Below are 72,089 nucleotides of genomic sequence, written 5' to 3'. Positions count from 1 at the left end.
TGAGAATAAAATATGGGCTTCTAATTATCTCCACAAAAGAAAAATTACAAAAAATTGAAATATAATATGCAAACCCACATGAGTGCCTTACAATAATTTGCAACACAGAGCTGCAAAATATCACCCAGAGCTATCCTAGATAATGTATGAGCATTCATTCAATAGACATTTTTATACCACCTGCGAAGTTTCTAGACATCAAACCCTAACCCTTGAGACCAACTAACTCAAAATTTCCATATAGAGTCGACCTAATACACCTTTGACACTTATTTTGATAAGTTTGGTTGGCCCAACTTTGGAAGGGCACAACTTTCAAACTATTTCTTTGGTTGGCTATTATAACCACTTTTTAGAACCCTCTGCTTTAATCTACAAGTCTTGATTAGCGAAGGTGACCCCATTTCAAAGCATATTCGGGGCCTCTAAGGTCTTTAACGGTGAGCCTGAAGTTTTTATACTAAATTGTACACCAAAGCTTATGTTATAAATCCATGAATACTCATAATATGGCACTCAGCCTCAACTGGTAGGCTAATATATCCAAGATAAACATCCACCTCTAAAATTAGGACATTTTGAGCTCGTATGACTTACTTACTATTTAGCAAGCCTCAAGAAACAATAAATCTATGCTAAGACAACCATTATTCAAGAAACAAAAAGGACAATTTTTGGGTGATGCAAGATTACTCTTACACCTAGGATGCTCATGCATTAGACACCTGCGGTAATTTGAGAAGTGACCCCTTCACGTCTCAGGTGTTCAGAGAAAAGCCAAGACGACTAACCTCCTCCCTTGCTAGTCATGATGAATCTTCTACTAGCATACCTTTCCACTTGACCATGTACTCTTCATAAGTTTTGTTCCTTGTACTCTTGCCAATACAGTTGTCTAATATCTCTTCAATCTCTTTTCTAGTTGAACTAGTTGCTGGAATACTCCACTGCGCTTCTGCAACTTCATCTCCATCACCTCCTTCATAATACTCTATCAAATCTAAAATGTTAAATACTGGTGGAATATTCAATTCAACAGGAAACTCTGCTTCATAGGCATTTCTAGAATCATGTCACTTTACTATCTTGCATAGTCCAAACTTCTTCATTTTCAGTTTATTATATGTACCTACTAAAAAATGCTTCTTTCTCAAATGAACAATGACTTCATCTCCAATATGAAATTCCTTATACCTCCTTTTCATATCTACCTTAGCTTTACAATGTGTACTCATCTTGATAATGTGCTTCCTCACCTGCTCATGGATATTCTTCAAATGTTCAACAAATTTTTTTTGCTTTAGCACTGCTTATTTAACCTTTATTCAATTGTTGCAATTCATAAGCATTTCTAGGACTATTCCCATATACAATTTGGAATGGTGATTTACAAGTACTCATGTTGATAAAATTAATGCATGCAAATTCTACCTTTGATAAAATTAGATCCCAACCCTTTGGTTTATCTCCAACGAAGCATCTCAACAAACTACCCAAACTCCAATTCACAACTTTTGTTTGTGCATCATCTTGTGGATGATGTGATGAACTGAACTTCAAATCTATCTTCAATTTCTTTCACAATTTTTGCTAGAAATACCTAACAAACTTGGTATCTCAATCTAAAACTTTACTCTTTGGAAAACCATGTAGTATTACCACTTCTTTGAAAAATAACTCTGCTACACGAACAACATCACTAGTCTTCTTGTAGGGAATGAAATGTGTCATCTTTGAAAATCTTTCAACCACCACAAATATTGAATCATGCCCTCGTTGGGTCCTTGGTAAACTAAGAACAAAATCCATGCTCACATCCTCTCGGGACTTCTTTGGTACAGGTAACGGCTGATACAACTCAGTATTTTCTTCATGCCTTTTGCCATCTAACATAATCTGCAATTCTTTACAAACTTCATCACATCTTGCTGCAAGTATGGCTAGTAATAATTCTTAGCAACCAAAGCAATGGTCTTATCTCTCCCAAAATGTCCATTTAATCCTCCACTATGCTTCTCCTTGGTGAGATTCTCTCTTGTAGAACTTCTAGAAATGCACGATTGACATCCTTTGAACAACATACCATCTTGGATAATGAAATCCAACCACTTTGTCCTTTCAAGTGTAACAAGTTTTGTACAAGCCTCCCAAGCTTCGCAAAAATCAAGATATGTTGGATATAAAGTCTTGAGTTCCTTGAACCCAACCACCTCAATTTGCTTCTCTATCAGCAAACATTGTCTTCTACTTTGAGCATCTTTAAATTTGTTAGACGTCCCACTATAGTAATTCAAAACAAATGTATAACTCTACAAACACTCAACCCACTTCAAATGCCTTTGGTTCAATTTCCCTCGACTATTCAAATATTGCAAAGATTGATAATTAAGATACAAAACAAACTCCTTAGGAAGAAGACGGTGTCTCTAGTTCTTCAATGCCTGAACTATAACATTAAATTTCTGATCATAAACATAATATTTTCTTTTGACGCCATTCAACTTCTCATTGAAATAAGAAACATGTCTACCTTATTGGCTCAAAACAACTCATATTGCAGTACCATTAGCATCACAATCTACTTCAAACACCTTGTTAAAATCTGGAAGCGCTAAAATAGGATGCTTTGTAACTTTCTATTTCAACATATTACAAATTTTATATGCTCCTACAATCCACTTAAAGTCTTTCCTATTTTGTCTCATTATTTCAGAAAAAGGCTCACAAATGCTATTAAAACCTCTAATAAGTTTTTTTGTAAAAACTAGCCAGTCCATGAAAAGATCTTACCTCACTTGCACTCCTCGAAGTAGGTCATTCAAGGATTGCCTTCACTTTCTCATGGTCCATTTTCAAACCTTTTGTTGATATGACAAATCCCAAGTACACCAACTCCTCCTTCACAAAACTACACTTCTGTATAGTTATTAGCATATTTTCTTCCCTCAACTTATCAAACACCTCATGAATATGTGTCAAATGCTCTTCTAATGTCTTGCTAAAGATCAAAATATCATCTAGACAAATAATGACAAACTCCTTCAATACCTCTTTCATGAGCCTCATGAAAGTACTCAATACATTGGTTAGCCCAAAAGGCATGACTAACCACTCATACAATCCTTCCCTTGTCTTGAAGGAAATCTTCCACTCATCTCCTTCTCTGATGCTACCCACTCTTCAGATCCATGTTTGTGAAATACATAGCTCCACTCAAACAGTCCATAATATCATCCATTCTTGGAAATGAAAATCTATACTTTATTGTGATCTTGTTAATAGCATGTGAATCTGTGCACATCCTCCATTATCCATTCTTCTTTGGTGCTAATATTACTAGTACAACACATGGACTTAGACTCTCTTAGACTCAATCCCTTCTTCTACAACTCATGAACTTGTCTATTTAATTTTTCACTTTTTGTTGTTGTCATTTTGTGTGTTGCCTTGTTTGACAACCTAGCTCCTAGAATCAAATCCATTCGGTGACTGATTTTCCTCACTAGGGTTAATCCACTAGGTACATTATCTGACTCAATATTAGGAAACTCTCCCAATAAATTTTCAACTTCTGCAGGTATCTCCTCTACTTCTTCTTTACCATCTTTCAGGATTACAACAAAATACATCTGCTTATGCTTTATGACTTTGAGAAAATCCATTCTATCAACAAAACATGTTCTAGTAGCACTACCTACCTTTTCTTCTTTCTCCTTCAACAACTTTGACCTATGGTTCACTCCATCCTTTGTTAGAGTGTAGGTATTTGCTTGCCCATCATGTACAACATGTCTGTCAAACTGCCATGACATGTCCAACAACATATGATATATGTCCATATGTATGATATCACACAACAACTTATCCTGGTAGCTTCCAATCTTGAACTTCACTAAGCACTGCTCATTGACCATGACCTTGTGGTCATCCTGCACCTAGGCAATATGATACAGACACAAATTTTTATGCCTCTTGAGATTTAACTTCATGATCATCATCTTGTCTAATACTAGATTGTCAGTACTTCCACCATCAATGGTCACATCACAACACTTATCTTCACATTTGCACCTTGTGCGAAACAAATTTCTCCTTTGATTTAGGTTAATTCTCACCACTCAATAAGACTCTTTGATTAACTAGGACTTCTCCTCTTTCAACATCTTCATAATGCAATGATTTGGCATCTTCATCAACATGCGCAACTCTGGCCTAGCCTTTAGTTGTTCTATCTATTCTTCCTTGGCACTGGGAACATTCAAATGTTCTATGCCCTTCTTCTCCATGTGAAAACATTTGCCGCGAAAACCTCCTCTTCCAGCTCCTTGCCCTCTTCCTCTTCCTCTCTTATCTTTGTTGTTCTAGTCATGGAAGTGATTGTAATTATTTCCCCTCTAGTTCTGACTACTACTACTCGCCTCGTCCTTGTTCTTTTGATCATCATTTCGGCCTCCATAAGACCATCTACCAAATCTTCCATTGCAACCTCTTCTACTATTCTTGTTATCAAAATTTTTGTTTATCTTTTCCTAAACTCTTAGGGAAAAGTAGTATGCCTCTTGAATATTATTTATTCAAACTAGACTCAACTCCTCCTGAATGCTTGGCCTTAACCCATTAAGATAACAAAAAAATTCTCCTTGTCAACTTTTGGATGGCTCAATAGAACTCTTTAGTATAGTCTTGAACAAATCTTTCTGCTTGCTTCAACCCTTGCATTTTCTTTAGCAGATCAAGCTCATAAGCCATGGGAATGAATTGTCACTTCAATTTAACTACCATTTGGTGATTTTTTCCTCTCCTTTTCTATTTCTCTCCAACTGAATATCCTGCCACCAGATCTTTGCATGTCCCTTCAATTTCACCTTCAAAAACTTGACCCTATTAGGATCCTCAATATCTTCATACTCAAATTATTCCTCCAATTCATTGATCTAATTGATCAACTCATCTGGGTTAAGGTTTCTCAAAAATGAGAGAATCTCAAACTTAGGTCTTTTACTAATATTGGAGATGGCTTTAGAAAATCTTTCTTCCTGAGGGTTCATAACTGGCTCTTCTTCTTTGCCTTCATCATTGATTTTATCTCTTACAATAAGATTTATGCCTCTATGCATATGTTTTGTCAATGCTTGCATTTGTCTCTAAAGGATTCTAAAACCCTTAGGTGTAACACATGTGACTCTTCCACCACACTCTCTTCATGGAGGCATTTTTGCACTTTCACAGAAATCCTAGTGCAAATTGCCTCACAATTGGCGATCTATCTACATGCTCAGCCCAAACCATGGTCTTGGTGCAATCGCCTCACAGTCAGTGATCTATTTACACACTTAGGAACTCCTGCTCTGATACCACTTGATGAAGGGTGCTCCTCTTAATACCATAAACATATAATAGAAACAAAAAAAACAACAATTCGTGAGAAAAAAACATGGGCTTTGTTGTCACTGAGGTTTGAACCCTTGTCCAAAGCCTATGCATGAGGACAACCTAGTGAAACATGAAAACAACCTCCAAGCTGTGGGACTTGAACTATGAGGTTGAGTCTCTAGAGAAGGTCGGCTTCCTCTTACTATCAGGGTGCACCTAACTACTCTTGGAGAGGAAAAGGGAGAAGGAGAACATGAAAGTGAATCTACCTAATCTAATCTAAAGAGGTGATGCACCAAAATAGAGTGTTCAGACCAATCTCTGTCGATATATGCACTATTGAACCATAATGAAACTAAGGACATACACATTCAGACTTGCTTTAATATAATAATCACATACAGATCAAAAGACCAAGATGAATGTCACAAGGAAAGAGAGATTCACTTATATTATCATTCATGGGCCAAGGAGATATAGTTATGCAGATCATAGATCTCTACAAAACATCAGTAAGAGGCAAAGAGTTCTTGCACTTTCATAACAATGGCTGAAAGATATAAGGCAGAAAATCATGCAGTTTTGAGGCACAGGGGAATTTACACTAAGAATCTGCAGAGCAATAACAGAGAAAACAGAGAAAGGTTGACCCCTTCAAATTTTTTAGAAGTTGCCTTTATAGCTCGGGCATAACTGAGATGTCCTCCAACTGAAGTTACTCCCCAACCACTACATTAAAGTCCTACATAGAACAATCATGGGGATCCAGAAGAAAATCCGATCTGAATATAGCTTTTTGGTACCATGAAATCTGATTTTTAACTAAAATAGGGCCTCAAAAAGATAGAAATGACACCATAATTGTGCTTTGACCAGGTAGATAAGTTGGATTGGGGGGTAGAGTGTTCCTCTTTGTTTCATATTTACTCCAGGGTGGTTGGAATCGATCATAAGATCAGATTATGCAAAAAACTTCGGTATCCCCTGTTCCTAGTTCACGAACCAGCGTGGTCAGCAGGTCAACATAACCTTGGCACTGAAATGAGCCACATGGACCAACAATCTCTTTTCACTTTGCCACCCCACAAGGTCTTCCCGAGGTTCACTAATCTTTCTTTACTAATTGCGCCAATTCCTCAAACTCCAACTACGATGGTCACATTAACTGCCAACGCATCTAACCGTTATTGCCTCCACCAAACCCACTAGGACACATGTCACTGAGGTGCTATGTCGCTATGCATATCCTCCAAGCAATTTTCCATAGTGAGATAGCGCCCACTGTGGATTTAGACTGATCTGACGATCATGAAGACTCGCCATATTATTGCGCTATCTCCTTAAAAGAAACTTGAAAACTTAGGCCCACGAACCACTTGGCAACCACCTGTTATCTTCATCTTGGTGTAACCTGGCCCTACCGATCCATGTGGCACAATGGTGCTATGGGTAATATCCTCATAGTTTTCCATAGCGAGATAGCGTCCACCGTTGATTTTCCCTAGATCTATGGTGATCAACAAAAATGCACGACTGCACACCGAGTTGGCTGAGTGGACCAATGAAATATCACCACTGTACTATGACCCACCTGACAATTGCCATCAAGGACGAGCCATAATATTACTTTGGAGAAGGGCATGCCCATGATGTTGTCTGTGCCACGCGTTGTCGAGGCGCTATATCGCTATGGATAATTTCCTCGCAGTTTTCCATAGCGAGATAACACCCACCATTGATCCAAACTGATTTGAGGGTGAGGAAATCTTCATGCATTCAAAAGGGGCGTGGGTCCAGGTAACTGTTGACATCAACGAACTGCCCAGCTGGCGATGAATCAAAGCCTTGTTCCAAGCACAGTCATCCTTCCACGTTGCCAGAGGTCCCACCGTGTGCGCTAAATTTCATCACTGATATCCAACGGGGCATGCTTGGGACTCACCTTGCTTCTGATGTCGCTGTAGTATCATTTTTCGTCCGGGCGCTATGTCACTAACGGCGAGGAACACAAATTTTTTGATAGTGCTATAGCGCCCACCGTGGATCTATCAAAACTCAGCGCTGGAGAAACAACAAGGAAAGGGAGGACCCACCCGACACATGGCCAAAAGGCGCTATGTTCCTATGGAAAAACAACATGCAACTTCCCATAGCGAGATAGCGCCAATCGTTGATCTTCCTTAGATTTGACGATGGGGACTTGCGGGCCCGTAGAAATATTAAAATGTGCAAGGAAGAAATATCATAAGGTTAGCCTAAAGTATTTTGCGCCCTTTTGAATATTTGAATATTTAAAACTTGTGAACGTTACTACGTTGAATTCAAATGTGGTGATTCTGGCGGGAAGGCAAAAATGACCAACATGCTTCTTATTGTCACCGCAAATGCATAATTACAAAATTTTGAAATACAATATGCAAACCCACATGGGCACTTTCCTTTCAGTAATTTGCAACATAGAGCTATGAACTATCACCCAGAGTTGTCCTAGACAATGTACAAAAATTCTTTAAATAGACATATTTACACCAACCGAGAAGTTTCTAGACCAATCTTATTAGATTTCCACAATCCATTAAACATATAATTTTTGCTTCTAGATTTGGTTGTGTTGGCTTTTTTCAGCATCAACATTTCATATCACACTCTGTGATCCATCATTAGGATGAGAGAATGCAAGAATGGAATAGTTCTAGATTTGATTGTGTTTGTTTTGTTTAGCATCAACGTTTCGGATCACACTCCGTGACCCATCATCAGGATGAGAGAATGCAAGAATGGAATCGTATATTCTTGCATTCTCTCATCCTGATGATGGGTCACGGAGTGTGATCCGAAACGTTGATGCTAAACAAAACAAACACAATCAAATCCATAAGCAAAAATTATAAGTTTCTAGACATCAAACCCCTACCCTTGAGACTAATTAACTTTAAAATTCCATATAGAATAGGCCCGATACACTTTTGACACTTATTTTGGAAATTTTGGTCAACCCTACTTCAGAAGGCCATAATTTTTGAACCGTTGCTCTAATTGGCTATTATAACCACTTTTCATAATCCTTGGCTTAAGATTTGCAAGGCTTTACACACAGAAGGTCAAATTGACCCCATTTCAAAGCTCATCTAGTGTCTCCAAGGGCTTCAACGGTGAGCTTGAAGTTTTTATACCAAAATTACACACCAAAAATACCTAATAAATCCACAAATACTTATCATATGGCACTAAGCCTTAATTGATAGGCTGATATATCCAAGATGAACATCCACCTCTGAAATTAGGACATTTCGAGCTTGTATGACTAATTTACTAAGTAGAAAATCTCTAGAAACAACAACTCTGCAGTAAGACAACCCTTATTCAATAAATAGAAAGGAAATATTTTTGGGTGATGCAAGATTGGTCTTACACCCACGATGGTCCTCTGTCACAACCTTGTGTAATGGACCCAAGAAGTTTAAAATAATAGGATCTAGTGCCATTCACTTCTAACCTTTTGAATTTATCTTTATCAACATAGAATCTATCAAATTTGCAAAAGATTGTTTTATCCCCTAGTTAAAGATTGGACTCAGTATACAATATAGCTTTGTTGTTAGTCTTATTGCTATCCAAACTGCCAAAGAGCTTGTGTTTATTGATCTTTTTATAGCAAAAGTATCTGTCTGCACCATTCTAGTCAAAATGACACCCTTTAACCTCATTTTAAGGGGGTTCAATCATATTAATGTCATTTCCAAAAATCCATGAATTGTTTCTTAGTTGGAACATCCATTTCCACAACTCAGTTCTTTCTATGTGGTCATTTTCTGCATATACATTATAGGTGCCAATCTTTTCATGACTATATCTAAAAATGATCCAAATTATTTAGATTAATCCGTGACAAGGAGGACATTCCCAATTGGTAATATGTTTGCTCCACTTAGGGCCAACTAAAATGACAACCCCACTTTTCCTTTATGGCGAGATGTGGTGAAGTATTTGAGATCTTTTGAGATGCATTTTAGGGATACATCTTGATAAAAATCAACAACTTTAATTTCTTGGAGAAGGATAACATCTTTTCCTCTATTCATCATAAGAAATCTTTTAATAATATATTTCCTATTAGGGGAATCAAGGGCCATGACATTCCATGACATACATTTCAAGTCCATAGGCAACCTTAAAAATCAATATCCATGAGTGTTATAAAAGCTCTTATAGAAGCTTGGGAGTTGTTTCCTTGGTATTTATTCCCTTTATTGTTATTAAAGGAGTCCTTCAATCCCCCTCTCTTCTTCTTAATCACAACCTCTTAGGGGTCCAAGTATTGAATAGGGGTTTCCAAAGTGTTTCTTAACCTTTTGATCCTTTCCCTCCCCTTCTTTTTTAGAGCATTAAAAATAAAAATGCTAGGTTCATCTTGAGTGGCATTGACGAGAACAATAATGATCTCATTAATATCTTCTTTACCTAATTTTAGTGCATGAAACATCTCTTAAGGAGCATCACTTGGCTCTACCTCTTGAATCTTAATGGTACCAGGGTTAGAAGAGACATAAAGGGGAAATGCAAAAATGAAATGCTTGCAAAGGGGAGGTGGGGGAGGAAGATTCAAGATGATCACAAGGGAGAAATTAGAGAGCTTTTTCTCTTTAGCATGCATATTTTGAAGGGCTTCCAAGCCATCACAAGAAACTACAATATTAGTATCGTTGTTTAAATTCTTAACCCTACCCAAAATCCTAGATTCGTTCTTAGTCACCTTGTGGACACTTCCAACCTTGCTACCATTCTTATCTAGGACTAAGGGTGAAATGACATGTTTTTCCAAAGATGCCTAGTCCATGGAGGTAGGATTGTGGGGTGAGGAACCTTCACCTTTGGAGGATCTGTTACTAATAAACATAGGATCAAGGACCCTTGTGATTTTTTCAATAGAAAGTTTTTGAGCATTCTTAGTCCCGTGTTTAGGATGAGGATCATAGGGCTTCAAACCAAATTTTCAAGAGTTGGCCTTAAGTAGGTTTTGACCCCTAGGGAGAGTCTAGCTGGTGTACAAAGTGACAGGTTCACCTTTTCCGAGAAAGCAACTTTGAGGTGGTCAAGTTTTTTAGAAATGACCATAAAGTTTGATGGAAGATGTCTTAGAGGGGGTATGAGAAGCAAATTTAAAGGGCTATGTATTTGGAGTATTCTTGGCAAGATTATTAAGGTAAGAATTACCATTGCAAGTCTCTAATGATTTAGGGTTAGCAATAAGTTTCTTTTGATTAGTGGACAAGAGCTTCACATACGTCTTGTCCTACACAAGAAGCACACATTGATTCCTCCAAGGAATGTAACAAAACAAGAAACCAATTGATCATCCAAATCATTTCCCCCCCCCTTGGCGATGTCTAGACTAGGGTTGAGAGATATAAGGACCCTTGCATTAGTATGGAGGAGAAGATAATTAGTTTTTATCAACCCTTATAACATTTATAATGAGTTAAAGAGCACGAGGTATAATATTGAACAAAAATGGAGGAATGTTTTCATTAGAGAGCCACCAAGGGCAGGATAGGGCAAAAATCTCCTCTTGTATAGGTTATGGAGACCATGAGATGACCCAAAAGTTATAGGCACCTATCCTCCAAAACTGTCTTAATACTTTTCTTTTCGCTATTATTGTTTATTGAAAACCCCAAAACAATCCTTGCTGTAACATACGAAAGCATGAAAAGTGAAAAACTAATATTTTTCCCCACACTTTATGAAGCCACTCATTTTAAAAAGTTTGAGAAGGCAGATTAGTTAGTTCCTGGGTTGCTAGAAATACAATAGAGCTCTTTAATTTAGATTTTTCTACATCAATAGCCATGACCATTTGTTGGTTAGGTTTAAGCGTTGGTAGGTAGTTCCTTACACCCATTGAAGTCCTTGGTAGAGGTGGATGTGGTTGATCACTACTTGTAGAAGCGTGCTCCATCTAGGATTGAGAGGGTTTCTTGTAATGCTTCCTTGAAAGACGCATGTTCGACCACCAACGATTTTTGGAGACATTGAACACTTTGATTATGGTTGGCCATTGGGAAATAAAGACCCTATAGAAAAAAAAGTTGGATAAGGAAATAAATGCTATTAATAGAAAATGACCTTCTACACACAAGGAAGGCCTACTTGAAGATCATACTCAACTTACAACCAATAGATTTCTTATTTATATGTGAAACTATTTTTAAAACTAGTTATCAAAAATTAAATGAAAACAACTTCAAATTAATCTGAAAAGTATTGTAATATGTCTACCAATATTTATATAGTTATGTAAATTTGTAAAATTTATATAGTTATGTAGATTTGTAAAAGTATATGTTAAATAATTTAAAAAAAAAAATATTCCTTCCATCCAATTTAATTCTTTTCGGTCGCATAGGCAAGATTCAGTCCCCCAAAACCTAAAATTTATTTTCAGAGGTTTAAGCCGATGAAAAAATGCAGTGGCAGTCACAGAGTTTCTGAAGGAAGGTGCCGCCATTGTTAGAGCTGAAAGGATCAAGATTTCCGACAATGTTTAATATGAAGAAAAACCAGCAGCGCCATAAGAGCAATGTATCCAGAGGAGGAGGAAGAGGAGGACGAGGAGGAGGAAGTAACAGAAAAAGAAAAACTCCTGCAATTGGCAATGACCCATTTTTCAACGATAAAACCTTTAAACGACAAAGAGGGAAAGGGGAGGAGATTCACAGCAGCGAAGAAGACGACGACGATTTTGTTGACAGAAATGGGGAGGAAGAAGATGAAGACGTCGCCTTGGAAGATACAGAGACTGCTGATGATAAGCGACTTAAGTTGGCCAAAGCTTATCTGGACAAAATTAGGGAAATAACAAAAGATCAGGATGAGGAAAACGAAGAAGATGAAGATGAAGAAGGGCGGAGGGGTAAACGGGATTCGCTTGTTGCCGAGATTCTTCAGCAGGAGCAGCTCGAAGAGAGCGGCCGTGTGCAGCGTCTTCTTGCTTCGAGGTATTTCCCTTCTTCATTTAAATTTATTTATCGGATTGATAAAATTCTCTTTTTGGCTAAGGTAATAATTGGGAGGATGATTTTGAAGGTATCACGTGCGAGAAAACTTTTTCTTGATAAGAACATCGAGCAATGGAGTTCATGAAATCACTTGATTTTTGTTTTGGTTAAGAGACAGTCCTAAAGGTAGAAATTGAGCACGACAGCGTTTTAAAGAAGCAAGATAGACATTGCAAGGAGCAACAGAACTAGTGTCAGTTTACATGGGCAATATTGTGTAGTTTTCTCTTTAGGGACATTTCCTATTTTTGCCCTAGAACAATAGTTCCTATTTAGGTTGAAAACTGTATTGTATCTTAAATATTAAAAAATGATGAAATTTAATTATCATTCAACTCAATAATTCTGAAAAGAAAACTCATCTGAGTTTTCTGCTGTGTCATTGCTGATTGCAGTTCTCTTCCTTAATATTGACTTGTCTTTCACTCCTTAATAGGTCCTCATATATAATCCAAATTGCTGATCTGCTTATTCGATTTCCATTCCAAAAATGTCTTGAATGCTCCCATCTACAAATGCATTTTGCTCACCCTTGTAGCTTCCAGAGTTGGGGGACTCACACCTTTCCATAATGGGGCACTGCTTTTTAATTAGAGAAATGGCAGAAAAGCTTCTGATCTACAGCCATGGGCTGGTTGTCTGTGCAGTACATAGGCTTTTGGGCGGGGATTTTCTCTCATCTGAGCATTGTTGTTGTGTGAATATGGATATTACGACAATGTTTGTTGCAGTCTTGAACAATGTTGGTGAAGCGAAGGATATGGTTGCATTGTGTACGAAGCTTTTCAAGAAAATTTCCTTGATGAATTAGACCATATGCAGGAGAACATTGATGAAAAGAAGATGATCGCTTTGCTAAAAGTCTACTATGTGATATGTCAATGAGGGAAGGAAGTGAAGAGATATCCCCTTTGCTGGGTGGATGGTTCTAGAATTGTGTAGCGGTGGATGGTGGCAAGATGCAATACTTTTCTGAAGAAATTGATGGACCTACTAAAGGAGTGTGGCCTGGTTGGTTGCAGAAGTAATTCGTTTTGGAAGGTCTTGCTAGGGATGAGGAGAGTGTTCAGGTCAAAGATATCAGTGTTGCCTCCTCTAGTGTGGAGCTACTTGTGAAAGAGGATTTGGCCATTCATTCTAAGTGTGGCCCTGGATGCCTAGTCAAGGTTTGTGCTGCCAAGGAAATGCCTGGATGGGTTGTTGTTTAGTAGGATTTATAGAAGATGTTCGGTTGAGGGGTAGATGAATTACAGATAGAAGTAATAATCAGGACATTTTGAATACAGTCTCTTGCCCAATGATGTGATTTTTTAGATATTACTACAAGGGCGCTGCCCCTAGCCGCTATTTAATGATAAAAAATATTCCAGTCAACCCTATTAAAAATTAAATTGCTTTATAATTTCTTCTAACTCTACTTTCCCTTTTAAAATAAATTTCTTCTGTTTAATTCTTGTAGATATGGTTGGCGGTGGCCTATTATAATGAATTGCCATTATATTTTATTGTATATCCTAGGTTTATTTATTAAGAACATGATCTCTAGCATGGGCATGATATATTGCAAACGTAAAGTTGTATCATATGGTTGGTTGTAGTAGTTGTCTAAATTCCTTCAGAAATATGGAAACTTTTTGTTCCTTTGAATCTGTCAAGATGAGTAATACATACAAGCATGCAATTATATAGTCATAGGCATGAAGAGTTTTCATAGTTCAAATCAAAACTGTATTCATTAAAAGGCAACTTTCAAACCTAAAACAATCCTCAAATATAGTTGCATATGATTCTATAGAGGAAAACATGCAGAAATCATACAAGAACTGTGAAATGAGGTAAAAGGGGGTAGATAAATAGTTACAGAAGTCTGTGATAGAAGTCAGCTGTAGTGCTTGATGTATAGGAGCATTGCTTGTGGAGGTAGACTTGGCCATGCTGTAGATGTCAATGTTTCACATCCAAAACATGTTGAGGCTCTCGTTAATACTAGCGGTGAGCTTTTAGCATGTGGGGAATATCTCAGCTGTGCTGTATAACACTTTTTGGTGATTTATATACGTGGGGAAATGGTAGTCATATGGGTTCTAGAAGAGCTAAATGGACATTTGGAAGGAATATCCTCATCTTCAATTTCTTGGGGACCACGACACACTGTTATAGTAATCTCTATAGGCTAGTTCTTTACATTTGGTGATGTAACATGTGTTTTGGGTTGTGGAGAGGGCCTCAAGAAATGAGCCCCCTTGCTCCATCTGATCTTGAACTTTTGGTAGAGGAATTGCCCACTTTTGGCCACACTTAAAGAACAATCCATGGTTCTTACACAAGACCAAATCAAATAGCTGGAAATGATATTTTACAAGAGTTTCAAGAGATTGCCAATTATCACATTCATAGATGTATCTATGCAAAGGGATTGACTTTCAACATTTTCTTCTCACCATGTTGGCAAAAAATGCTCAGATAAATTAATGAAGATTGAAAAGGGTACAAGTGCCTAGGTTTTGAGGTATGTGACAACTAATTGCAAAAGACGAACCTCGTAAGGGATCCATTGAAGCCCATAAGTAATTTGTGGGATGAGGTAGAGGTATCCATATCATGGATGGAATAATGGAAACCTTTAGTTGTTGATCAATCAAAGTCATTGAAGTGACTTGTAAAAGGAAAATGCATCTAATAATAGTGGATTTTAAGGGGGAGATGAAGATGGTGCATGTGTTGATTACATCTTTATCTTGACCATTATCATAATAGACAACACCAATAATTGTAGAGTAGTTGGCTTTTGGTTGAGGAGCATTATTTGTTGGTTTTCGCGAAGGATCGCTGCAAATGTACTAAGCGCTGCCAGATTGGTATTTGTGTTCCAAATGCCAGCAACCTCTAATTTATAATGAGCAAAGGCTATGAAGAGACGGGGATGCACCGGGGACTTGGGCTATGAAACTATAATTATTATGCACTATTATCATAGTAACATGGAGACACGTCCCTCCCCTTTTGCCCCACATCTCGAAGAAGGGGATGCACCAGGTACTTGGGGACTTTGTCCCCCTATCCCAAGCGACACCGTCAATTTCTGCCACCTTCACTGAGGATGGGGGGATGTCCAATGTTTACTATGTGCTGATTTGACTATTTATGTTCAATGTTCGATGTTCCAACTCAATGCAATGTTCAAGTATTGACACTTTTACATCTTTATATCTTCTATTGCAATACATCTTTTCATAACTAGCATTTTAAGTATCGTATGTATAGTATATACAACGCCCCGTCCCCTGCCACCGTCTCCCCGTTGTCCCCAAATTGAGGCCCCTCTGTAAGCCCGTCCTAGGAACTTGCCCCCCAATTCTGCCGTCCCCCCGTCCCCGAAGGCGGTGTAACTATGACTATTATAGATTGCCCGTTTACAAGAAGCAACAAACTCTTATAGTTTATAATTAATATTACAAAGTAGTTTCAAAATATTAATTGTTATTGTCTATTAATAAATATTAATAGCATAGAAGCAAAAAATGACAAAAAATCACGATTATGTGTGATTAATCATTAGTTGGCATGTGCAGTGATTCATTCTCCCAAAAATCAAGGATTTTTGGTCAACGACTTTCAACTTTTTTTGCAATTTATTAGATGATTAATTGGCAAAAAGTGACAATTTGATAAGCAAAATAATTACGGGAAACTAGCGAAAACTCTAATAGCAATTGTGATGGGAAAAACTTGCAAAAATATGACGTGTTTCTCTACGAAATTGATGCGTGGCGTTCAAGATGCAATTGGGAAAGTGGGGTTGAAAGTTTTGCGTAGTCGCGAAGTATTGTAGATTCGGGAAGTGGCATGAGAGATAGGCAATTACAAAGAAATTTTTCCTCTCTGCATTGAATATATTGTATAACTTGATTGATAATATTTCTTTTCTAACATTGATTTTGTTTATGTGAATTTCAAATATTTAAATTGTTGCAATATGAAGCAAAAGAAGATCATAACAAAGCTTCCTTATTTGTTGCAATATATCTAAAAGAGCAGGGTAACATTGTTTTTCACTATCTATTTTAGAGAAAACAAAGAACCCGTCGATAATTATATAAATCACTTTAGGCTTGTCAATTATGACATATAAGTTCTTATGATTTATGAAATTGCTCAATATTTATAACTTAAATTAAATTTATAATTCACGCAGCTCAGTCTTTATGTTCAACATATATAGAATTGTTTTGTTATATACACGTGTATGTATCACTTCACATATGTGTATGTCATGCCAACTTTGTATACAATTGTTTGTTGAGTGTATATAATGAAAGGAACTTGAGAGAGTTCTAAATAATGAATTTTCCTTCTTATCAATTGATGAGATTAAGGGGCTTCCTAATGAATGCTTCATAAGGCACAATACTTGTTAAAGGTTTTGCAAACAGGGTTTCAAGCAAAGTAGCCTTAACCTTGGACGAAACTCCATGGTTAAGCATGTCTAAGCTATAATACTAGGATGAATGACCTCTCGAGAAGTCCTAATGCTTCACCTCTACGAGCTTCACCTAGATGCAACGAGTGGTTAGTGCTCCATTCATTTTCATGAGGGATGGGCTCTTGTGAACCACTACTCACAAAACATGGGTCAACGAGTTTAACTCAAAAATTATTAGCAATATCAAAATTTAACTTATGGAAAATATCTCCAACTTATCATTTGATGAGCTTAAGGGGCTTTATAATGAATGTTTCATAGGGCAGAACACTTGCTGAAGGTTTTGTGAATGGGGTTGCAAACAAAGTGGGCCTAACCTTGGAGGCAACTTTGTGGTTAAGTGCACTTTGAGTTGGAATAGTACTAGGATGGGTGATGTTTTGGAAAGTCCCGATGCTTCACCTCTGCTCATCACCTAGATTCAATGAGTGTTAAGTGTTCCATTCATTCTCATGAGAGATGGATTCTTGAGAACCATTACTCAAGAAACTTGGATCAATGAGTTTGACTCAAAAATTACACTGATGAATTTTGATAGAGATATCATAGTTTGACTACTTGTGGAAAATATGGCCTACTTATTATTTGATTTGTATAAGGGGCTTTCCAATAAATGGTTCATAAGGCACAACACATATTGAAGGTTATGTAAATGGGGTTGCAAGCCAAGTGGGATTAACTTTGGAGGAAACTTCGTTGTTAAACACACTTGAGCTAGACCGCTATTAGGATGGGTGACGACTTGGGAAGTCTTGGTGCTTCACTCTTTATCACTTAGATGCAATGAATGCTAATTGTTCCATTCAATCTCATAAGAGATGGGTTCTTGCGAACCACTAATGAAACTTAGGTCAATGAGTTTGACTAAAAAACTACATAGATGAATCCTGATAGTAAATATAACGATTAGATTTTCTGTGGAAAACATCTCCCACTTATCAATTGATGAGTTTAAGAGGCTTTCTAAAGAATGATTCTTAAGGTACAATCATGGTTAATTGCACTTATGCTTGGAGTAGTACTGGGATGGGTGACCTTTTGGGAAGTCCTAGTGGTTCACGTTTGTGAGCACCACTTGGATGTAATGAGTGCATAGTGTTCCATTCATTCTTATGTGAGATGGAATATTGTAAACTACTACTCATGAAACTTGGGTCAATGAGTTTGACTCAAAAACTACACAGACGAATCTTGATAGCAATATCACAAATGAATTCTACTTAAATGAATATGAAGATTTTCGTAGCTTCATTCTGATTTTGAAAAATAAGAAAGGCCACATCATATTTTGTTGTTCAAATCATAGCTTGATTGAATTCTAAACAAACAATATCACGGTTAAAACTTTGAGTACTCCAAGTTTAAAATATATCAGGAGGTTGTGCAAGTGCTTTGAATCATTATGTATGTCCCTTTTCATCCATTCTATGGAAATGTCCTTTAATTAAAAAAGAAGCGCAGTTCTTGACTGCTTTTCTTGAGTTTTTCACATTTTTTTGTCTATATCTGATTTTTGTCGATTTTTTCCAAAATTCCACTCCTCTGGTTTGCGGATTTAAAAATCCCACTCCTCTGGTTTGTGGATTTACTCCCCAAACGATTTATGCTTTTATGGGGCTCTAAACCATGAGATACTCTGCTTTGGTTATCAGTAAGTTTATACATTGCAAGTTGAAGTTATGATTTTATAGTACCTAAATTTTTGTTATAGTACTTCGCATTTTTGCAGTACTATACATTTTTAATTTTAGCTATGGCCTTAGTGGAACTTAAATTTAGGGACATTGCAGAAATTATCTTTTTGGGACAAGTTCTGCACGTTTTTCTTTTGGGTGTGGATCCAACTCTAAATGATGCCATGGATATACAGCTTAAGCTTTTGCACCAGAAATAAGTCACAGTTGACTGTATGCCGTCAAATTACAATGATCTTTTAGTTATTTTTATTGGTGTCTGGAGTTCTCAACTGTATATTGGTTTAGTTGTGTATTATTGTTGATGCGACAAATAAGAGCAACTTGATGGCCTGGAGATTCAAACCTCTTGTGTTTAAATTTTTTATTATAAGAACTTTTTTTCTTGAGGTGATTCTTTGTGTTTATTTAGACCAGGGCTTTTATTTTAAAGTTTTTGAGTTTCATTCACCAGAGAATGGTTCAAACACTTAAAATTAGTAGTTATGATAATCTGAAATATTAACAGAAGATTGTTAATCTAAAAATACTTGCTTGTTTACTTGATTGTCAATGAAATATTAACAAAATACAATTTAAAGATAATTTTTTCGTAGATGTTATGATAGCTTGCTGGTGCATTTATCTTTTCTCTACTTCCAGAAAAGGCATTGTATTCAACTGAACTGCCTAGTCGTTTGATTCTGTTACATGTGTGCATACTTCATTCAAGGAACAAGTCTATGCGCATGAATGTTTATAGCTGTTTTAGTTTCTTTTTTTGATGTTTATATCATGAATTTTGAATAGCTATCCAGCCTATTGGTAATATTTTTTTTTTGCTAAAGAAATGTTGATAGTGTGGTTGGTGCTGAGTTTTGTAAAAGAGTTCAATGCATAGCCTCGTATGATGGTTTGAAGTAGTAAGTAATTGAGTGGACAATTATTCCAAATTCCAAATTTCTCTAATAAGTGCCACGGGAAATTATTGATTAGCCCTTCAGAATTTTGAAAAGAATTCATTTAGTAAATGGAAATTCAAGACAATATGTTGTGGTATGTTAGTTTGGTTCCGTATAATAAATGAATGCTAAAGGTCAATTCTCAACAGGGTTGTGAAGCCTTCCAATCAGGTAGAGTGGCGAGTTGTTAAAAGACACAAGCAGTCTGTAACAGCTGTAGCTCTAAGAGAAGATGATTCAAAGGGTTTCTCAGCATCAAAAGATGGTACTATTTTTCATTGGGATGTTGAAACAGGTGCAAGTGAGAAATATGACTGGCCTAGCAAGGAAGCCTCTACAAAAAGTTTAAATAGGAAGCAGCGCAGCAAACATATTCTATCAATGGCTATCAGTTCTGATGGCCGGTACATGGCTACTGGAGGATTAGATCGTTTTGTTCATCTATGGGATACCCGCACACGGGAACATATTCAAGTACAAATTTCATAACCTCTAGTGCTTATCCATTATTAATCTGGGCAGAGCAATCATTCAATTTTTAATCTTCTCTATTTACTGCAGGCCTTTCCAGGTCACAGGGGAGCTGTGTCTTGTTTAGCTTTTCGGCAAGGTACACAACAACTCATATCTGGATCATTTGATCGCACAATCAAATTGTGGAGTGCAGAAGACAGATTGTACATGGATACTCTCTACGGTCATCAAAGTGAAATCCTAATGGTAGATTGCTTGCGAAAAGAACGAGTTCTTTCTGTTGGACGTGATCACACATTGCGTTTATGGAAGGTATCTTTTAATGTATTGGTGGAAGGATTTAGGCACTTAGAGATATCCTGTTTCATATATAATTTTTTATATAGCAGCTCAAGTTTACATTAAAAAATAATGTCACTTCTTTTGAGGTGTTTGATGATAGTATTCTGAAATTTTTGCTATCAGTATGTGTTGTGTGTCATGAAACAAATACCAAGATCTGCTGTAATTTGCTTTGAAACTTCTTGTCTAGAAAATCTGAATGATCTTATGGTGTAGGTGCTTAGCTCATCATATCATTCTCCCAATCTAGTGTCTATATTATGGAGCATTCCCGTGGTTGTGAAAAGTTCGTTTTATCTTTCACAATATTTTACCCCTTTTTTCTAGCTTCCCTATATAGTTTTAGTATTTTATTTGTTGACATTATATAAAATGATGGATCATTTATTACTAATGATGTTCAAGGCAGATAAACTAGAAATTCCCATCACCATCCATTCAGTGGCTTCAACTTTTATGATGAAATCTATTTATGGCCTTTTTTCTTTAGAGTGCTTGTGTGATGGTTATGGTTTACTGATAATTTAATAGATTCTCCCCAATGACTAACTTTGGTGTGCAGATTCCTGAGGAGACACAGTTAGTGTTTAGAGGACCTGCAGCATCTTTAGAATGTTGTTGTTTTGTCAACAATGAAGAGTTTATATCAGGTTCTGATGATGGAAGCATAGAACTTTGGAGCATGATGCGGAAAAAACCGGTTTTTATTGCAAAAGGTGCACATGGGCATGCGGGTATTCAACATCTCTCAGAGAATCATGGCGCTGAGGAAAAGCCAGAAGAAATGACATCATCACAAGTTAATGATGGCAATGATATTGGTAAGCAATTTGTAAATGATAATTGGAAATTTGGGTTTAATGTCATGCCACTGTTTGATTAAAATGCCAACATTGAACAAAAATAATTGATCTATTGAGAAAGGTTAAAAAAGACAACATTGAACAAAATGAATTAATTTGCATAGGAAGGTGCAATTAGCAATTATGCTAGGCAAAATAAGTGTCACAACTGCAGCTCTTCAAACTTGAAGTCTCTCTCTCTCTCTCTATACTATTCCGGAATCTCTATGGTAGATATTTTTTTAAAAATCAAGGATGAGTGGACTGTAAAGACAACCCCTGTAACTAGCCAAATTTGTTGCAAGAGAAATAATGTCATTTATTCAAAGAGATATAATTAATTGATAAATCATTGGTGCCTTTATTATACTGTTCAGTTGGAGAGAAATTGGGTTGAGAGAGAGTATTGGGTGTTTGATCATTTTGCTGCATAGATATTTACTGGTCTGAAATATGAGTAAATCTTCTGTATCAAGCGCATCTTATGATATTGTATTTGTATGTATGTGATCTGTGATAAACCAGATTTGAGTGAGTTAGTTAATCTCATTTGAAGAACTTTTATATTCTGTATCTGCATAGTTGAAGTGATTGAACTTCGTATACTACTGACTGATCGATTGTTTGGTATTGATAATCAGAAGTTTAAGAGCCCTGTGTATTTGTTTTAGCTTTCTATAAAAGGGTCTATATTTTGTGGGGCTGGATTTTCCACCCCTGAGTAGGAGGGTTTTCTCAGGATAAGTTATTGTGTCATTTGTTATCGCATTCCTGTATTCTGGTTCGAAAACATTAACAACCAGAAGTCGTAAATAACATGTGAAAGTACTAATGACTCCTTTAAACCATCTAAGCTCATTGGTAAATTATTCCTCTGATCAGGCTGACACTAACCTGCAAAGCCAACACCAATTGCATTGTAAAAAAAATCCAAAATGGAGACATTACACGACCTGCAAGTTTGGACCTTGTTACTGCTTTTTGGATGTCTATGTTTTTAACACGCTTTTGTTTTGGTTCATTTGTTTCTCTTTCTTTTCTTCTCTAGTTTATGTGTTTAAAACATTGTGTTGAATTTTTTGCTTGGATGCAGGAAATGGTAACGTAACACATAAAATGGGAAGTAGCTCTTCTGTAGAGTCCTGGGTTGGAGCTCTTGCAGTGTGTAGAGGGAGTGATCTTGCTGCATCAGGGGCTGGTGATGGAATTGTGCGATTGTGGGCTATTGAGAACAGCAGTAAAAGCCTTAAAGTTGTGCATGATATACCTTTGGTAAGAAATGAGATCACCTTTTTCTGTTCTGAAGTCAATGTCAGATGAGAAAAGGCCTAATTAAAATTTAAATAGCACCAGTGAGCATATTTTTAGTGGGAAGTTCATATTGCTGAAGTTAAATGCTAAGGTTATCTAATTCGACTCATTAAAAGATGATTGTCTTGCACTATTGCATATTGCAAATATATGTTACATTAAGGGCTTGCTTTTCTGCCTTTTTAACTTCTGATGTAAAACTTTCCTTGCATTTGAGTGCATATTGTTAAGATTATAGCTACAGTCGGATTGATTTAATCATAAGATACAATGTTGATATAATAAAGATTATATATGTATAGTGCATAGAGGATTATCAAACTACAAAAATGGAAGGTATCTGCCGGCAAAACAAACTTCATCTCAGCTATGGGAATGAAAGAAGATAAGGTATCACAATTAACCTACTACCACGTATACTCGAGTCAATGGAATATAAGGATTGACTCATCAAACAAGACTTACATTGATACCTATTATTGAGCATCCACACTATGGAAGAGAATCAGGTCTACTATCATTTGAAGACTTGTTCTACAGACCATATTTTAAATACACAGTGCAGAAACTAGAATTGAACAAAATTCTCTTCACACAAAAACCTACCATTGCTGAATTGTAAAGGAAGATGAATATTAATAGAAGTTATCTCAGAGATTCATTCGAATGCTCCAGCAATATTCTCTATTGGCAGTGTTGGTACTATAAGCATCAATGATTAGACTCAATTCAGACATCAATATATATTATCCAGTTTTCTATAGCTTAGGATGACACCTCAATCAATTAATAAAAATGATTGATAGAAATAATCAAGAAGGAAGGAATCACATAAGTCAGGTCCAGTCAGAATCAGCGACCAGTATAGAACCTCACAATTATATATCATAAAAAATCTCAGTTTCTCTTTCAGCTATCAGACAGAAATTCAACTCTAGGGTAAATTCATTAGTCGCAGATGACTATGATGGAAAAAGAGGGATTACAATTTATAAATCGAATAATATCCCATATGATTGGAATATAATCAGACAATGAATATCCAACCAGGGAATACACATGGAAGAATACATAGTCAATGGTACGAATGAAGATTCAGACTTTGTGTCTATTCAGCATATGTCAGAAACTACTGATGATCATTATATACAAATAACATGCTAACAAAGCATAAGTATCGACCCAAGGAATAATATTAAATCAACTATTTTGGGTATTTGCTGAAAGGTGAAGACACAGAAGAATTTTGTGATGCTTATTATTGATATAATCACCGAATTGGAGAAAAGGGAATCGATTCATCACTTAGAACATACGGTCAGTATTTTTGCCACATATAAACAAACAATGATGGGGGTCTCATAGGAAGTCGGTCCATTTCTTACTTAGTTGAGGAGTTTAATGAAAAATCCAAACTGATCCAAATTAACACAAGGCACTATTAAAGACTGCAATTGTATCATCCCAATCTATGATAAGTCAATAACCAAGATCGAACTAGACAGCAATCATATTTGAGGACATTGATTATTGTGAAGAAAATGGTTTGGAAATGTCATCATAACAAAAATATGGTCTCCAGTTGTATAAGAAATTGATAGCATAATTTTAGTGATAAGGAAGTATGAAATGGGAATGTTGATTCAATGAGTAAGAGTGTAAGAGTGTAACGTCTATTGTCAAAATAAGATAATTATATTATCACCCTAAACAAATTGAGAGAAAACTTACCAAAAGGAAGGGGTCATCACAGCGGTAGCTGAGATAGGAAATACGTGATCCAGTTGAACAATGTTTTGTTAATAGGGATGGTAACAATCATGTTCATCTTCAGAAGAGACAAATATCATTAAACACTTCTAGAATATATCTAACATAAAGTCAAATTTGGAAAAATCTGCATATTTGGAACAATGTTCACTATCGCACCATATGATAGAGGGGCTACATCAATATTATGGGGGGGATATGACCATTCACCATAATACTTGTATCATGCATGGAGGCTTATGATGGATTTGGGGATGTTTTCAATAGCAGTTACACATTTTCTAGACCTGTCAATCTGAAATGACTTGAACACCTCATAGTGTTACTAGAACTTTTCATGTGATACAGAGTCTCAATCCATTAATGTACCTTGCAATTTTCTCAACATCATCATCCACATGTCCAGATCTGATGTCCAATCTATAGAATTCCTCGGTATATTCTTTCACAGTCATGTCCCTTTGTTTCAAATTTTGCATCTTTCTCAATAAGCTAACTTGGTAATCAGCAGAAAGGGATTTGTTCTTTACCTTGTTCACCATCTTTGGCCAAGTTCTTATCTTCTCCTTTCCTCTCCTTTGTCTATTAGTTTGCAAGTGCTCCCACCATAATGATGCATGACCTTTCAGCCTAGTGACTGCAATCTTCACCTTTCTGTTATCAGGAGTGTTTTCATACCAAAAGAACTTCTCCATATCAGAGATCCAATCTAGCATAGTATTTGTATCCAATTTCCCATCATAAGGGACAACTTCTACAGCAGGCTTTGAATTTGCCCTAGACAATAATTGCAACAATCTTTCCTCATCTCGATCTTCTTCAGATTCTGGATTATGGTCTGGTGTTGCTGCTTCATCATCACTTACATCTTCAAGATGCGCTCCTCTCCTCTGGGCTGTCTTCACATCATCTAATCTGGGTGCAATTTGTCTTAACTGATCCAATATAGCGTTATCAACATTATTTCCTCTACCACGAACCATCTTTACAAATTAGGTTCCTGCAAGATCGTAACCCTCTGCAAGTTATAGGTCAAATCCACAGATCTGCCACCCTACAACCAGATCCAAATCAGGGTTCTACACGATCCAATCTCCACAAGGATGAACTTCGGGCTCTGATACCAACTGATGCAGGCAAGGGATGAATAACTAGGGCCAAAGGCACACCCAGCTATCAAAACCACCCTACAAGAGTTAACACAACGGAAGCAAACATGAGGAACAGCACCAAGGAGAGGGAGAACAAGGATATATTTATTGATTCATCAAATATTCAGCATACATGCCCAGCTGTAAGGCCTTTTGGGTTACGACCAATTACAAATGTACAACTTCCAGATCTTCAAATCAGCTTTTTAAATCCACATATCTCTTTTCTATTGAACTCTCCCCAAAAGTCTACCTTAACCCTAAACCTAAACACCCTACTTATACTTGCCAAAATGGCTTACGGATAATTCTAGAACATGGAGAAACCACAAGTCGGCCCTCATCAAATATAATGACTATACCAAAATTAAATGTGAGCGAAGTCGGCCCAATTGGAACTAGGCAGAATGAACTAATGTGTAGGATTATAAAGAAACCCAGGATGCTCCTGCATCACAAGTTCTCTACAATTGTATTTTTCCACCTCTCCCACTCTATTTCACTTGTTTAGGTTTGTAACTTTATCCTATTTTTCTTATGCTTTCTTATTTTCATCTTGATGATGGATAATTGAGTGTGATTTGGAACATTGATGCAAAATTATTCGACACAATTTAATCCAGAAACTCTTATAGGTAATGTTAAACTATTTTGATAATTTTGTGGATATATTACTTCAAAATAATTAAATTTATATAAGGCGATTGTAATGTTGATTTTGTTTTTTCAAATTTGTACCCTTGCATAATCTTAGTTTTATTATTACAAACCCAAATTAGAACCTTGTGACTTAGCGTCAGCTCGTTGTTATTCCATACTGGAATTGAAATTTGGATCTTTGAGCCACATATTTTCTAATTCAAACGGGCATTGATCTAGGTTTTGATCTTCTTTGTGTAGTAGCTAAATTGAGAAGTGGTCAGATCCAAGAATAACAAGCATACTTTATGCACAAGTGGGAAAGATTTCCAGTTGCTACTGATCTAGTATCTTTAGTTATATTAAAAAAACTCAAATGAAGATTTATCCAAGTTAAGGGTGCATCTTTTAGTTTAGTGTTTGGTAAACTTGCTCCATTTACAAATAATATAAAGTCCAGTTATGATTGCTTCACCTTCTTAACAACCGCTAAATTATCTCATTAATAATATATTTTTGTTGAATTCTAATGTCCCCTTTTTGAAATAGGACCTAATAATAAGTAATAATAAAATAAAATTATAAGAGAACAAAAAATAATTTATATATAAAAATTTAATAATATTAAAATATAACAATACAAAATTAAGTCAATAAAGGTTCAAAAGGCATTAAATGAAAAGTTGTGACTCCTTCAAACATGACATATATAAATAGAGAAGAGAACTTCATTAGAAAGGGGAGAGAAAGGAGTAAAAAGGGAAAGGTATGAAGAAAGGAAGAATTAATAGAAGAAAAAAAAGGAAATTAAAAGATAAGGATGTGACTCCTTCAAAGGGCAAAAGTTTTGAAGGGTTGGGACTCTTTGAAAAGGTACTAATTACGAAGGCTTGTGACTCTTTCAAAGAGGCCAATTATGAAGGGTTGTGACTCTTTTAAAGGGCATAAATGATGAAGGGTTGTTATATTAATTGATAGGCTAATGTTCTCTGCAACTTGTGGTGATCTATGATAGGGACATTACAAGATGCATCTAGTCTTGATTGAATATTCTTGCCTCTTGTGGGTTAAAAACTTAAATGATAAATTAATTACCCTAAGGGATGGATTTGGTTCTGGTTGGGCGTCCTTGCCTCCTGTGGGCCAAATGATGAATTGATTACCCCAAGGGATGGTTTTGGTCCCGATTTTATGTTATTGCCTCATGTGGCCTAAGTGGTGAATTGATTACCCTAAGAGATGGTTCTGGTCTTGGTTGGACTTTCCTACCTATTTTGTGGACCAAGTTAACTTTGGCTACATTATATTCATGTGTTCCCTCCATTTTTTTTATGTGTATGTTTTGTGTTTTAATGTTATGCTTTGTGTTTCGATATATTCACTTGTTTTCTTTGTGAATGCTCCATGTTTTCACGCATTCATGTGTATGCATCATGTTTTCAAGTGTACGATCCATGCTTTGCTTTATGTTTTTAGTTGATCTAGAAGAAGAGAATAACTAAGAGTGAACAAAAAGATATGAATTTGTGGTATGCTATCATGCGAACATTGGCATTTGCAAATTCAATTGACACCATTATGAGATGGGCTTGATCTTTTTTCTAGAAGAAGAGAGAAAAAATTCTCTCAAGCTTTGTCAAGTTTCTACTATTGATCATAATTCACTTTCAAAATAAGGGAGAGAACACATATGATAATAATTGTGCAGTGGAAGGTGGATATGGATGAGATTCCATGATCATTTAATCATTGCTTGAGGATGAGCAAATTTGGGAAGGGCATGTAACGTCCCCTTTTTGAAATAGGATTTAACATAATTAAATCAAAATATAAAAGGATAAAAATAAAATATAAAGTAATAAAATAAATATTAATATATAATATAATTAATTTTAGTTAAGTTGGTGAAGGGTCAAAAGGCATGAAATGAAAAGGTGCAACTCGATCAAACATGTGATATATAGTGGGAGGAGAACTTCATTTGAAAGGGGGAGAGAGTATAAAATGGAAGGTGTGAAGCAAGGAAGATTAATTGAAGAGGATAAATAGAAATAAGAAGAAAATAAGGAAGTGATTCCTTCAAAGTTCAAAAGTCTTGAAGGGTTGTGACTCTTTGAAAACGTGGTGATTTTGGAGGTTTGTTACTCTTTGAAAGAGGGCCAATTTTCAAGGGTTGTGACTCTTTCCAAAGGCATAATTATTAAGGGTTGTCTCATCCAAAGAGGGGTAAACCTTTGCAAAGGGAGCCACGATGAAGAGGTGTGGTTCAAGCTCACATTGCAAGATATGAAGGGGCAAGTGTTTCATTTGAGGACATTTAGGGAGAGCAATTTGGGGAATATTATATTATTCTCAAAGGCAGCATTGATAAGTGTTGACTCAATTCTAATGAAATGTGGTGACCCTTTTACCAATAAAGTATACAAGAGTTATCATTCCAAGCCAAAATGGAGGAATAACAGTAAAAGAGTGTTATGCAGATTTTGAGAGTAGACTGAGTAGAAGAATAACATTTGATAAAGGAGATTGATTTAAGAGATCAAGCTGATATGAAAAATTGGACTTTCGGTATTCATACAACTTATTTCATCTTATTTAAGTAAGAATTGCGACTCTAACTGCTAAGAATTACAACTCTAACTGCATTTTTGCTCTTGCTTCATTTTGGATTTGTGAATTCAGAGCAAACTATAAGTTGTTCTGAAAAAGGACATCACGTGAATAGTATCAATAAATATGATAATTATTTTCTTGAATCCTTTTTTAATTGTGGAAAAATATTCGATTTGATATAATATTAGTTCTGAAAGGGGACATTACATGAATGGTATCAATAAAGATGATAATTTGTTCCCGAACTCTTTTTATTAGTGCATATAGTTGGGCCATATACATTTGATCAAGAAAAATATTCAATTTGAGCAAAGATATAGGTAATACTACTAATTTTACTCATCACTAGTGTCGTTCTTTTCAAGTGATTTCATGTTTGATAATTGAGGATCTCTTGTTGCACTTGTTCCTATTCTTCTCCTTGTATTGCATCCGCTTATCTTTCATTTGGAATTGGGTGGGCTGTTTGCTGATCGATTCCTTGTCCTTTTCTCATTTCTCCCTAGGGGTGAATATTCCCCTACTTTTTTTGCACCTCCAAAAAGATTCAAGGTGATATCAAAGGTAGATTGTCCTTATATATCCAAATATCCCCCTAACAAAGTATGATTTGTATGCAATATTATTTGCAAATCTCCATTTCTACCTAATTATTGCCAGGTTTTGGGGTTTGATTTTGTTTCTTATTTCTCGAGAGACTCGGTTCTTCCAAGGCTAGCAGTTGTTTTGAATTCTTTAGCAATTCTCTTTGATTTGACCACATTTTGAGCAGTTAGGGTAGAACTCTGACAACCCTTGACTTCATCCTTTTGTATTCAGCTCCTTTCTTAGGTCCGGATTCCAATTGAATATGGCATTGTGTGGTAGGTTTAGGAAGGCACAAATGTGCACATATAACCAAAATCATTTTATGATTTTATTTTATCAGCCATTATGAAAGTGTATAGGTAATTGTCTAGTCCTACCAGGAGCAAAGAGCTCCAGTTTTAGAGTTCGGTTATACATTCTAATCCACAATTGTGTATTCAAAACATTGTGGTTAGAAGGGTCAAAGTTTGGCTCCTAATCCTTGATGTAGAATCCAGCTCGATCCATTAGCCAAGGTGTCCCTTATTGATTTTTTTTGAATCTTTGATTCACACTCAACTTGGAAGAAGCCTTTTGCAGATTTTGGACTTTCACCTCTTGCCCTTCCTCTTCTTGCCTCCTGAGACTTTCCTTCAATTGATATATTATTCTGCTTTATTGCTCCATTTTTTTGTGCTCCCAATCTTTTTGTCATTTCTCTGCATTTTTCCGCTCTCTCTCTCTCTCTCTCTCTCAGATTGATAATTAATTATATTCTTATTTTAAATTTTTGGGTCTTCAGGCTGGTACACAATCACGATTCCATTAGTATTATGTTTTATGCTATATTTCTTGTTTTGTGCATTTCATATGCTCTGAGGCTATACTTTATTTTGTTTCAAATATTAAGCCTATGTTCATGTTATGTCAGTTATCTGAATAGATGCCTTGTTGTGCTATGTGGAAAACAGACCGGATTTGTTAATTCACTTACGTTTGCACAGTCTGGACGATTTCTTATTGCTGGAGTTGGGCAGGTACGCTTTTTATTTTTATACGCAATCTGAGTTCAGTATGATTCAAAACCATTGTATTTTTTATTTTCAGCTTATATTGAAGGTTTTTATTTGTTGTTTCTATGGTGGGCAACAACAGCTCAAGGTTGAATTCTTGTCTGTTTTTGTTCTAACTTCTAATATTCAACAATCTAGAAGAATGCCAAAATTTCTAACATACATGCATTGACATTGCATTTTTTTGGTAGGAGCATTCTTCTTTAATGATAAACGTGGTCTTGCATTTATGTGGTTGCACCTAATACTTCCTATTCTCCTACTGCTGAAACATTGATTTATAAGGGGTAGTCTATTTGTTTAATTGCTAGATTAAATGTGCATCATGCCTCTATCTCCCTAGCTCAAGGTTTCTTTTCTGATAAAGATTCACGTACCCATATACCTTGTATCTTGATTTACCATTTCATTAAGCTCAAGTATTGGACGACCGTGAATGATAAATAACCTTTTTTGTGAACACAAATTCATAATTGTTTGCACAACTTGTTATTTGGTATTTTTATGAACCTTTCTCAATTGATTAAAATTTTGAATGCAATGTTGGACAATTTTTATACCTTTCTTGAGCAACAGCAACACTAGATATCTTATGGACATGCAGATATCCAAGGTAAATGCAAGTCGACCTACACGTTTAGGTGAACATGTGATGTCTGTCCCTTTTGGGATTTACTTGGATTAAGCCCAAAAATAAAAAATCAACTTCAAGATGAGAATGCATAATGCTCAGTGACATAAACTTGTAATAAAGTTGCCCACTCTAAAGATCCTAATTGGAATTATTTTTGGTTTAGGATCTGCACTTGTCAATAGTCACTAGAAACTTATATTACTACAATAAATATTAATAATCCATAATAGCTTTTTAATTACATAAATCCATATTAATATCTAATTCCACATCAATTTCATTTTGAGCAATTATATTCCAATATTTAATCATATTAGGAATGTATTAGGAATAGCTTGCATACTGCAATCCCAAGGATAATTGTTTTTGTATTCTGAGAGCATGCGCGGAGCTCACATCCATCCATCCCAGGTGGCCTACTTGATAAGACTCTCAAGCCCAAGGGCACTCAATGCCCTTGGTCCATATGTATGACAAGCGTAAGGTCTCCTCCATCCCTCAGTCCACCCTGGAGGTTGCTGTCCTTGTTCTGACTTGGGGGCATGCAACTCGCCTCAACCCATGAGAATGGCTCCAACCATCTTAGAGTGGCATACTTGATGGGGCCTCAAACTTAGGGGCACTTAATGCCTCTGGCCTACAAGCATAACAGTCATCTTGGTGGGCATGCTTGGGTCTCATGAACTTCAAAATATGTTCCTAAAGGAAATTTCTTTATCATTGCCAGCAAAATATCTCTTGATGAATTAATAGATTTATTCTCAAACAGATGTAACAAGTACACACACACACTCACACACCCCTATGCACGCACGCACACACACAAGTTGCTGCTCTCTATTTGTATTTCCAAATTGATGTCTGTGATGATTGATTGAATGAATTCCTTTGATTTGTTGATTTGAGGTATTGGTGGATGATGATCTAAGATTGTTGATTTAGTAAAGTGATGGTTGATTGCTGGATTGTTTTTATCTTATTCACAAGATGAAGTGATGATTGATGATGATTTGATTGACCTAACTGATTGTTTGTTTGCTTGATTTCTTTAGGGATTGTTGATTGATGGATGAATGGAGGATTTGTTTTGTTGGATTTTGGAGTGATGATTGAACATTGAATGCTTGAAACGATTTCTCATTTATACTTCATTGGTGAAAGAGTCACCTCCTTTCATAAGAATTGGGTCACAACCCTTCTTTGTGCCTTTTGATAATAGTACCAAAAGTATCTAATAGAAAACTGACCTAGCTATTTATCCAAGGTTAGAAGATTGTATTTGGGGCTTGGTAAGTGCACTCAACCCTACACCTGTTAACGATGCAATTCAAAAAGAACTTAATGTAGTCATCATGCTTACGAAGGACAAGAACTGTACAAAGACTCAAAATCTCCTAAGCCTTTTAGTTTTTATAAAGACAAATGAAAAAACCATTGATGCCTTACAAAGAAAGGAAAGAGTCTATGAAAAACAAATTGTGTTTTAAGTGCAAGGAAGAAAGGGAATAGGATATATTTGTAAAAGACAATGCGAAGACCAAAATTTGTATTTTAGCTACCAATAACAATTGATACTAGGCACGTGTGGAAAGGAAAGTCGAGCATGCTGTATGGAAGCATTATCTGGCAAAGTAGTATAGAAAGGAGGGAAAGAAAACCCTAGCAAATGAAGATGGGGTGAAGAAGGGAAGATCATGGGAACTTAGCCACCATCTCACAAGCCTCCAGATCTTGGGTAGTGGGGCATTCTACAACTTGATCAACAAAGACTTAGTTGCAAAATTGAAATTGGAGATTAAGGACTTCAATGGTTTTACAATGGGTCAATTTACCAAGATAATTCCCTGAGTAGAAATTACTCCAGGGAAACACCCTAGCGAAGAGGATTTCCGTGTAACATTAGATGCCAGTGAGAGATTGGGTACTCGGATACGCTCCTTGGGATGCTTCATTTTTGACCTTCCAAATTTGGAGATATTTTTCCAACATAATGGAGTAGTAGTCACTTTGAGAGGGTTACTTGATAGATCACCAAAAGTAGTCTCATCTCAAATGAAGAAGAGTGGTTTTTTAACCACTAGGGTTGTACCAAAAGGTCGACCTGCGAATACCCGATACAACCACTAGACTTATAGAAGACACATGAGTCAGTTAAACCATGTTGCGAATCCAGTGAGGGATGTTGGCCTATTGCTAATTTAGCCGATAGGCTATTTGTAGGAACTTTGTTCCCAGAAATTAAATTTTTGACGAAAAAGTTGTCAGTTTGGCCGAAAAATTGTAAATCTTTCCCATTAATTATTATCGACCAGTTTTTATCTCACTCCACTTTTAACTCTTGTTTTGATATTTATTAGTTGTTATATCCACTTTTAAATATTGTTTTTCTTTTTCTATATATTTAAAAAAAAAAACTATTACTTGTGATCTCATATTAGTTCATGTTGTGATCTCTATTTATTTAATTTTTGATTCTCAAAATTGATTTTGGTTTTAGCTTTTAAATTATTTTATTTTGTTCTAATGATCGAACATTGAATGCTTGAAACAATTTCTCATTTATACTTCATTGGTGAAAGAGTCACCTCCTTTCATAAGAATTGGGTCACAACCCTTCTTTGTGCCTTTTGATAATAGTACCAAAAGTATCTCATAGAAGACTGACCTAGCTATTTGTCCAAAGTTAAAAGATTGTATTCGGAGCTTGGTAAGTGCACTTAAGCCTACACCTGTTAACTATGCTATTCAAAAAGAACTTAATGTAGTCATCATGCTTACAAAGGACAAGAACCATACAAAGACTCAAAATCTCCTAAACCTTTTAGTTTTTATAAAGACAAATGGAAAAAACATTGATGCCTTACAAAGAAAGGAAAGAGTCTATGAAAAACAAATTGTGTTTTAAGTGCAAGGAAGAAAGGGAAGTAGGATACATTTGTAAAAGACAATGAGAAGATCAAAATTTGTGTTTAGCTACCAATAAGAATCGATACTAGGCAATTGTGTGGAAAGGAAAGTCAAGCATACTATATGGAAGCATTATTTGGCAAAGTAACATAGAAAGGAGGGAAAGAAGACCCTAGCAAATGAAGATGGGGTGAAGAAGGGAAGATCATGGGAACTTAGCCACCATCTCACAAGCCTCCAGATCTTGGATAGTGGGGCATTCTACAACCTGATCAATAAAGATTTAGTTGCAAAATTGAAATTGGAGATAAGGACTTCAATGATTTTACAATGGGTCAACTTACCAAGATAATTCCCTGACTAGAAATTACCCCAGGAAAACACCCCATCAAAGAGGATTTCCGTGTAACATTAGATGCCAATGACAGATTAGGTACTCGGATACACTCCTTGGGATGTTTCATTTTTGACCTTCCAAATTTGGAGATTTGTTTCCAACATAATGGAGTAGTAGTTACCAAAAGTAGTCTCATCTCAAAGGAAGAAGAGTGGTTTGTTAACCACTAGGGTTGTACCAAAAGATCGACCTATGTATACCTGATACAACCACTAGACTTATAAAAGACACATAAGTCAGTCAAACCATGTCGCGAATCCAGTGAGGGATGTTGGCCTATTGCTAATTTAGCTGATAGGCTATTTGTGGGAACTTTGTTCCCAGAAATTAAATTTTTGACTAAAAAGTTGTCAGTTTAGCCGAAAAATTGTAGATATTTCCCGTTAATTATTTACCGACCAGTTTTTATCTCACTCCACTTTTTACTCTTGTTTAGATATCTATTAGTTGTTGTATCCACTTTTAAATATCATTTTTCTTTTTCTATATATTTAAAAAAAAAAATTACTTGTGATCTCACATTAGCTCATGTTGTGATCTCTATGTATTTAACTTTTGATTTTCAAAATTGATTTCGGTTTTAGCTTTTAAATTATTTTATTTTGTTTTTTATATTAGTTTATTTTTTTCTTTAAATATTATTTTTAAGTTTCTATAATTTATTTAGTCAATAAAATATTTGTTAGAGATGTTGCTATTTTTTCATATTATTTTTTTGTATTCCTTTTATTAATTTTTCATAATAGATTTTTTGAAGGGGTTTTTTTAAATGATTTTTTTTCATATTTGATAAATTGAATTTAAATAAATAATATTTATTAATCTATTTAAAAGATTTTTAATAAATATTATGTTATTTAAATTGAAAATTATTAATAATCTAATTTGTTCACAGAAGATTATATTTTAAATCTCCATTTTTAACTATTGTTTTTCTTTTCCTATTTATTTTAAAAATAATTACTTGTGATCTCCACATTAGCTCATGTTGTGATCTCTATTTATTTAGCTTTTGATTTTTAAAATTGATTTTGATTTTAGTTTTTAAATTATATTTATATTAGTGTAGTTTTTTTAGTTTCTATATTTTATTTAGTCAATAGAATATTTGTTAGAGATGTTAGTTTTTCATATTATTATTTTTTTATTTCTCTTATTAATTTTTCATAATAGATTTTTTGATTTTTTTTAATTTTAATTTTTTTTCATATTTGATTACAAAAAATTTATCGGTTAATTATTATTATTTGTGGTTAAAGATTTTTTATTATTAGTTAAGCTTGAGTAGATTTGAACCCAAAACCTCCCAATTAAGAGGCTCACAATTTACCATTATGTTGTAGGCTCTTGCCTTCATATTTGATAAATTGAATTTAAATAAATAATAATTATTTATCTATTTAAAAGATTTTAGTAAAATGCTATGTTATTTAAATTAAAAATTATTAATAATCTAATTTGTTCACGTAAGATTGTGTTTTAAAAAATAATTTTATTATTGAGCACCTATCAAATTATCGTTGCAAGCACATGTATGCAATTGCTAGTAATCCCCCTCCCAACATTGCTCATTGCGACCTGCAAGGATTCAAACTTGTGACCAAGTTCTGATATCACTTGTTAACTGCTAGGGGTGCCGTTGCACCAAGTGATCGACTTTTCAATGCCTGATACAAACTACTAGACTTATTGAAGACACATGAGGTTGTTAAACCATGTCGCAAATCCAGTGAGGGACTATTAACATGGTTTGTGCAATGTATGACTATTAACAAGACTTTTTCCCAAGGGAAGATAGTTCACATTGATATCCAACCCATGTAAAAAGAACATAGGAAGGTATTTGGTGATATTCCTCTAGGACTACCCCCAAAGAGAGGATTTGAACCTTTTGCATCCATCCTGGTGCTAGTTGAGAAAGTCAATGGCACTATGAAGATGTGCATAAATAAAAGGGTGTTAAAACAAAAAGACAAGAAAAACTCCCCTACTTTATCCCAAGAATTAACAGATTAATTAATGAATTACACAAATCAAAATATTTTTCCAAGATCGATTTAAGGTCTAGGTACCATCAAATAAAAATGAGAAAAGAAGATATTCCCAAGACGACTTTTAGGTTGGACACTTGAATTTTTGGTCCTACCCTTTGGCTTGACCAATGCCCCTGCAACATTTGAATTGTGCACGAATAATATATTGAGGAAACAACTAAGGAGGTTTCTATTGATCTCCGATAATATCCTTCATTACAATAGGACATGCAAAGAACATATGATTTATACTATGTTCCCCCAAGTTTCCTGTACAGGGACGGTGTTCGATGGCAGGATGGGTTTTTAGGACGGCAAATTTTTATGGTGATTTTGGGGATGGGGGGGATGGCAAACGGGGACGGCTATATATATATATATATAGAAAAATTAAAAATATATGTTCAAATTTGCAAATATACACATCATTCATATGAGCATGTCATTTAAACATTATAGAACCATAACATACAACATTTGAATGCCATCTAGGAAATAATATCCGATTTTAGTACCCAATTGTCAAAATGCATAACAATATCAGTGAACGCTGAACAATAAACATTAACAATTGTCAATATCAAAATGTCATAATGATAAACATGATAAATCTGAAAATCAAAATCAAAATATGCCCAAAGCTATAGGCCCAAAGGATAGAGGGCTGCCATAAAGTAATAAGTATCAATGTATCATAATCATGTTTTTTTTTAACTTAAAAAACAAAACATAGAAAAATGAAGCAGCTTGGTGCTCCTATTTTGCCTCTATTGCCTTTTAGGGCATTTGGACGGGTGGGGCCAACCTAGCCGACCAAGTTGGAGGCTTTAAAATATTTTTTTATGTTAAAACTTTTTTAATTTTATGTAAACAAAAAAGGGGGACGGCCAGCCATACCTAGTACGGAAAGGGAATGTTCGGAAAGGGAACGTTTGGACGTTCCCTTTTCGTACTGGGTACAGCTAGCCGTCCCCCATTTTTTCCCTCTAGCGTCCCCAAGTTTTCGAGATGTCCCCTGCATTTTTTCACTTTTTGGGGACGGCTAGGGGACGTCCCCTACTTGTCCCCCTCGTCCCTAGGACGTTCCTGTCCTCAAAATGTCGGGTTTTAGGCCGGGTATGCATCCTCGGGGAACATAGGAATTATATTAAGCGAGTTCTAAGCATTTTGTGACAAGAACCACTATACACCAAGACTTGCAGATTTGAATATGGGCTAGAGGAGATTTTGTACCGTAGTCATCAAATCAATGCACGTGGAGTGAGTGTCGATGAGGATAAAATTAAAGCCATCAATAAATGGTCAACTAAGAACCCTAACACATTTATGGGGATTTGTGGGAATATGCAATTATTATTGATGGTTTGTAAATGGATTTTTTGAACTGGCCACTCCACTCACAGGCTTAACTAAAAAGGGCGCTTTTGTATGGAATAAGCGACTCAATAGGCTTCTAAGAAATTAAAAGAGGTATAGGAGCTTATGCCCTATCTTAGCCATGCTTAATTTTACGTTCTTTCATAGCCATCCTTGATTTTACGTTCTTTCAAATTGGTACTCCATCTATGACAAGAAGAAGTTAGCCATCATGCATACCCTATAACCTAGTCAAGACTATTTGGTTTGTGGGAAGTTCCATGTCAAAATAGATCATAATAGCTTGAGATTCTTTATTAATCAAAGCACCTAAATGAAAAACAATATACAAGCCTATAAGTTTTGATCTTGATTATGTTTGTCCCCAGATGCCCTATCATAAGGATCCCACCTTAACTCCATGAAAAACATTGGAGCCAATTAGAGGAATGACATCATTGCGAAATATGTTAAAGACACACAAGATGATAATATTCTAGAAGGAAATATGCTCAATGAAGAATACAAAGTAGTAGGAAAACTTTTCTTGTACAAGAATAGGCTTTCTTGGTACCCAATTCTAAAATGAAGGACACGATTATTAAGGAATATTGTGGCAACTCGTTAGCCGGTCACCATGGATTTGACAAAACTTACAAAAAAGGGGAAAATACTTTTGGAAGGGACTTAAAAAAAGATGTCCTTTGATGTGTACAAAAATGTATGACTATCAAAGAAACAAAACTGAAGAAAGTCATCCAGTCATGTTCCTACAACCTTCATCCAATCCAAATGAAAAATGGGAATTATCTTTATGGAATTCATAATCTGGTTACTCAAGGTTGAAGGAAAGGATTGTATGTATGTAGTGGTGGATTGTCAAGCTCTGCAAATAGTTGAAACTTCTAACCGCATGACCTTGCAAGTTATCAGTGGTAAAGATAGTTCCTGAGCCTATCTTGGTAAGTTCTCTTCCATTTAATAGGTACTAAACTTACACCCAATACAAGCTACCATCCCCAAATAGATGTACAAACAAAGATTGTAAACAAGTGATACAAGGATACTTGAGGAACTATGTCTCTAGACAAGAAAATGAATGGACAAGATGGTTGCACCTTGGTGATCATTGTTATAATACCTCCAACCACATGTCATTGTTCATCCAAGAAAGTTGAGTACCAAGGGCCAAGGACTTTGCACAACAAAATATGGATATCGCGAAGACTCTCAAGGGCATCTAGCATCGTACCTGGAACTAACAAAAGATCTATACCAATTGGAATTGCATTGAGAGAACGCTTGAAGTTGGAGGTTTGGCTTTCTTATGGTTACAACCTAAGTTATCGATTCAGATGCGGATATAGGATGTAGGATTTTTTTGGGTACGGATGTGTTTAAATTCTTTGCATATTAATAAATATGCAAAGAATTTAAGAAATTTATAAATACAAGAACTTAGAGTTAGAAACATAGAAATAGACAAACATACATCATTTGATAGTATCGTATGATGCTTTACCATTGATCAAGATTCAAGATTATTTATATGTCAATTAAATAGTTCAAACTTCAAATTTAACTTCATAGCCACAATTATTCATGTTCTAGACTCCATGTCCAAACTACAAAATCAAAAACATAGTTCACGATTCAATGTTCACTAATCAGAATCATAAGGATTCTCAAAAAATTCTGTATCCTCCTCATCTCCAACATTTGCAAGCTCCATATCATTTGAACCAAGAATGGTTCCACTTGCACTAGATGCACCCTGTGTCATAGACCTATCATCACAATCATCCACCATCTTAGTAAGATCATGAAGTGTTGCATCCAAGTTTGCACACTGAGGGAGTACATCCCAAATTTTGGCTGCCCCATCCAAGTATTCATCATCCTTATGTGACAAAAGATGCAAGCTGGTATGAATGTAGACCAAGTCCTCAGCTTTCTTTGACCCCAATTGGTTGCGCTTCACTGAATGGATATAAGAGTATGTAGCCCAATTCCTTTCAGCAGCATAAGAATTCACAACTCACATTGTGTTCACAAAATTAATTTTTAAACATACAAACGAAAAGCAAATGACAATATGATAGATGTTAAACACTAGATTGTAGAATACAAGTTGTATTCTAAAAACAAAAATCAAAACTTACTTGTGAGATGATTTTGATTGCAAGATGTTGTAGATGTTGGTATGGCTGATCATACATGTACCACCATGTGATTGCTCCCATTTCATTTTGGTCCTTAATTGGAAATGGAGTAAGTGTTGCTCCGAAAGCAAATAGTTAAACTCTAGCCTCACCTTTTCATGCATCTCATCATCTTCGAAGATTCTTGCAAAAGCTTTGGAGCACCCATTAGCAAACTCTTCATCACCATATGGTGCAATTCTATCTGGCATTGAAAGTATCGCCTCACTATAATACCTGAGAGATAAAGCATATGCAAGGGGGTGCAATGGGGTAGTCATCTTCTCCCAATGATGAAGAATTACTGCTTCTGCTTTAATGCATAAGGCTTGACATTCTGTAGGGTCACTCTCATGTGCTTGTATAGAATGTTTTACCATCTCAATCATGGTGTCCATGCCATTGTACACATCTGCCAAGCAAGGTGTATCTGTATCGGCAAAGCGAAGCATAGTCATGATGGGCTCGGTGATATCTAGTACGTATTGCACACGAGTCCACCAACAATCATCCAAGATCATACCCCTAATCTTTAGGGCTCTTTCTGTATTTGAAGCCTTCCACATACCCCATTGAGGACAAATGACTATTTGGCTCAAAGCGTCTTGCACCTTAAGAAGTCGTCTCATAACAATAGTATGAGATGCAAAACGGGTCTTAACAACCTAAGCAAGTGAACAATATGTCAATTGACAATAAAAGTGTAAATATTAACTAAATTGCAAATCCATGAAATTTAATAATTACAAAAAATTAATTTACCTTCAGCAACTCCAATTTTGAGTACGTTCTAAAAATGGATTGTGATTTTTTTCCAAACATTTGTGTGTCCTCTCCCTTTTTGTATATTTGATTCACCTAATCTATTTGAGTGCCAATCTCTTGCATGATCAAGTTGAGGGAGTGTATAGTGCATGGTGTCCAAAAAATATGGTTATACCGACCCTCAACCAAAGCACCAACTCCCCTACAATTTTTGGCACTGTTTGTAACAACTTGGACCATATTCTCACTACCCACCATATCTATGGCCTTAATGAAAATATTAGAGATGAATTTTGAATCCTTCACCTCCATCTAACAATCAATTGCCTTTAGAAACATTTCCCGTTTTGGGGACACTGCAATCACATTAATTAATGACCTGTTTCTTGTATCTTCCCAACCATCAAACATAATTGTCACACCCAAAATTTTCCAAGCACTTCTAATGGGTTGAAGTTCTTTCTCTATAGAAACTCTCTCCTTTTGCAAGAGTATGGTACACACCTTTTCATACCCAGGACTTGTGTAATCATTTGGTGCTTCTTTGATGACTCTTTCCATTTCCTTCCAATGTGGTGATCTTACCAGGTTGAACGCAAGGCCATTAGCATAGAGGCAACGTGCAATGGCTTCATTAGCGTGGTCTCTTGCCTTCATTTTAAATGTAGAGTGCAATGGGCCTCTTTTTTGGGCTGATGCACTATTTTCTACTTCTTCCTCCTCTCCCAGTACAAGTACTTGCATGAATGAACGTTTGGAGGATACAATTGGTTCCGGTTCAATGGGTGATTGCATTTTGTTCATTTTTGAGGAAGGAGGTTGATAATAACTTTTTTTTGATCTTTTAACCAAACGATCGACAACTTCTTGTTCTTTTATGAACGAAGCTATCTGTGCATCAAACAACCCCTTCCCCTCTGCACCTTTGCATATTCCAAAGGCTCTACGAACTGGGCCCATAAAATGAAGTTTTACTCGGGAATAAGAGCTATTAAAAGGCTTTCTTTTGTTACTTTGATAATAACTACAACTCCAACTATAGGAGCCACCACTTGAAACCTGTGATATTCTTGTTGCATGTCTTCATAGAGGAGACCCTAAATTAATTTTGAAATTATCCCCTCCTTCCCCTGCCATTGAACTCTGACCTTGCCCTCCCTCCCACTGAACTTTGACTACTAGTGGTCCTAACTTCTGGTGGCAACCATTCTTGCACAATACAATGTAGTTTCTTTCTATAATAAGAAATTAAATAAATTTAAATAAATAAAAAAACTATGAATATCAATTATCAAGCATACAAGTAAAAAACAATGATACAAAACCATTCGAATAGATACCTAAACTTGTTTCTAAATTTCTTTAGAAAAAAAAAATTGAAACAAACATGGAAGATTTCTTCACAAACTTCCAAAGATTCATCAAAATCTCAAAAAATTTCATTGAGACACTCAAGAATAGGATAAAATGCTTACCTCTTTGTGTTTTAATGAACTTGTGGAAGTCAACTCTCGCCCTACGATGATTCCTCTTTGAAAATATAATTAAGTTGCCTTCAAAAGGCCAAAATGGAAGCCAAATGAGAAGAGCAAACCCAGCTGCAACAAAATGATAGTTGAATGGTTGAAAGGCCTCTATTAGGGCCGTTTTAGGGTTTGGCAAATAAAATGTTATTAAAGTGCTAAAACGTACATGTTTTAATTTTCTTGTAAAAGTGAAAAGTCATTGTTTTTTTGTTTTTCTGGGCTGACGCACGTGGATGTGACTGGAATTTCCCGGATGCCACCCACAGGCATCCAAATGTGGACGGAAGCCTACAATGCCTACATTGGTATCCTAGGTTACAACCACAAATAATTTTCAATCAAGGCTAGTGGAGTGGAAGCTCGATTTTTCGGATAATACAAGATTATTAGAGAGATGTGATAGCTTTGGAATTGGAATTGTCTGGAAATATTAGAATCCACAATATATTTCATGTTTCCATCGAAGGCAAATTTATTTTTGAAACTTGAAATCTTCCTTGCTATGCGGGAGAAAAGATTATAGAATAAGACTTCCGAGCTATGGGGAAGAAAAGATAAAAGAATAAGACTCCCAAATTATTGGTTCAGTGGAGAAAGGCCTGCCTATAGAAGATGCTACATGGGAAAGAGAAGATCATCAATTGTTTGAATTTGAGATTGCTCGAGGATAAGCAATATTGGGAAGGGCAGACTGTCATGGCCCCGCAATAACCTAAAGTAAAAACAAATATTTAAATTGATAATGAAGATATATGTATTCCACCCAAAAAACTGTTACTCTCCTCCAGTGAAGGTGGTGATGGTAGTTCATCGTCTACAGCAGACCATGGATATTGATGATACATTTTTGTCAAGCAGCAGTACGCAATCGATTATGTATTAAGAATATTACTAGTTGTGTTGTGAATAGATGTTAGAGATAGTCATAGTTAAGAGCAACCACCTAATTAAGACAAGCGATCAAGGCCAACAATTAGTTGGAAACAGTCACAGTACATTCGGGAGAAGGTATACCATATGTTGGTTGACAGATTTATCCTTCAAAATGAATGATACAGAAAGACTCAGAATGCCCTAACAGAAGAACAAACTCAACCAACAGTTGGAAAGACTATCATGGAATTGCTAGCTTTCCTCTGAATTGAGAGCTACAGCTCCCTCCTAAAAGATATTCAACGAATTAGTTACTGATTATTTCTTTAACTAGAAGACACGAAGGCAACTGACATTCATTCATCAATACGAAATGAATGTGATTACATGAAAGATTCAGAGAAAAATAAACAAATGATCAACAGATCACATATTCAATCTTCCCTATTACAGAGAAATCAAAAGGGAATTTAATATCTCTATCTGCAAAACATGTATACATAAACCAATAGATTCACATTGCAAACATCTACTTGACAAGATGATACAGGATAATATTAAAAAACATGAAAGAAACAACCAACTGATTTATTTCAATCAGAGAAGTAAATATCTGGACCAAAACATCTAGGATACAAACTTCTCTTTAATTTTCAATACACAACAAAAATGATCCTTGGATCACTTTTAACCCTGCCATTAAAATCTAGCTGCAGAAAACACAAATATAATTCCCCTTTCTCTCTGTTACAATCAGAACTTCGAAAACCATCTTCTCTTCCCTGTAGCCTACAGACTTTCGAGAAAGAAGCAGCCTTTTCTGGCCCATCTTTTTCAATAAACAGATTCCCCTGGAAAACATTATTCAGTTTTGCAACTGAATCTTGAAAAGGTCCCTCTTCATTGGTTTCTCACTTTTCCCTATTTTAAAATATCTGACCCTTATGTTTACCTTTGCTGTAAGGAAATATCATTTTATTTTTACCAATTTCTTTACTATTGACAAAAAAGTCTGCACCCTTGCTTGAGGTATGACCCTCAAGCGACCTTGTGTAACATGGAAACAACCTTCAAATGTGCGACTTGCGCTCTGAGGCTGAATCTTCGGAGAAGGCTGGCTTCCTTACTATTATGCACCTAAACTAAAACTGGGAAGGAAAAGGGAGAACTGAAAGAGAATGTAGAAAGGGAAAGGGGGTGATGCTCCGAGATAGAAGTGTGGTCACAGCTCTGCCTATGACTGCACTACACAACAATGAAAATCCGGAATACTCTAGTCTTGACTCTATTCTATGTCAAAGGAACCACATGCAGGTTTGGAACTGATTGAAGTGCTGAAAGGAAAGATATTTCACTATGCAACAATTACTAATAGACTTAACACAACATATGAATCAAGAAAACAGAAAGGAACTATTCACTACAAGGCAAATACATGCACTAGAGAGCAGAATGGTAAGAATAGGTAAGAAAATGACAAGTTTTATTAATGGAAGGCAAAGTTGCAGTTACAATAACAGTGCACAAGGCTGCTGTCATGAACCAGAGAAGAACAGAGAAGAACTCAGAAAAAGTATTTACAACTTGTCTTTATAGAGCAGGCATAACTCGGATCTAAACTATGGAGTTCAAACCCCAACCTAAGTGGAGTTGAATTGCAGAGAGCAATAAATGAATATCAGAGTAAAATCTGATCTTAAAATCAGCTTGCTGTAGTGAAGTGACAAGAAGGGCAAAACAAATGCACCCAGCCGTAAGAAATCAAATCCCATGAGATTTGATCATTACATTCAATAAAGAGGCATGGAGATGCAAAGGTGTTGTGCAAACAAGGCCTAAGAATGTAGTTCAGCATTAAAGAACAATCCTTGTAATGTGTCATGGCCGCAACAAATGAATTCACACCACTGTTAGAAAACGCGTGATGGGATAACATGCACTGTTAACCTGCAGCAAAATTGTAGAGTTAACCCGCGTGGAATAAATCTGATTTGCCCCAAAAAAGATGAATCCTCGATGTAGATCTTCATTCTGAAATAGACGGCCCAAATGCTGCAAGAAATCTCCTCAACAAGTGAATAAAACCCAACTGTAGATCAAGATCTTCATAACAAATGGATGGCTGAGATGCATACATAAATTTTAAAAGATGCGTCCAGATCTAAGGCAGCTATGCAAAAATACAAAAACCATTGGATCAAAAGCAACCCAACATAAGAAGAATTTGCCATGTGGCATGAATCAGTTGGTCAACACATTCCCAATTGCACGGTGGAGGAGGTAGCATGCGATTTCATGAAAGCAAAAGGGTAAGCCTTCCGAAATAGCAAATTTCGTTATTTTGGAAAGAGGAGCAAAGTCATTCTCTAAAATGGCGAAAATGGTTAACCCTGACAGAAAACGTGTGTTAACCCGCAACTTGACAAATGAGACGACCTAGTTCACTAGGTCAAAGAACACACTGAACTAGCTCGATTGATGAAGGAACCGAGTCAATTTGGTTCATGAAGAGACCGAGTTAACACAAAATGTTAACCCCAACCTAATTATGTGTTAACCCACAAAAAGAAAATAGTCCATTGAAGATATCCCTGATCGGTTATTGATGGTGGGTTGAATGGGAGGCAAAAATGGCTAACACTTACGTTAACTCTCCCGTGAACATAATTTTCACCTTTAATGAAAAGATTTAATCTCTTAATAGATATTAAAAATTGCTAATTTGGGTGAATATAGTTTCACTTGAGATCGCAAATATATATCCAGGTTTCCTGTCCAGTGAATTTCACCTTTCAGAACTTTGTGTAAATATTTTCAATTGAGTAGCAATACTCACTTGGCATATTGTTGGGCCTAGAGAGAACTATAATTTTTTAATTCTCAATACAATACTTCATGCAAAATGTTGCCTTTAATCCCCTTTACTTCTGGAAATGGATATAATTTTTAATTTTTTGATGTACCTTTGCCAATCAAGGGTAAATTTAGGAAAGTTGAACCCACTTTGTGTAAAGTTTCTGCTAATTCTTTGTTCTTTCAATCAAACTATTAGTTCAGTCTTGAATTGCTGAGAATGGTCTTCTAAATATTATGAATATTCAAATTGTTGAGGAATTTAACACTTATCTTAAATGTAGATCCAATACTCTACAATCGATCTTGATTGAATTAGAATATCTCTGATTTAGAATTCGTTGGATGTAAAATGCTTAGAGGAGCAGACTGCTGTAATTGTGTGTCCTATAAATTGCATTTACAACCTACTATATATCCTTTCTAAAGGGTATGTCCCTTAGAGGGACATAACCCTTCCTAAATGAGCACTAATCAAACTCCTTCCTAGTCTGCGATTCATGAAGATATAATTAATAGCACTTAACAAACTAATTGTTAGTTTGGTTAAACATTATAATCTTGTTTCCTAAGAAGTCGCTGGCCCTTAGAGTCATATATAAAATGCTAATTTAGAGATATATTATACTGAGAAGAACATTTATGGTCTGTACTATCAAACCTGTAGGTGATCAGGTTAACATTATTAACACTCCCTCTTAAACTGATAATCCTATAGAGAGATATTATATCTAGCAATACCAATACAGAAGAATTAATACTCTCTATCTGTTTGATTCTTCTTAGTATATGGTATCATAGAACACATGATACAAAGTCATATTACTAAACCTGTGGTATGACAAATCACTACTACTAGTGATATTATACAGGATAAATCTGAAGAGTAATCTCTTCGTTTATCCAAATTGTGATTTCATAGAAACTAGTATCACAACAATATCCAGAGTTTAAGATCTATCAAAAAACAGGATAACCTCAGAGAAGAATAAAATTCTCCCTTTATCCAATTTGTGACTCATAAACATAGCAATGTCTACATCACAATATGATCTTGAACTCATCTAGATCTTACAGTAGAACTCTTATGTTTAACACATTATCTAAGAGATAGTCATCTGTCATAATGTTTTGTACAAGTGTCCATTATTTTTCAGAGATCATCACCTCTTAAAATAATGAATACAAATGGTGGAGCCATAACAGTCGATAGCTTGACAAAAATAAAATTATTTTATTAATAATCAAAAGAGTACAAATGGATTACAACTCAACCATACCAAGTCTCCTCTCGAAATGTTCTATCTTTACTCTAGATAGAGGTTTGGTGAGCATGTTTGCTGTCTGATTTGCAGTACAAATGTATTCCAATTTTACAGAATTCTTGTCTATCATATCTCTTACATAATGGTAAGAAATTTCAATATGTTAAACCTGTCATGGAAAACTGGATTCACTAAGAGTTTGATGGAACTCTGATCATCACAATGAATAATCGTAGGATTCATGGCTTGCCCAAGTAAATTAATAATCCTACAAGTAACTTCCTCAGCCAGACTGCTTCATGAGAGGCCATTGCTGTTGCAATGTATTCTGCTTCTATGGAGCTCTGAGCAACTAAAGACTGCTTTTTGCATATCCAAGATATTAGAGTTGATCCTAAATTGAAACAGCATCTTGAAGTGCTTTTCCCTTCTTTAACACTTCCACCCCAATCTGAATCGGTGAATCCATGCAAATCTAAAGCAACTTTCTCATATTTGAGTCCAAAATTAAGGGTGCCTTGTAAGTATCTCATAGTGTGTTTAATCGCAACTAGGTGAATCTCCTTTGGTTCACACATAAACTGATTTAAGGCATTAACTGCATAGCAAATATCTGGTCTTGTATTTACGAAGTACATAAGTGATCCAATCATCTGTATGTAGAGAGTAGAATCTATGGAAGGTGATTCTGCTGCTGCTTCTTTAAGTTTATGTAAATTAGTCTCCATTGCAGAAGACATAGACTTGCAATTCCACATTCTAAATCTGTTCAAAATGTCTGATGTGTACTTCCCTTGATTAAGTATGATACTGTCAGAATACTGTCGTACTTCTAATCCTAGGAAGTAATGGAGAAGCCCCAAGTCTTTCATCTTGAATTCTCTAGTTAGATCTTTCTTGCATTGATCTATAAGATGATCATCACCTTGATTAATAAATCATCAACATACAATATCAGAATTACCATATCATTTTTATCTCTTTTATAATACAAGTTTGAATCGGCTTCATTCTTGGAGAATCCTAAGCCGGTGAGATATTTATCAATTATTTCATACCAGGCCCTGGGAGCTTGTTTAAGCCCATAAAGAGCTTTCTTGAGCTTGCAAACAAAAGCGTTAGGATCATGAGTTTCAAATCCTTCCGGTTGCTCTAGATAGACTTCTTCTTAAATCTTTCCATTTAGGAATGTTGTTTTTACATCCATCTGATGTACCTTCCATCCCTTTGATGCGACAATTGCTAAGACTGCTCTTACGGAGGTATATTTTGCAATAGGAGCAAAGGTTTCTTCATAATCAATCCCTTCTTTCTGAGAAAATCCTCTGGCTACAAATATGACTTTATACTTCTCAATACTACTGTCAACAACATGCTTTATTCTAAATATCCACTTAGAAGAAACAACAAGTTTTCCTTTAGGTCTTGGAACAATTTCCCAAACATCATTTTTTATGATAGATTGGTATTCTTCTGTCATAGCTTCTTTCCAAGCTATCTGTTTAATAGCATCAGAGGGATTGGTTGGCTTTGTTTTGGATAAGTCACTCATGTTAGCTGTATAACCAGAGAATCTTTTAGGTCTTTTGCTTTCTCTGACTGTTTCGGAAGGTGCAACAAAGTCTTGGGCTGCTTCAATTGTTTTAATGGCCCAAAGTGGTCTTTTCTTTGAATTTGCTTTAAGGTTCATATTTTGAATTTCATCTTTGATTTCTTCTAAGTTCTCCCTTTGGGACCCAAAGTCACTATTTCTTTCAAAAATAGATAAAGAAGAAGGTTCATCAGAACTTATGACTCTTTTGAATGCAAGATCTTCGTCAAAGATTACATCTCTGCTAAGTTCAATAGTTTTTTGTCCAGGTATGAAAATCCTATATGCTTTAGAAGTTTCACTATACCCTACAAAAATACCTTTCCTCCTAGAGGGTTCTAACTTGGTTCTATTTTCTTTTGGAATATGGATATATACAGGACGTCCAAAAATTCTAAGAGGACTTATATTGGGTTTTACTTTAGTAAATACTTTTTCAGGGATTTTATCTTAAAGATAGGAGTGAGGGCTTCTGTTTTGTAGTACAAGAGGCTTCTGCCCAAAGATAGTATTCTAGATTTTGGTCAAAAATCATAGCCCTAGCAGCTTCTATAATTGTCCTATTCTTTCTTTCTGCTACCCTGTTTTGCTCTGGGTTATAAGGAACAATGTACTCCCTCTTAATTCCTGATTCGTTACAAAACTTTTAAACAAGTCTGAGGTATATTCTCCTCCGTTATCAATTCTAAGGGTTTTAATTTTATGTCCTGAAATTTTTTTAGTTAATGCTTTGAATTCTTTAAATCTTTGTAGGATTTTTTCTAATTCCTTGCATTTTAAAAAGTAAATCCATGTTTTCCTAGAGAAGTCATATATGAACAAGATATAATACCAAAATTCTCCAAGAGAAGGAATAGACATAGGTCCATATAAATTGGAATGAATTAATTCTAGTACATTATTTGTTTTTCTAGTACTATCATGAAAGGGACTTCTGGTGCTTTTACCCAGAGCACGCCCTTTGCAAATACTAGGATGGTCTTTATTTAATTTGGGTAATCCAGTAACCATCTTCTCCATAGTTGATAAGGTTTTAAAATTTAGATGCCCTAATCTTCTGTGCCATATTTCATTTGTATCTATAGCTTCATGGACTAGGGCTTGAGTGGATTGACTAGATTCTGTATTTAATTCATACAAATATTCTTTTCTTTGACCAATTAACTTTGCTTTTTTGATAGAAGAGTTATTAGCCCAAGTTAATACTTTGCCATCTATGAATGCAACATTATGTCCATCATCTTCAAGTGCTGTAATTGAGATTAGGTTTCTTTTAATCCCTGGTACATAGAGTACACCTTTAAGAAGAAGAGTATTTCTTGATTTTAGTTTCAAAGTACAATTTCCAATTCCTTCAACGGGGTGTGCTGAGTTATCACCAATGTTAGCTTCACTATTAACCTTCTCTGATAAAAAATCTAGAGTTTCTTTGTATCTCGTTATATGTCTAGAAGATCCACTATCAATTACCCATGCTTTATTTGAAATTTCATTTGATAGAGAGGAATACAAAACACGGTTCTCAGGATCATTAGTATCTTCTTCTTTAGTGACATATGTATAATTTGCCTGTTGTTTGGAATTTTTAAGACAATTAGATCTATAGTGTCCAAATTTTTCGCATTTGAAACTCTTTATTTTAGATAGATCTTTCTTGGGCTTCACATTTTTTTGATTTCCCTTTTTCTTCTTGAAATGCTTCTTCTTGCCCTTATAAGAGTTTGTATTAAGAACGTAAAGTTCTTCATCTTCTACTTTTGGTTTCCCTCTTTTCTTTAGTTTTCTAGATTCCTCTTGAAGACAACTATTCTTGAGTTTGTTAAAGTCCAGAAGCTGATCTCTCGCACTTATTCTTTGTGCGAATGTCTCCCATGAATCTGGCAATCCATGTATAGCCATAAGTATTAATTTTGTGTCACTAATGATGGTTCCTATGCTTGATAGTTCATCTCTAATGCCGGCAACTCTTAGGAAATAAGAATTTATCGATTCTCCTTTCTTTATTTGAATGTGATTTAGTTGCCTTTTTAGTGCAAGAACCCTGGTTGCATTTTTTATTTCATATGCATTTTGTAATACGTTCATCATATCAAAGGTAGTTTGATGTTTTGTAAGCATAGGTACAATATCATTTTTAACTCCATCCAAGATGATTTGAATAGCTTTTCTATTTTCTTTTCGCCATATAGATTTGTGAGGTTCAACTGGGGGTTGTTTGGATGCTCCCTCAACGAATTGTTTAACATTGTTCTCTTCAAGAATCATCAAGATTCTGAATTTCCAGGCTTCAAAGTGTTCTTTTCCATCAAACTTGTCCTCAAGTCTGATTGTGTATGCCACTGAAGATAGGAGAAAGCTACTAAATATATATGAAGTTTGATAACTGAGTTTTGCAGAGCCCTAGAACCGATAACTTGGCTCTGATACCATGTAAAGTTTCTGCTAATTCTTTGTTCTTTGGATCAGACTATTAGTTCAGTCTTGAATTGCTGAGAATGGTCTTCTAAATATTATGAATATTCAGATTGTTGAGGAATTTAACACTTATCCTAAATGCAGATCCAGTACTCTACAATCGATCTTGATTGAATTAGAATATCTCTGATTTAGAATACGCTGGATGTAAAATGCTTGGAGGAGCAGACTGCTGTAACTGTGTGTCATATAAACTGCATTTACAACCTACTATATATCCTTTCTAAAGGATATGTCCCTTAGAGGGACATAACCTTTCCTAAATGAGCACTAATCAAACTCCTTCCTAGTCGGCGATTCATGAAGATATAATTAATAGCACTTAACAAACTAATTGTTAGTTTGGTTAAACATTAAAATCTTGTTTCCTAAGAAGTCTCTGGCCCTTAGAGTCCTATATAAAATGCTAATTTAGAGATATATTATATTGAGAAGAACATTTATGGTATGTACTATCAGACCTGTAGGTGATCAGGTTAACATTATTAACACTTCGGTTTGGAGTGTGATCATCTGGTGTGTGTGCACAAGACACATAAAGCCCCATGACTCTGGAAGCAGCTTGCACACTGTACTGGTTGCATTTGTGCAAACTATGCTTCCCTGTGAAAAGATCGGAAATGTGAAAGAAAATGGAAAAAGTTGAGCTTCTCTGCAATGACAGTCATTACAGAACTCTATTGAAGATCAAGACCAGATTGAGTATTGAGATTTCCAGTATTTAGCATGTTTTCAATAACTTTGATAATACTCCCAGAAGGAGCCTTATCCATTGCCTTCTTTGCCTTATTTATATCTTGAAGAACAAACTCAAAACTTGTATCCTGCATCTCCCGCAGAAGTTGCGCCCTAACCTTGAATAACCATTCATGGAGCTTCTCCTTTACCAATTGTGTCGATTCCTATAATGGCATTATGTTTGAGATAGTGTATCTTAACCTGCGCAATTCCTCAGCACAAATTTCAACTTGAAGTTGTAACTGGTCTGGAGTATGTAGAGAAGAGGCAAGGAATTCAGGACATGATAGATATCCAAAGATTTTTCTTGAAATTTAGTGATATTCTGCTGGCTGCAAAGTACCCTATAAACTTGACTCCCTTTTGTACTACATCTTTCCATAAGTTCCTGAGCCTTCTTCAAAGAAGAATATAGTTCTTCAAATACCCTGACAACTGATCCCGTCAAAGCTGTCTTTGAGTCCTTAACATCATCCAGCAGAGGCTTCAAAAGCTTCAATCGTTCAACCAGACATTGGCAATTTGTATGATCTGCCCCAGTCTTTCCATTCAGCGTCACAATTTCATGAATTGCTTGATAAATGTCAGCAAATAAAACATGTAGAGTATCCATAGGCCTTACACTGTCACCTTGTACATAATGACGATCTGCAATGTTTTGAGCAGAAGGAAATCATAGCATTGCCATGTCATAAAGACCACAGTCTCTGAAAAACAGCATCCCCCTGGGCTTCAAAATCAATAAGCATTCTTTTATGACATGTGACATTCTCTTCAAAGGTACTGAAGACACAGTGAATATCTGTCACTGTGTCACGAAGTCCAATCCACCGGTGCAGTATAGCCAACTGGGAAATGTTCCAATAGAGAAGTCACAACAGAATGGTTTCATGATGTGCTTCAGACATTCCAATTGCAGCAACCACCATTTCTTGAGCTCTCTCTAGAGTAACCATGATACAGTCACATGCATAGACAATTCAACCACTATTTTGCCTCATAATCCTCTGTTTTTGCAACTTCGGAGATTGACCGTAAGAGCTGGAGCTCGGCATTGGAGTTGCATGCATTTTTTTTGAACTTAAGAAAGAGCCCGATCCTCTGCTTATCTCAGCTATTCCAAAGCCTTTATAAACTGCCGGGAGAAAATATAACTTTGGGCGTTCTTGTCAGGCTTTTCTTTGAAACTCACTAGCCACCCAATAATATCTACATCATAAATTAACCAAGGATTATAAGAAAGAAGTGTTTCTCCTACTTCCCAATGTTCTTTGCATAGTCGATCATAGGGCTATTCATAATGGACTCCAACATTTGTCAATTAAATGCCATAAAATTTGTCCATTGCATCATATTTATGGATCTCATTTTTAGTTGTGATTCTAGAATAATTTTGCTAAAACAGTGACCTTGAAACAAATCAAGCATGGGGTAAATATAATGCCCATCACGCTGCCCATTTTGTGAATCGGTAACTTGATCACGAATTCTGCCATCAATGGATCAAAGATGTATTATGAATCCAATATTCAAAACAATGCAAATAGCCCAATCACGCCTGTATAACAGTTATAACCATACAAGAGGTCACGATTTCTGATCATCTATGGGAATGTATGAGTATCCACTCAAAGTAAGCAAGAATGGTTTACAATATCAATTGGCTAATTTTTGTTATTGGACGTTCATTTGATGGGAAGTGGGAATGTGTGCCGATATTCTATTGCTTCTAATGTATAATTAATAATGAAGATTCCAATAAGCTTAATCTACCATTCCATCATGGAGGGGAGTGTACATATAGGGATTGTAAGTAGTATAAGATCCATTTGAGAGTGGTAACCCTGAGTGGGGCAGGGAGGTTGAATGGTGGCTGTCACTTTCTCGCTCTTGGGCTTGATGGATAGGTTCCATGTGCCCTGTACGATCTCCCATGGTGCTTCATAATGAGGATGGGTTCTTTGAAAAAGCCTTAAGGAAATCTCGTGTACATTAGGATTATATAATAATGATTAGAATTTTCTTTGGAACATTGTTGAACTATGTGTTTGTTTAGCTATTGATAACTAACTTGGTGCGGGCTTTAAACCAAGGTATTAATCCAGACCTCGTTTAGGGGTCCTAGTGAAAATTAAGTGAAGTTCTAATAGGGAACATTATGCTCTCCCTCTCCCTCTCTATCTCCCTTTTCCCCTTCTCTCTTTCTATCTCTCTCTCTACATCTATCTATTTGTCTCTCTTTTCCTCTCTCGCTCTATCTGCATCTACTTCTAGACATGTCTTAGTCTCTTTGCCCATTCATCTCTCCTCTCATCTCTTTCTCTCCCTCTCTAGCTTCCTCTTCCTCAACCTCTGTATCTCTCTCTCTCTCTCTCTCATGGACATCAAAAACGTATGTCAAAAATAGACCAAAATTTTCTCCATTTCACCTTCCACTCCTCTTTGGCGTACCCATCACACACCAATAGCAATTACTGGTTAGTACCAATGCCAGAAAAAAAAAAGGGCAGAGATCACTGGGATCGAACAACCTTAAGACATTTTCACTGCCTAAATCTGATGTGAGATGGCAATACATACCAAATTGTCTCAAAAAACAGGATAATTTTTTTCCATGTTGTGCATTGTGGTGCTAGAAATCAACTCATGCATCTCAGACAAGACATAGAACTACTTGTACCAAATTAAGTAGTCTATCATTAATTTGCAAACATTTCACCGTCAAACCATTTTTTTTCGTAGAATCTTTTGGAAGTTTTATGCTACACTGACAATTTTACCATAAAATTTGTAATTCTGAAAACACTGCGGTTGAGTTCAATATTTCCTGAGCTCTTTAATACGTGTCTACTAATTACACAGATGCTGAAATCAATACACATTAAGGTTGAGTTTATCCTGTTAAACATTTGTAAGTATTACTGTACAGAAGCTTCATTTTAACCAATGATAGAAATGCTTGCAATTGCCTTGTGCATCTGCACAAAGGTTCAATTAATGTTCTGCATTCAGCTACCGTGTCTGATTTTGAAGATAAGTTTCTATCAGATTAAAGGCTGGAAAGAATTGTTGCTGGCTTTTAACCAAGGTTGCTGACTGATTTGTGGGTCAATTCAATAGAAATAAAAATAAAATTTAATAACTAAATAAAGAAATACTAACACAGATCAATAAAATATTAAAAGTAACACTACAAGAAATTTGAAACGGCAAAGAGGTCAAAGGATTTCAGATCTAGAAATAAGGCCTAAAAACCACCCTTCCATTGACGGACATATACTCCTCTGTTACGCATTACTATTTTGTGTTTCAGTTTTACTGCACGAAACTTCTTCTTATGCTTAAATTGCTTTAATGTGTGCCATTCTTCCTGGCTGGTTACTGTTCACTAATTCATTGTCCTTAAGTTGTTGCACTGTTTCGAAAGGAGAGTTTAATCATGTCTTACAGACTCAAATAATAAGCTTAAAAAGGCGAACCTTGAGACATGCATTCATTCATGTTGTGACTTATGGCAAAGAGGATACATAATTCTCTGCGAAGTTCGACATACAATATATAAGTGTTTTTATTAGGGTTCTAGGTTACTTCCAATAGTTTCATGCTTCCCAATCGCTTTATATGATTCTACCTTTATATGCTAATTTAACCGCATTTCTATTGGGACATCTTTCATTGCAACTTGTTTTTTGTAATTAGTGCAAGGGAGTAGTACTCATGGCTGTGCAAAGATTTGGGATGGAAGATTGTCACAAAGTGTTAAGTGAATGCCGCCTTTGTCAAGGCTCTTTAAGCAATGATGTTGGGGTGATATTAGAGTGGATGCAAAACTCCATTAATGGGTCTTAAATATATCTTTATATATGTATTACTGATACTTTAAGATGTATGTGGGCATGTTTTCGAAGAGGGTAGCCAGCTCATCTCACATGTTAATTTTGTAGTAGAATTTATAGGTAGTCTAAGGCCATCACTCTATTATCAAATTTATATTCTGTTCTCCTTTTTTTCTTAATGTTGAGTATATTTTGTTGTTACAATACTTGGAGGATTCCACTCCAGTATTGCGTTTGGTCTATCATTTTGTACATTTTTTAGATATATCATATCTGTTTATCATTGAATATTTTGCTTAAATAGAAACTGTAAGATCGTAATTCCAATGCAGCATTCACCTGAGTTTTTGGTTCTGCAGCTTTTTGTCTCCATTCCTCTAAAATTGCCTACACCAGACCCTGCATGGAATTATCCGAACTCTGTACATTTCAAGCTTTGGCATTATCGGTGGTCACAAGCATAATTATGACTGATTTTTTTGATTTATCTATGCTCATCGTACCTACTTAAATGCTTACCTTGTTATAAAAGACTGCATTGCACTATTGTTAATTAGTTCATGGCTTGATTTTTTTGGTGATACTACATCCAATACATTTAACAAGTTATTACATATCCAAACTAAATGTACTGGATATGGTGTTACATGTCTTTGGGAAAGGGAGGGCTCTGGTTTCAATAAATCCTATTTGCTCCTATACTTTTGCTTCCTTGCTTGTTGATTTATAGCTACAAACCAATGCTAAATGTACAATTTTTCACATTCATCTGCATATCTTTTCATTTTGAATTTTGTACGGATTCCTTCATATATTACAATTCAAGTTGTTTTATCAATCATTAAAATCAACAGTTAGAGCAAGCACTAATTATCTAATTGGAAATTTCTTAAACAGGAGCCTCGGTTAGGTAGATGGGGTCGCATTCAAGCTGCTCGCAACGGTGTTGCTTTGTACCCTATAGATATTTCATGATGAGCATGAGGAGAAAATTGGAATTATCGTATCATATCTTTGTTGCTTCTCTCAGTGATATGCCTGGTATGTACATTAGTGTATAGGAGAACTTGGTGCATGTTTTGGGAAATCCTTTATAGCAACACATTCTCCTGATTTGTCAATGTTTGCTTTATGTCTAAGGTCGTCTGCTGCATTTCAAGTTTCAAGCACCAAGATCGTTCTGACCCCTAACTGTGGCCGACCAGAATATTTTATTCGGGAATATATCAAATGTATTTTTAGGAAGTTGGCTTGGCATGAGACGTAGTGCAGAGAGAATTTTCTAATTTTGTCCTCTCAATCTATGCATTCTTTTATTTGTTGTAAAGCCAATGTAATTTTGTAGTAGATATGAAAAAAATTGCTTAATGATTTAATCTTTTTAATACACCTCTAGAAGTTGCCTTCTTGAGGTCAATTTTGAGAAACCTGAATCTACATCAGGTGCCATGCAAATTCGCCAGATTTTATCAAATTTTAGGCTATATCTAAATGGGCCTCGCAAAATAATTTTACATAGAAGGTGAATTGTATGGCCTATCAGTGCATGTCTCATTATTTAGTGGAGTTGGATTCTACTGAACATTATGTATTTTGGCATTTCTCATATTTAACTTTTCTGTAATACAGAAAATGTGCTCGATCTTTACTTGTATCATAAAGAATTATGTCATCAAATTGTCAAACAAGGTGACTGACACATGAGGTTGGTAGTACAAAATTACATTAAAGTCGCAAAAAATTAAAGAATGGATTTCACAACATAAAAATGCAATGTGCTGTAACATATAACTCATGAAACCATAATCAGGAGCTGGTGATAAATTGAATGGCTGTATGTTACTGCATGTGTGGCACCTTTTATGCTGAAATCAATCGTTGTATTATTTTTGGCATTTTAACGTTATGGTGTTATATAATGTGTAATGTAGATCAAAGTTAAATATGTAGTTCTTTGTCAGCTGAAGACCACATTGGACTGCACGGATGGCATCCTTTTCAAGTTTAAATCAATTGGTGTCAATTTTCATTGTAACTATATGTTTTATACTTTTTGCAATTTAGATTAATGTTAAATTTGGAGTTCAAGTGCAATAAAATAAGCAATGGGCACTGTATGGCACACATGCAAGGAGTTACAATTCACCGTGGCTATTAGAGAATACAATGAGTGCCGGTCACGACAATAACCAATAGTATTCCACATTACACAAAGAAGCGAAGTTCCACTCAGTGGTAGAGAACTGCACATATCAGAATATTGCATGTGGGGTGAACTTTATGATTTTACATTTTGAGCTTATTTGCATGCTATTTCCATAGCTATACATTTGAAGATTGACAACATTAGTTGGCTTTTGATTTGCATGCTTTTATGCAAAGTCTTGTTGAGTCTATTGGTGCAAAAACAGTGACAATCACTTAAAATCATTGTTGTTGATGTGTAAGGGCATGACATAATTTGCTTCATCAAATTGTAAATGATGACACGCACACACAAAAACTAGGCAAGGTTAGTTTCTCCATTCATCAAACCTTGAGATGAATAGATTTAAAGGCCTGGAGCAAAGATGAAGGATGACAATAATCCAAATTTTTTGCCCTAGGATGATGAAATAATGTTAATATCATATTCTTTGAATGATACAGAAAGTGAAAAATGAATTGATACTTTGCCAATTGTGGATGGTAGAGAACTTGTGCTCTTGTAAGAGGTCAAAAGTTCAAATCTGTAGTGGGGAGGGGTTGTACACCTTATATTAAAAGCATTAATATAAGCACAATAAGAATAGCAATCGACCAAAGAGTACTATCCTAGGGTGATGAAATAATGTTTTTGATTAACTAAAACAGGGTTTGAAGGGTGCTTGAAACCTTGTACAAGCCTAAAGTTTTCAATGAGTGCATAAACAAAAGGTACAATAAATAAATGTAGAACTAGTCACCCCCCAATCTAAGGGTAACCATGGTGACAAAAAGCCAGTCACCAGCCAAAAGAAAAGATCCAGCTAGGAGGCAGGGCTAGATACATCACGATTTGCCCTTTGATTTAGAGCTTCCCTTGCATGATCGAAGATTCATTTTTAAGGAGCAGATGGCCTAGTTTTCTTTCTTTTTACTGCATTCCAACTATCCTCCACCTTAGTTGCTTCAGCAATCCGATCTCCACAAGAAACAGAACAATGGAACCCAAGAGAATTCGAGAAAACAACAATCTCCCTAGAAGAACCCAAAGCCAATTGGCCCCCCACTGAAACAGGAGGAAAGTCCAGAACAAGGGCGGGGCCAAGAGAGGGAACAGGGTCCTGGCCCCCAATAGGACCACGAGGAACAACAAACTCCTCCACCGAAGAATCATCTGCAAGGGAGACATTCGTAGACAAGGGTAGAACAGAGGAGGTCTCCAAAGAAGGGGCCACAAGAGAGCCATTTGAGACAACAGTCGTGGCAGCCACCAAAGAGTCCTAAGGAGAGTCACCATCCCCAACAGAGGGGGCTTTGAGGATAGTGTAATGATCATTCGACACATTCTTCCACCAAGGAGACTTCTTCTGTCTAGGTTTTTCAGAGGAGCAGCAAGGTGACCGGTCTTGTGGCACTTCCTGCATCGAAAAGGGATACCTTCATAATCAAGACACTGGATCCAAGATCCAATTAGAGAGGCCAAACAAATCTTCGCTGAGAGACCTTTGGAGATGTTGACCTCAACTAGGATCCGAGCATAAGTGGTGCTATACACATTGGAAGAAGCATAAGTGATGAAATAATGTTAATATCATATTCTTTGAATGTTAAAAAAAGCTAAAACAATGATTCAATGCTCAACTTTAGATGGTGGGAAACTTGTGTTTTTGTAAGAGAGGTCACGAGTTAAAATGTATAGGAGATAGGGTTTGCACACCTTATATTAGAGGTGCAATAACATGTCTCCTAGATATTTAAGTATGAGGTAGTCTTGTATAATGGATTATAAATGACCTATGTGTTATGCCATTTCAATGTTCAAAATAAAATAAAGTTCATCCTTCATAAACATAGCATACAATTTAAATACTCCAACTCTAGATGGTGAGAAACTTGTGTTCTTGTAAGAGAAGTCACGAATTCAAATGTATGAGAGATAGGGTTTGTACAACTAATATTGGAAGTGCAATAAGATGTCTCCTACATATTGAAGTATGAGGTAGGCTTGTGCAATGGATTATAAATGACCTATGCTCTCTCATTTCAATGTTTAAAATAAAATAAATTTTTTCCTCCATAAATATAGCACAATTTAAATATTCTCACAAGCCAATCAATTCGTGACTACCAAATAAGTTAATTAATATATATATATATATATATATATATATATATATATATATATATATATATATATATATATATATATATGTATATTTTAACATAATTGATATTTTACATATAAATTTTAAAAAAGTACAAATAGAATCAAACCTAAATTAAATAATTTATTATTATCATTTAATAATAAAACACCAGACGCACATAAATCAATAAAGTAAAATAAGGATTGTAACATAACCATCAATATTTTTAAATATATTGATGTACATATATACCTGCTTTATGTTTTGTGCCTTACTCTTTTATTTAAGATTTGTACTCTTAGTAATTTCTCTAAAATCACGTTGAATATGGGCAAACTAATATTTCTCTTTTATACACCTTTCAATTAATAAAGTCATCCACCTAAATAATTTGTATTCATTGGATTATTATTTTCCTCATCTCTATCTACGTCATAATGTCTTCCATTATTTGAACTTATCTATCCTTCTCGAGATATTTAGTTTTGAATAATTCTTCCATTCGAAGGAAGATTGGATTGCCTAATCTTAGAAAGGTACATATTAAGACCGATGTTGACATCCCACCGCCTTTAGTCCTTTAGTGGATCTCTTTACTATGGTTGGAGAATGGAAAGTTATCTTGCATTTATAGATATAAATTCTTATTTGTTTTATCAAGTATAATTAGTATCAAATTTGAATAATTTCTATAATGTAAGTATTAAAAACAATATGTAAAAAGATTGTTTTCTTAGGATGTTTTTATTTTAAAGTTTTTATAGAGCACATCAATATAATTATTCAAGTAATCTAACAATATCTTAAATTTACTATATGATCTGGATTTGTGTTGATATAGTATCTAAAGTCTTATGTGATCATTTCTTTTGAAAAGCTTGGGGAATACTTGATATTTAAAGATAACGCAAGGGACTCAACAATGGTGATGCTAATCGACCAAGGCTTGTATGAGTTTCTTGTTCACTTAATTTTTTGACATTCTCTTTTTGCTATATATCAATGGATCACTAATATCCAGAAGCTTATTTTGAAGGAAATCTTAGAAATTTATCCTTGTGTTAGTGGCTTCTCAATTGTGTATTGTGATCATATTGAGGACTGTAATGCAATTCTCCACAATCTAAAGGCATGGGAACAATATCTTTTGGTCAAACTGTGACCATTTTTTTGATCTTTCTGTAGAATCATTCTATATTCAATTTGGTTTGGGTTCAACATCTCCCACTACATTATTGTAGTGATTCTTGTTTTGAGGTGATTGGTGATGCATTAGGTTACATTTGGATATTGACAATTACTCCATATTTCATCCACAACATTTACACATATTTTGGTAGATTTAAACATATAAAAGGATCTACCACAAAATTAAAGCCCAGCGTGGATGACCAAATTAGGTTTCTCATGTACTAGCAAAGAACTACACGTTTGTTGTTGGTGATGTTACACCATTAGGCATGTGGTCATTGATTGCCCTAATCCCAAATCCAATGAAAAGTTTGTTGCAACTCGGTGTTAAGAGGTTGCCCCAAACCACTACACAGTTGACTATCCAATTGAGGTTACACACATTGCATCTAAGTTTGAGCAAGGACAACATTTCTCAGTTGAAAGTGAGTAATGATCTTAAGAGATCTAACATGGATGCTTGCACTTATCTTCATTGTGATTTTGTCATTTGTTGGTTGGTGATTCTTATTGTATGCTCAGACTTATAGGACTTAGAGATGACATACAATTTCTCAGGCAATGTGTTATGCTCATGTGTTGTGTTATTCTTCCAATAAATCTTGTTTATATGTAAGATTAATTATGATTGTTGATAGTAGTTATAATGTTGGATAATGTGTTCCTGACTTTATTTATGCGAACTAGGAAATAGAGCTATATCCTTTGATTACACCAAGGAAAGTGGACCCACTTGGTTCAAGCTCATATTTGATTGAAAAGGTTTTAGCAGAAGGTGAATTAGATACTACTTCATTGAGTTGAAAATGACAATTTAAAATGACTAAAATGGATCTCAAATTGTCTAATACATTAGGCACATTACTTTATGGTCTAGAATCAATATTTATAGGGTCAATTAAAGATTGGCCTTTATTAATTTCTACATCTTTGAGCTCATTCATCTCAAAATTGATATCCTCATGTGAATGAATTGTAACAAGGATTCTAGCTATAAACAAATTTGATTCTCTAACTGTGAAAGAATTGATCATCAACAAATTTCTTGTCTTTGTTCCTCTTAGTTCTTGGCTCTTTCTTCCTTGGAACATCTGGTCTAACTTCCCCAATCATTCTATGTATAACATCATCAATTTTGCGGTAACTTCCTTTGCTTCTCGATTGTGAAAATACTTATTCTTCTTTTAGCTTGCTCCAACATGTTACATATCTCATCGATAGTGATTAAATGGAGTATTATAGGTAGTGATGCTTCACTAATCTTCCAATTTTTGTCTAAAGCAATCGATCTCTCCTCCAATATACCATATCAATGCTCGAGTAATTGATCTTCAATTTCAACCAAGGTTCTACTAAAATTTATCAATTGATCAATAACTCATTTCTCTAACTTTCTTTTATCCCTTTTATTAGACAATTGATTACACTTTAATAGGAACTAAGATACCATATTTAACTACTTTACCAAGTATTTTAAAAATTGTATTTTTATTCTTGCCCACATCAGTTTATCAATTGATAATACAATTGGCCCAAACACAAATTAGTATACTGAGAGGGGGAGGGGGGTGAATTAATATACTATACTAGTTTCAACTTTTTTGCTTATATCACACTTCACACCAGTCTACAGGTTTGTGCTTGCTACAACTTAACTAGTTAGAATTAAGTAAAAACAATGAACATGAACGTAGCAACACATAACACAATATTTATCTCATGGAAATCCGGCTAGGGTAAAAACTACAGTGTGTAAGTCGATCCTCACAAAGCTTGCACTCTCCTAAAGTGCGCCTGGTCAATCTTATCTGTGTTAAAAGATTACAAAGACATTGTTAAGGGATTTTGATGAGGCCTATAAAAATCTTGCCCTATTAGGAGCAACCCTGTCAAAGGACTTTGGAACACAAGTTAATGTGTCACCCTGTTAGGGAATTTGACGCAAGAACCCTGTTAGGGTCCACTCTCAATGAGATTTTCTGTTATAGAGATTAGTAAACAATAGGGATTGATCTAATAAAATAGCTACTACACTTAGCTTGGAAATAGATCCCTCTTCAGCCATTCTGACACATTTGGAACTATGCTCCATCTTCTCTTGGCTAAACAACTTCATACACGATCACTTGTGGACTTGGCTCTGCTCACTCTCGCACATGATCACACTTGTGTTGTTTTGGCTCACTACATTATCCTCAACACATTCTTAGGTGTAAGATCTTCCCTCACTTTGTCACTTTCTTCACACTTTTAGATTACACTTATCTTGACTCTTTGGCTAATCAATCAACAATCTCGTTGCAGTAGTGCGTCACTCTTGTTAGATGTAGTATGTTTGTATAGGAGTCATGGGTGTCTTGTGTCTTCGATGACTTTCTTTTGTTGGAAAGAATTCAAATTTGAATTCTTTCGACCGTTCCTTGATATGTCAACCCCATCACCATTAAGTGCAATGATGAGTGCAGTTCTACCCACTTGGTGACATCGCAGTCATTAGTATCTTGCTTCATGTTTTTCTTGCTAACTTGGCCAAGCCATCTTTCATAGTCACTAGTTGATTTGACATTCTTTCTGCTTGACATCCTTCAACAGATTCTCTCTTCACTTAGCATAATTCCATCTAAGTGGATCTCCTTTGTCATTGCCTCTACTAGGCTTGTACTTCATCTTTCTCTGATCACCCCTGTGAACTAGAGTCACACCTATAAGATTAATGTGCCTTTTTGGCCATTACTTCCTACTAGTCTTGGTTCCTTCTTGTGCCTTGACATCAATGAAAACATCTTCATAACATCATCATTACTTCCTACCAATCTTGGTTCCTTCTTATGCCTTGACATCAATGAAAACATCTTCATAACATCATCATTACTTCCTACCAGTCTTGGTTCCTTCTTGTTCTTGATCCTTTGTGGATTTACTTAGACTTAAGGGTAAAAGCACAAACATGTGTCACCCTTTTATAAAGGAAAATGATATCAAAATTTAAACTGTTCAAATTTAATGACAGAAAAGGGACATTTGTGTTTAAAATTTGAAGATGATGTAAACTAATGAAATGTGTAAAATTGGATGAAGTTTATGCCTATAATTTTTTATTTTTTAATTGAGTGAAATTTTTATCATTTTAAAATTTTTTTAAGACTATTTTTAAATTATTTTAAAATGTTGAAAATATACAGTTTCGTTCGCACCAAACAAATATATGCAAATGATCATATGTTGGTCTAATTTAAACTATGTTATAGTGGACTTGTATACCTAGAGGACAAAAAAAGATTTTAAACTTATATGTTTCAAGTTATAAGTGTTCAAAGTCGAACTTGTCAGAAATTGACAGCTTTTTTTCCCGCCAAACTTTTTCTATCAAATATACACATTTAAAAAAAAAAAATTACATATTCTTGAAGATGACTCTCTCCTGGAGAGGTACACATAAAGTTTTTATTTTTTGAACATGATTTACTATTTTTTTTCTTTTTTTGAACAAACATTTTGTTGAATTTTAAAAGACCTACTCGTAATATTTTATAAATATAACATACTTAAAATAATCAAAATACCACAAAATTTATATGAACATAATCTTGACCCCAAGCTCGTCAAAAGGGTATTTTTAGTTTTTAGAAAAACTTCATTTTGTATGGAGAAATTAGTATTGAAAGTGAAAAGTTTCGAGAAATTGCATCTTTTGTTTGTGTGGCTGCCACTTAGGATGACACATAGACAGTTATGACCAAATCCCTTTCGACCGCAACTCTTTTGGCTGTAACGGTTTCGGCCGTAACCCTTATCGGCCCCAAAAAATCGCTACTGGTTACATTGGTGGTTTCATATAAAATAATTTTCTTTTAATTTCAATTTATAATAACTGCACAATAAATTGCAAAATTTAAAGGAGCATTTTCAAAAATAAATATTTTTTTGAAGCCGTGTTTATCAATTGTTTCGTGGAGTTTAATGACAATTACAAAGGATCGTCAATAAGGTATTTTTTTTCACCTAGTTATTTTTATGTACTCTATATTGAAGTATTGAAATATATTTCTAGTGGAATCTAAATTAAAGGATCGTCAAAGTATTGAATAGGTAATAAAAAGGCTAGATCAAGGAAATACGACAGAATAAGAGATGACAAAATGAAGGGTCATACAAAACGTAATCAAAACCAACCTATCGAAGTTAATGAAGAAGATGAGATTCATGAAGAGGACAAGATTCATGAAGATGAACAAATTGATAGTTTTAATGATAGAAACATATTATTAGGTGTAGGAAATTTGATGGATATGGATGAGGACCTATTTTACAGTCGAATTCCATCTACAAAAATGGCAAAAGAGAACACTATTAAAAAGCATTGTCAAAACATGTGGGATGAATATTTCAAAAACAAAAGTATATTTGGAAAGACACAATTATTTGTCAAGTTATTTAGGAGAAAATATATGAGGCCTGTTTTGGAGTTGTTGGGTGTTGATAACAGGAAAAACCATGCACATAATGTTAATAAAACAATAGTTAAAAATTTGCAAACTGCTTATAACAAAATTGACAACACAACTCAAGGAGGTGATTTGACTGCTACATATAGAGCGTTGATGACTATTATATCTAGTAGAAAGTTAACACATAGAAAACAAGTACGTGCAATTTTTGATTTACTACATATATCTAGAACTATTCAAAGATACATTAGGAGGAGAAATATGTTAGATGAAAACATTGAGAATATTTGGGTGAATATTTGCAGAGCTCCTCGAAAAGACAGAATTTTTGAAGATATAAAAAAACATAGATTATTGAATTTGGGACCACATCGTCTCGTGTTTCTTCCAATAGACATGATACTCTACAAATTAAAGATCAAGAGACAGGGGTAAAAATTGAACATCCAAAACATTTTATAGATATAACACAAAGTGAATTATTTCAAATATTCAAGCAAAAATTTTCAAATGTGAAAATATGTTAGAGAATGTTTGAGAGCCTACATCCTTCCTTTGTATGCATAAATAAGAAACGTAAAACTTGGTGTTGTCAAAACCATATTGAATTTGGTCTACACTTGTAATCATAAAAAAAGGTTATGGCAGTACTTGATCCAAATTTGGTCATCCTTAGCAGTACATCACAATTTGTGAAGTCTATGTTTCGTGATATACTAGAAGATTTAGATGAGTTCAAAGTACAGTGCATCATAAATCAATGTCCAGATTATGGAGATTTATCTAAATTTCCATCGCAAATTGAGAATATTGATGAATCAACAACAGTTTCATGCATGAGATATGAATATGAGACATACCAAAATAAGACAGGAGTTGAATCCAAAAAAAATGTATTGAAGGAGAGTGAAATGCGGTATGATGAGTTTGCGAACAACTTTCGTCCATTGATATATCTACATATCCAACATTGTCATGGTGCACGATGGCAAGCTAGACAATTTTGTGATTCAAAAAATTGTTTTCCACTTGGTTGTATTCTAGTTGTAGATTTCTCTGAGAACTATACATTTTCACCTCAAACAAAGCTTCAAGGAAAATATTTTCATTTTGAACAAGTTGCAATATTTGTGCAAGTGGTTTATAGACATGCAAAATTTGAGGTGGATGAGATAGAAAGTTCGGAGAAAAATGAACACATTATCATCAAGGAGGTTCATTTCTATATTAGTGATGATAGAGTTCATGATAGGAGCTATGTTGCTCATTTTTTGCAATGATCTCTCAAGATCTTAAAAATTGTCGAATAAATTTTTCAGAGCAATGGATCTGGTCTGGTGGTTGTGTAGGTTAGTGTATGTATGTGTACATTTTTATTTAACTTTAAATTCGAAACTTAAATTGATTTGTACACATATTTCAATTTGATTTCTATATATTTTTATTTTTAATAATCTCATTTCATGAACTCACAAGACAACTTAAATCTGCAAAAGGATTTAATTGGTTAGCCATGCAACTTGCTAGAAGAAATGTTAGTTTTTTGTGGAACTGCTTTGAAAGTGGACATGGAAAAGGGGAGCACGATGGAGCAAGAGCATGTATAAAGTGCGCACTTAAACAACATGAATTTGTAGGTACATATGTACATACATTTAGTGTGTTCTTGATCTACTTATAGAATATATACATGTATAGATTATGTCTAGAGAGACACACGTGCGCGCGCACACACACACACCCACACACACAGATTTAATTTTTTTAAAATTATATATACATGCATGTTACACATGTAGAAGTTATGAAAACCAACTTCATAGATCACGAAAAACACCTCCATGCAAATAACCTGTACTGAAGAGAAGCCAGAAAAGGAAAAAATAGAGTTTGGAAAATCTCAATGGTGTGAGAGCAAAATTGTATTCCAAGTTATGAAAACAAAAAGTACAAAAGTTCAACCTTAATGGTGAACAAAACCCTAAAGGGAAAGAAAACTAGGTTTGCACATTATAATTAATATAAAATATTAATTATATGCACCTAAGAGAAAGCTTAAGTAACTAGAGTAATAAAGAACTTGATTAATTAAATCAACATGATCTATAAATTAATAAGAAAAACAAATAATTACTCTAACACCCTACCTTAAGTAAAGCTCAGGAGGAAGCTAACCTAGCATGCCGTCTTTTATAACAAGGTAAGCATTTAAGTAGGTATGATGAGCATAGATAAATCATAAAAATCAGTCATAGTTATGCTTGTGACCACCGATAATGCCAAAGCTTCAATTGTACAGAGTTCGGATAATTCCATGCAGGGTTTGGTGCAGGCAATTTGAGAGGAATGGAGACAAAAAGCTGCAGAACCAAAAACTTAGGTGAATGCTGCATTGGAATTACGATCTTACAGTTTATATTTAGGCAAAATATTCAATGATAAACAGATATGATATATCTAAAAAATGTACAAAATGATAGACCAAACACAATACTGGAGTGGAATCCTCCAAGTATTGTAACAACAAAATATACCCAACATTAAGAAAAAAAGCAGAACATAATATAAATTTGATAATAGAGTGATGGCCTTAGACTACCTATAAATTCTACTACAAAATTAACATGTGAGATGAGTTGGCTGCCCTCTTCCAAAACATGCCCACATACATCTTAGAGTATCAGTAATACATATATAAAGATATATTTAAGACCCATTAATGGAGTTTTGCATCCACTCTAATATCACCCCAACATCATTGCTTAAAGAGCCTTGACAAAGGCGGCATTCACTTAACACTTTGTGACAATCTTCCATCCCAAATCTTTGCACAACCATGAGTATTACTTAAATTAATTGTATTTTAAGTATTTTAGTAATTAAATTAATTGTTTTTTAAGTGTTTTAGTAATCAAATTAATTATTTTAAAGTGTTTTAGTAATCAAATTAATATTATTTTAAGTGTTTTAGTAGTTGATTATTTAGATTAGTTAATTTTTTTAATATAGTTAGATCATATGTTAGATAAAGAGCTATATAGTATTTTTTAATTAAGTATTTACTTAATTTCATAAATGTAGATTTTACATCAAACATAGAAAACTCAAGTTGAGACCTAGATAACTAAATTAATTACATTTGAGAAAAAATTAACATAGTAGAAACCTATATAGATAAAGTTAACATGCAGTGAAACATTAGGTAGAACTAAACTATAATAACTTAGATAGTTGTTCAAACTTGAAAACTTAAAATTTAACCAATTTCAAATTTAGAAAACTTGGAAACTATAATTCAACATACATGTACATGAAACTTAAAAAACTTGTTCAGACCTCAAGATAGCTAAAAATTAGTTACATTTTAGAAAGCATTAACATAGTAAACCTATGTACTTTAACATGTAGTCAAAAATTAGGTAGAAGAAAGTTGACTTAATTTCAAATTAGTTTTTTATCACACATGCACATGTGCATATTTTTTGTTCACATATATGAGCTAGACACATCAAGTTGATATATATTTATAAAAGTGTGTTAAATAAAACGATGATCTATATTTTTTAGTTACATTCAACTTTATACACGTTTTAAATTAAATTAAATTTTCAATTTTATATTTACTTACATATATCTTAACTCTGCATTTATCGGCATAGATCTTCTTTGCATATCATTATGACATCTGGTACTAGTGGTGCACCTACATCCTCAGAGGAGGCTAGTGTTCAGGGAGGGGGTCATAGTGTTGAGTCAGGTACAACATGTAGACCTACATCATCCTCTAAGGAGAGACAACATTTATTTAGAGACACAGTTGCTAGATTATCTCATGCTGTAGAGTTTCTTGATTCTACACTTTTGGCTTCTACCACTCTCCCTAACAGGGAGAAAATTGTTTCTATGAGAGATGAGTTATGCCATATGATTTAGACGATAGAGGCATACAACCCATATGATGAAATCAGTATTGAGACTTTTTACTCTTCTCTTTCTCATAGTGTCACTGGCACTGTGAAGTATACACAGATTGTTAGAGAGGTCTCCATCGCTATGGTGAAGAGTATGTTTCCCTTTTATACAAATAGGTCTAGGCTTGGAGGTTATTTGGCTTTGAAGTGTATGGATTAGCTTGTTGCACCATTTATATATCCTCGTTGGTTAGTTACTCATCACAGGTGGCTATAGATGGATGAGTTTCCTCTTTATTTATGCAAACAATTGTTTGCAAAATTTTATTTACATCATGATGTAGATTATACAAATTTTTCAAGTCATGTTGGACAGGGCCTCGATAGATTATCAGAGAGATTTAGACTTGCAGACACCCCTACACCCGTTAGTAAACGAGCAATGATGGGTCCAAACCTTTTGGTCATGCTAAGAGCTCCACAGATGGTTGTTGTAGGTATGACTATTCTAGATGATACAATCCAACTCAAATCTATTCTAGCATTGCCACAGTTACTACACAGTTACAGGAGATGTCTTCAGATCGATGTGGTAGATATATGTTATGATCTCGTGGTACCATTCTGAGAGCTACACCCTCTAGCATAGGAGTTGATGATGTGTATGTGATAGCAGATATAACATCTCCACTGAAGGTTTCTGCTATATTAGATGTGGATGAATTGTGTTGTATGGCATCCTATTTAGCATCTGATCTTCTTGGTTTATATCACTCTTAGTGACATTGGTGGACACATCAGCCATATTCTCTCACGCATAGCAAGATCACTGGGTTCACAGAGACAGGAGGATATCCTTGCACCTTCTACAACACCTGCTCCTATACGGGGCCCTACAGCACCCACCCCCCACCTACTGCTCAGGATCTTGTACCACCTCCTAAAGCACCCCCCCATAATCAGGCCCCCACAGTACAACGAAGTTTATTTACCACTATGCTTTCAGATGAGGTAGTCAACCTGGACCAAGCTACTTTATCACTTTATGATTCAGATATCAATCAGATTGGCAAAGCATTACATGATGCTATGGTAAATATAAATTTATATATGTTTAAATTTACTTGTTACTATAATTTACACTTATAATTTTAACGTGTACTTGAGCTTTTATACATGTACTTAAAGACATACATATATTCAAGTGATTCAATCTGACTTGTGTACATACATTTGTTCTATAGGGTCTTAGTGATAGTGCGTTGGATTTTTGAGATCTTCAGACCCCAATAGATCCTGCACAACATGAGTCACAGGTATGTTGCATTTTTTAATATATATTTGATTCATATATATATATATATATATATATATATATATATATATATATATATATATATATATATATATATATATATATATATATATATATATATATATATATATATATATATATATGCACGTACATAATTTTATATAATATAACAAATTTTGTTCATTTGACACAGGGTTCAGACCCAAATCATAGTGCCTCTTGGGATCATGGATCAGAGGGGAATGTGGTTAATCTCATTCTAGATGTCTATTTCATTGATTTGTTGGGACATTATATATATACATGTTATTTCAGATACTTTGATTTGGAGACCTTGATGTTGTTTATATGTTATTTGGATACATTTGATGTGCCATTTTAGAGACAATTGATGTGGTATTTTGGATACATTTTACATGGGTCCATTATTTCATAGATGTGCTATTTTGTAGATGTACATGTTATGTTCATGTTGAATGTATTTATGTTTTCAATATTGATATTTTTATTTCATAGATCATGTGTTATTTTGTACATGTGTTACAACATTTAATCAATAAATTGTATACATATTTAAGAACATAAAGCTCACTAGTAAAGAATACATGTGTTACAAGATTTAACCAATAAATTTAATACATATTTAAGAACATAAAGAGTATTAGTAAAGAATACATGTGTTACAACATTTAATCAATAAATTGTACACATATTTAAGAACATAAAGAGTACTAGTAAAGATTACATGTGTTACAACATTTAATCAATAAATTATATACATATTTAAGAACATAAAGCTCACTAGTAAAGAATACATGTGTTACAACATTTAATCAATAAATTTAATATATATTTAAGAACATAAAGAGTACTAGTAAAGAAAACATGTGTTACAACATTTAATCACTAAATTGTATACATATAAGAACACAAATAATACATACAAACGTAAAGAATGTAATACATGAGCTATAGAATCTAATAAGAGTGTGTTTAATTAGTAAAGGGGTTTTCCTAATTGGATGTCTTAAGGGGAAAGTTCTTAGAATGGGATGTCTTAAGTCGTTGTCTTAAGGGGAAGTCTTATGGGAGGGTCTTAAGGGGAAGTCTTA

General features: G+C 35.0%; 1 protein-coding gene across 2 annotated transcripts; it reads left to right on the top strand.

The window, feature by feature from the left end:
* Nucleotides 1-11,788: 11,788 nt before the first annotated feature.
* LOC149558786 (U3 snoRNP-associated protein-like EMB2271) lies at nucleotides 11,789-57,445 on the top strand. 2 transcript variants are annotated; one of them, XR_016365075.1, is made up of 8 exons: nucleotides 11,789-12,371; nucleotides 19,699-20,023; nucleotides 20,111-20,335; nucleotides 20,928-21,186; nucleotides 22,301-22,479; nucleotides 30,230-30,295; nucleotides 56,679-56,822; nucleotides 56,922-57,445. XR_016365075.1 is itself a non-coding variant. In XM_089832849.1 (7 exons), the coding sequence occupies exons 1-7, from the start codon at nucleotides 11,914-11,916 to the stop codon at nucleotides 56,754-56,756; spliced, it is 1,590 nt and encodes a 529-aa protein (XP_089688975.1). In that variant the 5' UTR covers nucleotides 11,789-11,913; the 3' UTR covers nucleotides 56,757-57,445. The 2 variants fall into 2 exon arrangements, 1 of the variants encoding a protein (XP_089688975.1); XM_089832849.1 differs by having other exon boundaries at nucleotides 56,679-57,445.
* Nucleotides 57,446-72,089: the final 14,644 nt, after the last annotated feature.

Source organism: Cupressus sempervirens, chromosome 5 (genome assembly GCF_028749045.1).
Source record: "Cupressus sempervirens isolate cs-2001-9-10 chromosome 5, ASM2874904v1, whole genome shotgun sequence".
Lineage (NCBI taxonomy): Eukaryota > Viridiplantae > Streptophyta > Pinopsida > Cupressales > Cupressaceae > Cupressus > Cupressus sempervirens.
Note: the sequence above shows the minus strand (reverse complement) of the source record. Positions and strands in the feature narration are given on the sequence as shown.

What these genes read in the sequence shown, in the direction of transcription:
- LOC149558786 (XM_089832849.1), top strand. Translation starts at nt 11,914, where the DNA reads ATGTTTAATATGAAGAAAAACCAGCAGCGCCATAAGAGCAATGTATCC. An exon ending in GCACACGGGAACATATTCAA is followed by an intron (nt 20,024 to 20,110) that starts GTACAAATTTCA and finishes TATTTACTGCAG; the next exon opens with GCCTTTCCAGGTCACAGGGG. An exon ending in TTGTGCATGATATACCTTTG is followed by an intron (nt 22,480 to 30,229) that starts GTAAGAAATGAG and finishes TGTGGAAAACAG; the next exon opens with ACCGGATTTGTTAATTCACT.